The sequence below is a fragment of the Rutidosis leptorrhynchoides genome, chromosome 8, assembly GCF_046630445.1.
Source record: "Rutidosis leptorrhynchoides isolate AG116_Rl617_1_P2 chromosome 8, CSIRO_AGI_Rlap_v1, whole genome shotgun sequence".
Lineage (NCBI taxonomy): Eukaryota > Viridiplantae > Streptophyta > Magnoliopsida > Asterales > Asteraceae > Rutidosis > Rutidosis leptorrhynchoides.
In genome coordinates this window covers 253080693-253152781 of record NC_092340.1, presented here as the reverse complement: position 1 = coordinate 253152781, position 72089 = coordinate 253080693, and the positions used below count along the sequence as shown (strand labels likewise).

At 34.1% G+C, this 72089-nt stretch overlaps 4 protein-coding genes across 4 annotated transcripts in view; 1 reads left to right on the top strand and 3 right to left on the bottom strand.

Annotated features, from left to right (window-relative positions):
* The window catches only part of LOC139864112 (cysteine-rich repeat secretory protein 38-like), a 614-nt gene extending 128 nt beyond the window's left edge, over positions 1–486 (bottom strand). The window contains exon 1 of the mRNA XM_071852695.1: positions 15–486. Coding sequence (XP_071708796.1) covers positions 15–486 — 472 coding nt within the window. The remainder of the gene's footprint in view (positions 1–14) is intronic.
* Positions 487–25639: 25153 nt separating this feature from the next.
* On the top strand, positions 25640–29894 carry LOC139861400 (DEAD-box ATP-dependent RNA helicase 31-like). The gene is made up of 10 exons (XM_071849785.1): positions 25640–26633; positions 26788–26894; positions 27256–27311; positions 27402–27626; positions 28083–28289; positions 28387–28473; positions 28567–28662; positions 28746–28961; positions 29259–29441; positions 29517–29894. Exons 1-10 carry the CDS (start codon positions 25786–25788, stop codon positions 29742–29744), a joined length of 2253 nt encoding a protein of 750 aa, XP_071705886.1. The 5' UTR covers positions 25640–25785; the 3' UTR covers positions 29745–29894.
* Positions 29895–33334: 3440 nt separating this feature from the next.
* On the bottom strand, positions 33335–39459 carry LOC139861180 (uncharacterized). Its single transcript, XM_071849476.1, has 8 exons — positions 39180–39459; positions 38609–38797; positions 38438–38530; positions 38178–38360; positions 37993–38095; positions 37693–37878; positions 34477–36644; positions 33335–34381 (listed from the first exon to the last, which is right to left on the bottom strand). The coding sequence occupies exons 1-8, from the start codon at positions 39399–39401 to the stop codon at positions 33797–33799; spliced, it is 3729 nt and encodes a 1242-aa protein (XP_071705577.1). The 5' UTR covers positions 39402–39459; the 3' UTR covers positions 33335–33796.
* Positions 39460–48857: 9398 nt separating this feature from the next.
* LOC139864111 (uncharacterized) lies at positions 48858–52097 on the bottom strand. The gene is made up of 11 exons (XM_071852694.1): positions 51948–52097; positions 51520–51799; positions 51304–51406; positions 51061–51188; positions 50861–50945; positions 50621–50765; positions 50303–50421; positions 49914–50196; positions 49725–49769; positions 49311–49601; positions 48858–48965 (listed from the first exon to the last, which is right to left on the bottom strand). The coding sequence occupies exons 1-11, from the start codon at positions 52095–52097 to the stop codon at positions 48858–48860; spliced, it is 1737 nt and encodes a 578-aa protein (XP_071708795.1).
* Between the last annotated feature and the right edge of the window lie 19992 nt (positions 52098–72089).

Here is a 72089-nt window from a genome sequence, read left to right as displayed (position 1 = left end):
ATCACAATACGTACCTGATGGTCTTGATGGTACCGGGATATTCAAATTAGTACTCTGATTAAAAAACTTCCATGTTTTATACCTAAAAGCACACATAGGTTTAACTATCCTCCCAGCAATTGCTCCATTAAGGATTTCATTTATCTTACTAAACGAATCTTCCAAACAATTATTGCATTGCAACTCTGATAAATCCGGAGTACACTCTACGAGCGCGTAAATATTAGCCACATCCCCTGTACTATTCCCACAAGCAAACTTCCTTAACGAATCACCAGCCGCAGCTTCCCTTTTCAAATTATTCAACGACGGTCTAAGATCCTCATTAAACTGACTAATATCAATCACTTTTTCGGGGTTTACGAGCTGCTGATAACTAAATCCAGTTTGTCTCAATATGTTTTTGTCGGAGTATTTTAACATACAGTAATCGTAGTAACTGAAAGGACCGGTTATAGCCCAACAAGCACCAAACATATAAGCCATGAGCTCTCAAATTACTCTAAAACCAATTGGTAGTAGAGAGAGACACTCATGAGCTTATATGTTGATCTTGACATTTATCCCCAATCAATGTGGGATTGGGTTTGCACCCAACAATCCTCCCCTCAAACCGAAGACCACATCACCAGACCTCCCCTTCAACGATATTCCGCACAGGATCCATTCATCTTATATCGCCGGCCATTACCCGCAACTCTCAACCTGACCAAGGCCAAATCAGGGAGATCTTTTGATATAAGGCACACACAATGATCCATTATCGTTAGCGAACTAGGGCGATTAATCCACATCATAATTTTGGGCTAACCCGCTCTGATACCACTGAAAGGACCGGTTATAGCCCAACAAGCACCAAACATATAAGCCATGAGCTCCCACATTACTCTAAAACCAATTGGTAGTAGAGAGAGACACTCATGAGCTTATATGTTGATCTTGACATTTATCCCCAACCAATGTGGGATTGGGTTTGCACCCAACAGTAACCTACTGCCTCCTTTTGGTTAGGACAAATTTGTCGTAGTTTAACTATTGAATCACTAAGACAACTTTGACACACGTCTGGGTTGATATCACCTCGACAAAGCGCGATCGAGTTGACTGTGTTGGTCCCTTGGCCTATTGAAATGTTGAAGAAACCTAAACCGGAGTTGGTGGTTGGGAGGGTGTTTAGAGCTGTGTCTAGGTTTGTTTCGAATGTGGTATTTGTGGTGTAGTTTGATGCAGTGTCGCAGGAATGCACCATGAAATTGGGCAGTTGAGCTAAGGTGGTTGTACTGATAAAACATATGAAAATTAAAGAGATCAACATGTTTTACGTTAGTTAGCGGAAGAGAGAGGAACGGTAAGGAATTTAAAGAGTTAATTAAGTGGTACAATGTTGGAGGTTTTATTAAGTTCTTTCGTGTAGGGTAAAATAATCGATAGCCGGATAAATCACTGAATCGTGGTATCACTTTCCGAAAGTAATTATTCGACCCTTATAGCCTGGGTTACACGAATATCACTTTGGGATAAGACAGAGATTAAATTCTTGTTTTGGCAGAAACAAGAATTTCTTTTGCAGAAGAATATTTTGGTGTTCGTAACTTGTGTCTTTTATCATGCATATTGGTTAATATATTTATATACACCCTTAATCATGAAAGAGTCTTTTATTAAAATCAATTGGCCGATTGATTAATAAAAGTATCTTCTATAATATTCAAAAGTGGTTACAGGAAGAATATTTCTATAAACATATATTATCACTTCCATCATTAAAGTAAAACTTGTTACTTTTACAATAAACAAATATTATATTTTACAACTATCAAAGCATGAGTGATTACTTTATAATAAACAAGTATTATTCCTTTCACTATTAAAGTAAAAGTGGGTCCAGGAATAATTCTTCCGTAATCACTCAAAATTGTGTTAAGTGTTTTCTTGCTACTGCCTCTTAAGGACCAGCAGCGCAAAAGTCAGCAAAAGGACCAGCAGCGCAAAAGTCAGCAAAAGGACCAGCAGCGCAAAGGAGTCAGCATAGGGACCAGCAGCACAAAAGTCAGCAAACAGGACCAGCAGCGCAGAGGAACCAGCAAACAGGACCAGCAGCGCAGAGGAACCAGCAAACAGGACCAGCTGCGCAGAACAACCAGCACAGGGACCAGCTGCGCAGAACAACCAGCACAGGGACCAGCTGCGCAGAACAACCAGCACAAGGACCAGCAATGCAGAACAACCAGTACAAGGACCAGCAATGCAGAACAACCAGCACAAAACACTTAGCCAAATTTCAGCTTACTAAGAAAACTTAGTACTGAAAACACTTAGTCAAATTTCAGGTAGACCAAGTCATGATAGTAAATAATGGAAAACCACTTTTAGGTCCGGGTAATCTATCACTTAATGGGTGTACACTCCGTACCTCCAAACCCATTTACAAGTGTAGATTAAAACCCAAAATTACACTAAATTTCCAACAATCCTCCCCAATTTAGTGCAATCCGTTTCATGAGAATTAAACAAATTAAAACAAAACTCATGCATAAATGAAAATATCTTGAAGATTGAATTTTCACCTTAGTACATTACACATTCCAAATATTCGAGAATCGGGGTGTTCTAAGAATTGAACCCTTCAACCCATTTGAATAACTGAAAATAACATACACATAAGTTTTCAAATACTCTAAAGCTATCCTGACACTTTACAAGCCATGTGTCCATATCCATTCATGAATGTATCTAAAGCAAAAGTCCAAGCTTTGTTGAAGCGGCAAAACTTCACATTCACATAGGTAGTTCATTTCAGTCATGCACCTGCTATTGCACTTTTTCAAATAAACCATTAAGAAGCTAAACTTCATCCTCACCTTCAACAGGTCCGAGTACATACCTTACCTTGGGATGATACAAAATTTTGTACTCCAAATTTCTAAGTATAAGCCTTCCACATTGAATTCAACTTCTAATTTTCATCAGAAGGGAATTGGGTATCTTATAATTAGAAATTTATGTGGACTTTAAACCCATCCCCACAGCAGACTTGTTCTCCAAGTCTCTTGCCAATCCCTTCTTCAAGTGATCAGCTAAATTCTGTTGTGACCTCACGAACACTATAGAAATCACCCCATTCATGATGAGTTCACGAATCATGCTATGTCTGACACCTAAGTGTCTAGACTTTCCATTGTACATCTGGCTATAAGCCTTTGCCAATGTCGCAGCACTATCACAATGGATAGACATGGGTGCTATAGGTTTAGGCCATAATGGTATCTTATGGATCAAGTTTCTAAGCCATTCTCCTTCTTTACCAGCAGCAGCTAAAGCAACAAACTCAGATTCCATCGTTGAGTTGGTAATACATGTCTGCTTCTTAGAAGCCCATGAAATAGCACCTCCCCCAAGCAAGAACACCCAACCACTCATTGAAGAATGATCTTCAATATTGGTTATCCAACTCGCATCAGAATATCCTTCTATTACCGAAGGAAACCCATTATAAGATAAACTATAGTCCATAGTTTTCTTCAAGTACTTCAGTACCCGCCTAATTGCTTGCCAGTGATGAGTACTAGGATTACTAGTATATCTACTCAGTTTTCCCACAACAAAAGCAATATCCGGCCTTGTACAAGTCATGGCGTACATCAAACAGCCAATCACCTGAGAATACTCAAGTTGTGATACAGCTTCATCTTGATTAGGCATAAGCTTCTCACTTGGATCAACAGGGGTACTCACAGGATTACATTCAAAGCAATTGAACTTTTTCAACACCTTCTCAATATAATGAGATTGACAAATCAAAATTCCTTTGCTTTCACGTTTGATCCTAATGCCAAGGATAACGTCAGCCTCCCCCATATCTTTCATGGAGAATTTTGATGACAAAAATTCTTTTGTTAAATCAACCTGACTTTGGTCAGTCCCAAAGATTAACATGTCATCAACATATAGACAAATTATAACTCCTTTACCAGAATCATCAAATTTACTATATACACATTTATCTGCTTGGTTTAATTTAAAACCACTAGATAAAATCACTTCATCAAACTTTTGATGCCATTGCTTAGGTGCTTGTTTCAAACCATATAAGGATTTCACAAGTTTGCACACCTTGCCTTCATTTCCTGGCATGACAAAGCCCTGAGGTTGGTTCATATAAACCTCCTCATCCAATTCACCATTCAAGAATGCTGTCTTCACATCCATCTGGTGAATAACTAGATTGTGAATCGTAGCCAAAGCAATCAGCAGTCTAATGGTAGTGATACGTGCCACAGGAGCATAAGTATCAAAATAGTCAATTCCAGACTTTTGTCTAAAGCCTTGAATGACTAACCTTGCCTTGAATTTTTCAATAGTTCCATCCACCTTCATCTTCTTTTTGAAGATCCATTTGCAACCCAAAGGTTTGCAACCAGGAGGTAGATCAGCTAACACTCAAGTGTTATTGCCCATGATAGAATCCATCTCATCATTAATTGCCTCTTTCCAGAATGCAACATCCTGAGACCTCATTGCTTCATCATATGTTTTAGGATCATCATCAACATTGAAACAATACGAATATTGGGTAGACACATCATCCCTAGAACCTTCAACTAAGTATAGTTGAAAATCTGGTCCAAATGATTTAGGTTTCCTTTTTCTTTTGCTTTTCCGAAGCTCAAGTGACTGATCAACAGCCTTTTCAGAGACTTCATCATTATAATCCTTATTGATTCCATTGTTACTTGGAATCATATCCTTTGGTCTAGGTATAGATGAAAATCGATTTTCATCAAAGATTGCATCCCTTGAATCAATCACAGAATTGATTGAGACAAACTCATTAGGCTCTATTACATAGAACCTATATGCCTTGGAATGTTCAACATATCCAACAAATATGCAATCTATACCTCTTTCACCTAAAATTTTCTTCTTGGGATCAGGTAGTCTTACAACCGCCCTACAACCCCATACCCGAAGATAATTCAAGTTAGGTTTCCTTTTATTCCAAAGTTCATAAGGTGTAATCTTGTTTCTTTTGTTAGGAACTCTATTAAGCAAATAACAAGCTGTTAACATAGCTTCCCCCCAAAATCCTTCACTTAAACCCGAATAGGATAACATGGAATTAACCATTTCCTTAAGGACCCTATTCTTCCTTTCAGATATACCATTTTGTTGTGGAGTATATGGAGCTGTGGTCTCATGGATAATACCAACGGATTGGAAATACGATTGGTCAATGTATTCACCTCCCCTATCCGTTCTAAGTCTTTTAATCAAAGCCTTTTGTTGTAATTCTACTTCAGTTTTAAATATTTTAAATTTATCTAATGCTTCATCCTTAGTATGTAACAAATAAACATAGCAAAATCTAGAAGCATCATCAATAAAAGTCACAAAATATTTCTTGTTCCCTAAAGTAGGAGTAGCATGCAAATCACATAAATCACTATGTTTTAATTCCAAAATTTCAGTATCACGATGTACATTTTGAAATGGTTTCTTAGTGATCTTTGTTAACATACACGTTTTACACTTTTCATTGTTCATGTTAAAGGCCGGTATTAATCCATCTTTAGACATATCTTGCATTCTTTTAAAGTGTACATGTCCTAGTCTAGCATGCCAAAGTGTAGAATTATTTATGCTAGAAGTAGATATAAAAGCAAAATTAACATTCAAGTGATTAATGTTAAGTCTAAACATTCTATTGCATAAATAACCAAAACCAACAAACATACCATGTTTTGACAAAACAAACTTATCAGATTCAATCACTTGTTTATAACCACAACAATTTAACACACTACTGGAAACCAAATTTTTTCTTATTTGTGGTACATGCAAAACATCAAACAAACAAATAGTTTTTCCAGAACTAAAACACAAATCCACACTTCCACGTCCATGAACAGAGGCTGTTGACTCATTTCCCATATGAAGAATTGATCCATCAGTCACGGACTCGTAAGTCTTGAACCAAAATCTATCCTTGCATACATGGGTGGTGGCTCCCGAGTCAACCCACCACGCGACATCATCATCCTGCACAAAATAAGCCTCAGATATATATGAAACATAATAATTCTCATTTGAATTATTAAATATATTCTGACCTTTCGAGTTGTGGTTGTTTAAACCATTTCCCGAACCGCTTGTGCTAGATCCTTTGACATTATTATTACCAAAAATAACCTTACAATCCTTTTTCATGTGTCCAGTTTTACCACACTTCCAACAAGTCAATTTAGACTTCTTATTCGGATTAGCCTTGTTATAACCTTGATGTTTACGTTTGCCCCTTTTGTCATTATTACTAGTGAACTTTTTATGTTCCACCATATTGACAACAGACGTACCAGCAACTTCGTTGCTCTTTGGCTTGTCATTATCCTGCAACCTGAGGGATTCCTCAATACGCAGATGACTACCCAACTCAACAAGAGTTAACTCCTCCTTCTTATGTTTCAAAGAATGTTTAAATTCTTTCCAAGATGGAGGTAGTTTATCAATTATGCTTGAGACTTGAATAGACTCATCCATGTTCATCTTATGTTGTGTGAATTGACCAAGTATACGAATGAGCTCATTGTATTGTTCCAAGACCGGTCTAGAATCGACCATCTTGTAATTATTAAAATTACTCACAAGGAACTTTTTACTAGAAGCATCCTCAGACATATACTTGGTTTCTAAACAGTCCCATAGTTCTTTAGAAGATTCAACATTTAGGTAAATATCAAAAAGGGAATCAGCCATACCATTGAGGATTAAACCTCTAGCGATGTAGTCATCGTTCTCCCACTTGCACCTTTTCCGAATTTGTTCAATAGTGGCATCATCACCATGATCTTCAGGAATTGGTGTGCTGAGTACGTACACCACACTCATGCTGCTCAGAAAGAAGTGCATCTTCTTTTGCCATCTCCTAAAATCAATTCCCTCAAACTTATCAAGTTTGGAGAAATTCGCCGTCATGTGTTTCATCGTAGCCGCCATCGATTATAACAAATAATTACTTTCGATTGTTGGAGGTTTTATTAAGTTCTTTCGTGTAGGGTAAAATAATCGATAGCCGGATAAATCACTGAATCGTGGTATCACTTTCCGAAAGTAATTATTCGACCCTTATAGCCTGGGTTACACGAATATCACTTTGGGATAAGACAGAGATTAAATTCTTGTTTTGGCAGAAACAAGAATTCCTTTTGCAGAAGAATATTTTGGTGTTCGTAACTTGTGTCTTTTATCATGCATATTGGTTAATATATTTATATACACCCTTAATCATGAAAGAGTCTTTTATTAAAATTAATTGGCCGATTGATTAATAAAAGTATCTTCTATAATATTTAAAAGTGGTTACAGGAAGAATATTTCTATAAACATATATTATCACTTCCATCATTAAAGTAAAACTTGTTACTTTTACAATAAACAAATATTATATTTTACAACTATCAAAGCATGAGTGATTACTTTATAATAAACAAGTATTATTCCTTCCACTATTAAAGTAAAAGTGGGTCCAGGAATAATTCTTCCGTAATCACTCAAAATTGTGTTAAGTGTTTTCTTGCTACTGCCTCTTAAGGACCAGCAGCGCAAAAGTCAGCAAAAGGACCAGCAGCGCAAAAGTCAGCAAAAGGACCAGCAGCGCAAAGGAGTCAGCATAGGGACCAGCAGCGCAAAAGTCAGCAAACAGGACCAGCAGCGCAGAGGAACCAGTAAACAGGACCAGCAGCGCAGAGGAACCAGCAAACAGGACCAGCTGCGCAGAACAACCAGCACAGGGACCAGCTGCGCAGAACAACCAGCACAAGGACCAGCAATGCAGAACAACCAGCACAAGGACCAGCAATGCAGAACAACCAGCACAAAACACTTAGCCAAATTTCAGCTTACTAAGAAAACTTAGTTGTAACGACCCGGAAATTTCCGACCAAATTTAAACTCTAATCTCTATATGGTTCCGACACGATAAGCAAAAACCCTAAAGTTGACCCGCACTTTTGCGATCATTCTATACTTATAAGATTAATATTTACATAAATTAAACCTTACCAACATGATAAGCAATCCAAATTGTTGAGATTTATGTTTCCGAAAAGAGTTTTACACAACGTTTGACCGTCTAGTTTGACCGATGATATCACGAACTATACAATATATGATAATTATACGTTTGTGTGTATATATGTATATATACATATTTAACATGATTAATGAATGTTTTAATATCTCATTTTGTATTAATAACAATAAGTTATAAGTATATTTTGAAACTACTAACTTAAGTTTTCAAAACGATAACTATACGTAACGTTATTTGACATAAATACTTAAGACTTATAATGTTTATACATATATCGTATAAGTAATGTATTTAATCACTTTTAAAGACTTAAATACATAAAATCATATAAGTGTATTCACAAAAGATAGCTATATTTGAATCCTCATTCCATTTTTCACAAAATTTCTATACGTATATCTAGAGTATTTGTACTCGTATCATACCTAGCTTCTATACGTATTTACTATTGGTATATACACATCAAATCACCACCTAACCAGCCCTTGTTCATGCCTTATGTATAAGGTAATTACTTTTGAATGATTGTAAGACTAATTACAAAAATACAAACTAAAAATTTGTCCATGTCTACTACATAAACATTTTTTTAGGAGTATATATGTATCCTCATTTTGTTTCATTTTTACTTCCATTCTCTAGCTAAAAACACCCACACTCTCAGGAACATTAAACTCCATAAACATTCAGCAAAGTTCCATGAAGATCTAGCTTCAAAAACCTTACATAAACACCATAAGAAAACCATACAAAAACACTTCAAGAAATCCTTCCAAGAACACAAACTTACTTCCAATCTTTCATCCACTTCCATCACCCTTTTGATTCTAGCTTCTTACTCCTATTTTACAGCAACCTTGTCCAAGGAACTTGAGGTAGTATCTATGTTCATAACCTTATTCGATTCATATATATATAGCTATCTTATTTTGTGGTATAAAAGTTTAACAACAAGAACATAGTTTGAATGTTTTCAAACTTGTTTGCAAACTAAATAGATCCTTCTAACTTAACTTTTAAAATACTTCAAGACCTGTAATATAACTTAAATATATGCTAATTTAACAAGGTATAATTTGGTTTTTCAAAGAATATCTTAAAAACTGTTTTTACGACGTCGGAGTGCCACCGGGGACTGTTTTGGGTTGGATAATTAAAAACTATCTTAAACTTTGAGTTGGAGGTTTATGTTCTGGAAAAATGATTTTTACTATGAATATGATAACACATAAAAATTTCATGATTTAATTCAAAGTATAAGTATTTTTAGAAAAATAATCATTTAAGGTTGTTTAAATAAAGGAAAATGTTTAACTTCATAAGTTTCACTAAAGTTTCACCTATGCCGTGTGATTTTGAATACAAACCAAGGTATTTTCAGTTCATAGTCTTAAAGAGGGACTCGATCCAAGGAGATGGCAAGTTGAATCAACGAAAACGGATTTGTAACGAAGAAACTATGACCGAAACAAAATTGGTTATCCAAGACTTGTTTAACTTCGGGATTAATTGGGAAAAATTAAATAAAATCACATCTTTCTAAAATAACATGATATTTTATATATATGTACTCATAATTCAATTTTATATGGTTCAGGATCACCCGTAAACAATACGAGAAGATTAATCATAAGATCCCATGATTGTACGCAACACGTCATTTGACAACACCGGTACTTTATGTACGCAACACGTCATTTGACAACACCGGTACCGTGGGTCAAGATTAATCTCGACCAATACATATACGATGAGGGTTTTATTTATTTCATTGGGGGTTTATTAAACATCTAAATATGAACCATTAAAATTGAATTACTAACAACGAACTACTAACTACGGACTAAAGAATTATTCAAAGTATTAAAAGTATAACAAGTATATATATGTGACGTTTGTTTAAAAAAGAAAAGGTATTGATATATTATATATGGATAGGTTCGTGATATCAACCGGAGACCAAGTCAAATTATATATATATCTTCAAGACGAAAGTGAGTATATAGTCCCACTTTTAAACTCTAAATATTTCGGGATGAGAATACATGTATTTTATGTTTTACATTATGGACACAAGTAACTGAAAAATATATTCTACGTTGAGTTGTACCACTGGCATACTTCCCTGTAGCTTGGTAACTAATATTTACAGCGGTATTGTAAACGCGAATCCTGTTGATAGATCTATCGGGCCTGACAACCCCAACCGGACTGGACGACCAGTATTCAACGGTTGCACAGTACTTCGTTTCGTGACTACACTTGGTACAGTGTAGTAAGATTTCATATTAAAGGGAATATGCGACGTGATTAATTGTTAAGTATGGTTACCAAGTGCTCAACCACTTAGAATATTTTTATTAAAATGTTTATATATGAAATCTTGTGGTCCATCGTTATATCGCTGCTAGCATCAAACCTATATATCTCACCAACTTTATGTTGACGTTTTAAAGCATGTTATTCTCAGGTATGAATTAAGACTTCCGCTGTGCGTTAGCTCATATTAAGGATACTAGTTGGGACCATTTAAGCCATGATACAAGAACGTTGCATTCGAGTCATTGAAGATCATTAAAGACATTTATTAAGTAAATGACAGTTTAGGTCATTTGGATATCGAGAAATGTTTGACGAGTTTATTAATTTTTTTATGTAAAGATAGATTGCCTTTTAAGAATAAATGCAACGTTTGTAAAATGTATCATATAGAGGTCAAGTACCTCGCGATGTTATCAACTGTTGTAATTCGTTTGTAATCAATATGGACATCGTCCGGATGATTAGTTTCGGATCCTTTCATTAGTACTGAAAACACTTAGTCAAATTTCAGGTAGACCAAGTCATGATAGTAAATAATGGAAAACCACTTTTACGTCCGGGTAATCTATCACTTAATGGGTGTACACTCCGTACCTCCAAACCCATTTACAAGTGTAGATTAAAACCCAAAATTACACTAAATTTCCAACATACAAAAGAATTGTATGAACACATAGAAGAGTAAAAGTTGTTCCACTGCCTCACGTTTCTTCGTACACATGATCAATACCTATAGGCAGCATTGTTGACTTGTAACATGAATCATATGCTTACTTTTCTTTGATTGATACTCATATTCATTATTCAATGAAGGTTTCACATTTGTATAGTGAATATCAAGTTACTTAGGTGTACGTACTAACTTTGTTACAGCAAATTCTATTAAAGTCCGGATCCTGGCAAAGATGAGATCGTTGGACTCTTTCAAAGGTGGATTTTCCGATATTTGATTTCTTTTAACTTTTATTATTAATTATTAATTATTAGGAGTAATTACAACCTTATTTTTCTTATAAAAAAAAAAAGCGGTGTTTAATTTTGTTAGACCACTTGTAACGGGCAAGAGAGACGTCGTCTCTTGCCGACGTGTAGCTGAAGAAACGCCGCAACAGGCCGTAAAGGTGAGTCACTTTATGGCGTTTTCGAGGCGTGCGTTGGAGGGGTGTTTCTTCCACGTGACTGGGTCTGGTTGGTTGGAACTTGTAGCCGTTGAACATAAAATAATAAAATAAAATAAAATCTATATATATTACCTATCACTCTTATTCTTTCCATTTTTCACAAAAACACTCCATACTTTCCATTAAAAAATGAGTCAAACTCGTGTTGTTTTAGAGGTTAAATTCGGCGGTGAATTTGACAACGAAGTGAAGACGTATTCCGGTGGTGATCAAAAAGAGTACTCCGGTGGTGATGAGGAGGATGTACCAACCGGGCAACAATACGATACTGACGGCAAGTTTTATTCGGATGATTCCAATGATTTCTGATAACGTTGTTGTTGTTTTAATTGTTTAGTTTAATTATGTTTAGTTTATTCTAAAAAAATGTAATCATTTTATGTTATTAATAAAAAAAATTATTAAATTCTGTTAATAATAATAATAATAATAATAATAATATAATAATAATAATAATAATAATAATAATAATAATAATAATAATAATAATAATAATAATAATAATAATAATAATAATAATAATAATAATAATGGTATTATTATTCTTATTATTTTTATTTCTTAAAAACTATAAATAATATAAAACAAATTAGTAAAACAAAAACAAAAAAAATTGTCACCTCAGCATACCACTAAAAGAAACACCACCACTACTCCACCCAAAATAGAAACATGTTATAGTCACCAAAAAAGTGCAAAAAGGCAAGAAACACGAGTAAGAAACGCCTATCACCATTACACGTGGGCTTATATTGTAAGTACAGTAGTTTGGCTTGATTGGTATGGGGTGAGATCCAACTTCGGGTACTGCCAACTCATATTCGATTCTCACTCATACATGACTCATTAGAGCATTCAATGTCGATATCGTCGTTAAAAAAAATTATAATGTAATCTTTATTTTTACCAAGATACTTTTATTTTATTTAATTTCTAAATATACAAAAATATAAAATAGTTAAGTAGACGTGTTGAAAAGCTTATGTAGACGTGTTTTTGAACACGTCTAGATGAAACATATCTACTTGCCTATATTTATCTAGAGGTCTTATTTTAAATACTTATGCCGGTTTTGACATAATTTTGTGCTTATAATTTTTTTTTTTTAGAAAAGCAATTTTATTGAATTATACCAATATACAAACACAAATCACAATGGGCTACATAATGCTATCGAGCCCAGATAATACAACTCGAGAAAAAAGACCACGACAAGTGTTATATAAGACCACGATTAATTACGAGATACAAGGCCAAAATGTTGCTAAGGTAGTAACCATAATGACCAATTTCACGATAAGAACAAATGAGGATTATGAAACCAATTATGCCAATGAATTTTCTTCCACTTACATCTATTTGCGACCCAATCGTAGCTTGATATTTGAATCTCACTAAGTGCAACCAGAGGGTTTGAACACTTATTTTCAAATACGTTTTGGTTACGGTTCTTCCAAATGAGATAACCACATGACCATTCGATCGCTTTCCATATCTTCGCACCCAATTCCGTCATTCTTCTACTAGTATTACCGCAAAAAATTTCACCTATACTCAAATTTGTAACGCCACAAAAACCTCACCAATTGAAAACTGTGGACCAAATATCATAAGCTAAAGGACATAAGACAAGAGAGTGATCAACCGACTCCACCTCGCCATCGCAAATGGGACAACGAACAGAGTGTAAGTCGATACCTCTCTTATCTAGTTCCTCCAAAACCGGAATGCGCCTCCGACTACATGAGGAACATGATGAGGAGTATAAACCGATCTTGATGCTTTTGTGAGTGAAGTTTCCAATCGCAACATAACTGACCTGTTTATGATCCTTTTTATTTATTTTGTTGATTTTTCATTAAAGTATATTAATACTCCAACCATAACTACAATGATATATTCACATCTCATATGTTCAAAAATACTAATATGAATGATACAATTTCAGAAGATAAAAAAAATTAACATTGACATTTGTAATCAAATATACAGTCACATTTAATTCATCCAAGTAAGCAAAATCATTACTCATACATTACTAACAAAAACTTAAAATAGTATGTTGCTTGCATAGCCATAGCCATTCTCGATCGAAGATAATTAGGTCTCGTACCCTAAAAAATTAGGATAAAACATCCATAAGTCAAAATATGAAAGTTCGTAGATGATGTTTAAAGTGTAATGTGTATCGATCTACATGCAACGTTGCAATTACTTTGACATTTTGTACCTAACTAAATATTGTTCCCCAGCTATATATTTAAAACAAGTATTAAAAAATATATAACTAAATATCATATCTTAATTAACCTTTCATCAATTCTTTTGTACATCAACGCATGTAATCTTCGAGGCATTCTGTATGTAACTGTAAATTTCTCAATACTATGAAAATACAAAAGCAACAAAAATATCAAAACATGCATTAAATATAAAAAATATTAAGTATGCATACCTCTAAACAAAGAGAAACACTGAAGTTAGATGGTCATTACTCATTAGATGAACTGAATGTTAGGGTAATCTTGAAGTCCAAAGTAAGACCAAAGATATTGCAGTCCATTACTACATAAAGGAGCCCAATTGCAGCTCAAATAAGTGAATTAATGTTAAAAGGTATTCATGCACGTGAAGAAGATTGAGTCAGAGATGGAATCGGTTACTTGGCCAGGAAAAATATGAGATAATATGTGGTCATGAAAGTAAATAATATTGTAGAATAAATAGGTGATAGTGAAATTGTGCGTGGACTTATAGCTAGTTTTTAGGAATATATGACTTTGTGGGTTAGTACTAAATTCATGTATGTATTATGGATATATAAGCCTTTGTTTATTCTAAATAAAGTGTTAAAGTTTTTTATTTGTTTCTTTGTTGGAGGTTTTATTAAATTCTTTCGTGTAGGGTAAAATAATCGATAGCCGGATAAATCACTGAATTGTGGTATCACTTTCCGAAAGTAATTATTCGACCCTTATAGCCTGGGTTACACGAATATCACTTTGGGATAAGACAGAGATTAAATTCTTGTTTTGGCAGAAACAAGAATTTTTTTGCAGAAGAATATTTTGGTGTTCGTAACTTGTGTATTTTTCTCATGCATATTGGTTAATATATTTATATACACCCTTAATCATGAAAGAGTCTTTTATTAAAATTAATTGGCCGATTGATTAATAAAAGTATCTTCTATAATATTCAAAAGTGGTTACAGGAAGAATATTTCTATAAACAAATATTATCACTTCCATCATTAAAGTAAAAGTTGTTACTTTTACAATAAACAAATATTATATTTTACAACTATCAAAGCATGAGTGATCACTTTATAATAAACAAGTATTATTCCTTCAACCACTAAAGCAAAAGTGGGTGCAAGAATAATTCTTCCGTAATCACTCAAAATTGTGTTAAGTGTTTTCTTACTGCTGTCTCTTAAGAACCAGCACTGCAAAAGGACCAGCAGCGCAAAAGTCAGCATACAGGACCAGCAGCGCAGAGGAACCAGCAAACAAGACCAGCAATGCAGAACAACCAGCACAAGGACCAGCAATGCAGAACAACCAGTACAAGGACCAGCAATGCAGAACAACCAGCACAAAACACTTAGCCAAATTTCAGCTTACTAAGAAAACTTAGTACTGAAAACACTTAGTCAAATTTCAGGTAGACCAAGTCATGATAGTAAATAATGAAAAACCACTTTTGGGTTCGGGTAATCTATCACTTAATGGGTGTACACTCCGTACCTCCAAACCCATTTACAAGTGTAGATTAAAACCCAAAATTACACTAAATTTACAACAATCCTCCCCAATTTAGTGCAATTCGTTTCATGAGAATTAAACAAATTAAAACAAAACTCATGCATAAATGAAAATATCTTGAAGATTGAATTTTCACCTTAGTACATTACACATTCCAAATATTCGAGAATCGGGGTGTTCTAAGAATTGAACCCTTCAACCCATTTGAATAACTGAAAATAACATACACATAAGTTTTCAAATACTCTAAAGCTATCCTGACACTTTACAAGTCATGTGTCCATATCCATTCATGAATGTATCTAAAGCAAAAGTCCAAGCTTTGTTGAAGCGGCAAAACTTCACATTCACATAGGTAGTTCATTTCAGTCATGCACCTGCTATTGCACTTTTTCAAATAAACCATTAAGAAGCTAAACTTCATCCTCACCTTCAACAGGTCCGAGTACATACCTAACCTTGGGATGATACAAAATTTTGTACTCCAAATTTCTAAGTATAAGCCTTCCACATTGAATTCAACTTCTAATTTTCATCAGAAGGGAATTGGGTATCTTATAATTAGAAATTTATATGGACTTTAAACCCATCCCCACAGCAGACTTATTCACCAAGTCTCTTGCCAATCCCTTCGTCAAGTGATCAGCTAAATTCTGTTGTGACCTCACGAACACTATAGAAATCACCCCATTCATGATAAGTTCACGAATCATGCTATGTCTGACACCTAAGTGTCTAGACTTTCCATTGTACATCTGGCTATAAGCCTTTGCCAATGTCGCAGCACTATCACAATGGATAGACATGGGTGCTATAGGTTTAGGCCATAATGGTATCTCATGGATCAAGTTTCTAAGCCATTCTCCTTCTTTACCAGCAGCAGCTAAAGCAACAAACTCAGATTCCATCGTTGAGTTGGTAATACATGTCTGCTTCTTAGAAGCCCATGAAATAGCACCTCCCCCAAGCAAGAACACCCAACCACTCGTTGAAGAATGATCTTCAATATTGGTTATCCAACTCGCATCAGAATATCCTTCTATTACCGAAGGAAACCCATTATAAGATAAACTATAGTCCATAGTTTTCTTCAAGTACTTCAGTACCCGCCTAATTGCTTGCCAGTGATGAGTACTAGGATTACTAGTATATCTACTCAGTTTTCCCACAGCAAAAGCAATATCCGGCCTTGTACAAGTCATGGCGTACATCAAACAGCCAATCACCTGAGAACACTCAAGTTGTGATACAGCTTCACCTTGATTAGGCATAAGCTTCTCACTTGGATCAACAGGGGTACTCACAGGATTACATTCAAAGCAATTGAACTTTTTCAACACCTTCTCAATATAATGAGATTGACAAATCGAAATTCCTTTGCTTTCACGTTTGATCCTAATGCCAAGGATAACGTCAGCCTCCCCCATATCTTTCATGGAGAATTTTGATGACAAAAATTCTTTTGTTAAATCAACCTGACTTTGGTCAGTCCCAAAGATTAACATGTCATCAACATATAGACAAATTATAACTCCTTTACCAGAATCATCAAATTTACTATATACACATTTATCTGCTTGGTTTAATTTAAAACCACTAGATAAAATTACTTCATCAAACTTTTGATGCCATTGCTTAGGTGCTTGTTTCAAACCATATAAGGATTTCACAAGTTTGCACACCTTGCCTTCATTTCCTGGCATGACTAAGCCCTGAGGTTGGTTCATATAAACCTCCTCATCCAATTCACCATTCAAGAATGCTGTCTTCACATCCATCTGGTGAATAACTAGATTGTGAATCGTAGCCAAAGCAATCAGCAGTCTAATGGTAGTGATACGTGCCACGGGAGCATAAGTATCAAAATAGTCAATGCCAGACTTTTGTCTAAAGCCTTGAATGACTAACCTTGCCTTGAACTTTTCAATAGTTCCATCCACCTTCATCTTCTTTTTGAAAATCCATTTGCAACCCAATGGTTTGCAACCAGGAGGTAGATCAGCTAACACCCAAGTGTTATTGCTCATGATAGAATCTATCTCATCATTAATTGCCTCTTTCCAGAATGCAACATCCTGAGACCTCATTGCTTCATCATATGTTTTAGGATCATCATCAACATTGAAACAATACGAATATTGGGTAGAAACATCATCCCTAGAACCTTCAACTAAGTATAGTTGAAAATCTGGTCCAAATGATTTAGGTTTCCTTTTTCTTTTGCTTTTTCGAAGCTCAAGTGACTGATCAACAGCCTTTTCAGAGACTTCATCATTACAATCCTTATTGATTCCATTGTTACTTGGAATCATATCCTTTGGTCTAGGTATAGATGAAAATCGATTTTCATCAAAGATTGCATCCCTTGAATCAATCACAGAATTGATTGAGACAAACTCATTAGGCTCTATTACATAGAACCTATATGCCTTGGAATGTTCAACATATCCAACAAATATGCAATCTATACCTCTTTCACCTAAACTTTTCTTCTTGGGATCAGGTAGTCTTACAACCGCCCTACAGCCCCATACCCGAAGATAATTCAAGTTAGGTTTCCTTTTATTCCAAAGTTCATAAGGTGTAATCTTGTTTCTTTTGTTAGGAACTCTATTAAGCAAATAACAAGCTGTTAACATAGCTTCCCCCCAAAATCCTTCACTTAAACCCGAATAGGATAACATGGAATTAACCATTTCCTTAAGGACCCTATTCTTCCTTTCAGATATACCATTTTGTTGTGGAGTATAAGGAGCTGTGGTCTCATGGATAATACCAACGGATTGGAAATACGATTGGTCAATGTATTCACCTCCCCTATCTGTTCTAAGTCTTTTAATCAAAGCCTTTTGTTGTAATTCTACTTCAGTTTTAAATATTTTAAATTTATCTAATGCTTCATCCTTAGTATGTAACAAATAAACATAGCAAAATCTAGAAGCATCATCAATAAAAGTCACAAAATAATTCTTGTTCCCTAAAGTAGGAGTAGCATGCAAATCACATAAATCACTATGTACTAATTCCAAAATTTCAGTATCACGATGTACATTTTGAAATGGTTTCTTAGTGATCTTTGTTAACATACACGTTTTACACTTTTCATTGTTCATGTCAAAAACCGGTATTAATCCATCTTTAGACATATCTTGCATTCTTTTAAAGTGTATATGTCCTAGTCTAGCATGCCAAAGTGTAGAATTATTTATGCTAGAAGTAGATATAAAAGCAAAATTAACATTCAAGTGATTAATGTTAAGTCTAAACTTCTATTGCATAAATAACCAAAACCAACAAACATACCATGTTTTGACAAAACAAACTTATCAGATTCAATCACTTGTTTATAACCATAACAATTTAACACACTACTGGAAACCAAATTTTTTCTTATTTGTGGTACATGCAAAACATCAAACAAACAAATAGTTTTTCCAGAACTAAAACACAAATCCACACTTCCACGTCCATGAACAGAGGCTGTTGACTTATTTTCCATATGAAGAATTGATCCATCAGTCACGGACTCGTAAGTCTTGAACCAAAATCTATCCTTGCATACATGGGTGGTGGCTCCCGAGTCAACCCACCACGCGACATCATCATCCTGCACAAAATAAGCCTCAGATATATATGAAACATAATAATTCTCATTTGAATTATTAAATATATTATGACCTTTCGAGTTGTGGTTGTTTAAACCATTTTCCGAACCGCTTGTGCTAGATCCTTTGGCATTATTATTACCAAAAATAAACTTGCAATCCTTTTTCATGTGTCCAGTTTTACCACACTTCCAACAAGTCAATTTAGACTTCTTGTTCGGATTAGCCTTGTTATAACCTTGATGTTTACGTTTGCCCTTTTTGTCATTATTACTAGTGAACTTTTTATGTTCCGCCATATTGACAACAGACGTACCAGCAACTTCGTTGCTCTTTGGCTTGTCATTATCCTGCAACCTGAGGGATTCCTCAATACGCAGATGACTACCCAACTCAACAAGAGTTAACTCCTCCTTCTTATGTTTCAAAGAATGTTTAAATTCTTTCCAAGATGGATGTAGTTTATCAATTATGCTTGAGACTTGAATAGACCCATCCATGTTCATCTTATGTTGTGTGAATTGACCAAGTATACGAATGAGCTCATTGTATTGTTCCAAGACCGGTCTAGAATCGACCATCTTGTAATTATTAAAATTACTCACAAGGAACTTTTTACTAGAAGCATCCTCAGACATATACTTGGTTTCTAAACAGTCCCATAGTTCTTTAGAAGATTCAACATTTAGGTAAATATCAAAAAGGGAAGCAGCCATACCATTGAGGATTAAACCTCTAGCGATGTAGTCATCGTTCTCCCACTTGCACCTTTTCCGAATTTGTTCAATAGTGGCATCATCACCATGATCTTCAGGAATTGGTGTGCTGAGTACGTACACCACACTCATGCTGCTCAGAAAGAAGTGCATCTTCTTTTGCCATCTCCTAAAATCAATTCCCTCAAACTTATCAAGTTTGGAGAAATTCGCCGTCATGTGTTTCATCGTAGCCGCCATCGATTATAACAAATAATTACTTTCGATTGTTGGAGGTTTTATTAAATTCTTTCGTGTAGGGTAAAATAATCGATAGCCGGATAAATCACTTAATCGTGGTATCACTTTCTGAAAGTAATTATTCGACCCTTATAGCCTGGGTTACACGAATATCACTTTGGGATAAGACAGAGATTAAATTCTTGTTTTGGAAGAAACAAGAATTCCTTTTGCAGAAGAATATTTTGGTGTTCGTAACTTGTGTATTTTTCTCATGCATATTGGTTAATATATTTATATACACCCTTAATCATGAAAGAGTCTTTTATTAAAATCAATTGGCCGATTGATTAATAAAAGTATCTTCTATAATATTCAAAAGTGGTTACAGGAAGAATATTTCTATAAACAAATATTATCACTTCCATCATTAAAGTAAAAGTTGTTACTTTTACAATAAACAAATATTATATTTTACAACTATCAAAGCATGAGTGATCACTTTATAATAAACAAGTATTATTCCTTCAACCACTAAAGCAAAAGTGGGTGCAAGAATAATTCTTCCGTAATCACTCAAAATTGTGTTAAGTGTTTTCTTACTGCTGTCTCTTAAGAACCAGCACTGCAAAAGGACCAGCAGCGCAAAAGTCAGCATACAGGACCAGCAACGCAGAGGAACCAGCAAACAAGACCAGCAATGCAGAACAACCAGCACAAGGACCAGCAATGCAGAACAACCAGTACAAGGACCAGCAATGCAGAACAACCAGCACAAAACACTTAGCCAAATTTCAGCTTACTAAGAAAACTTAGTACTGAAAACACTTAGTCAAATTTCAGGTAGACCAAGTCATGATAGTAAATAATGGAAAACCACTTTTGGGTTCGGGTAATCTATCACTTAATGGGTGTACACTCCGTACCTCCAAACCCATTTACAAGTGTAGATTAAAACCCAAAATTACACTAAATTTACAACATTCTTCACCTACATGTTTGTTTGTTCTTATTTCTTTTATATTAATACATGATATTTTGTGTATTATTAAGCATGTCCCAACAATAGGTCCTGGTCTGTAACAAGAAAGAAAGTAGTGCAAATTAGCAGTAACGAAATAGAAGCAAACATCAGCAGAGATAGCAGGCTGTAAAAAACAATAGCAGAAAGCAGCGGTAAATAATGAAAAAAAAAAAAATAGCAGTCAAAATCAGAAGCAAAAGCAAGATAGCAGTGGCTGATTTGTTAAAAAAAAAAAAATAAGCAAGAAGTTGTGTGTAGTTTTGCAGGGCACATATTATCAGCAGATAATGGTACTAGTAGTTAACGCATCGATGCAGCGGGTAATCACCATGGGTGATCAAAAGCATGTAGCATGTAGCTTGCGGCAGTATTAATCATAAAAGTCAGCAAAAATCGTAGCAGGCAGGAGCTAATTTAAGCAGAAAATTGAAGTCAGCAGAACTCGTAGCAGGCAGGAGCTAATTTAAGCAGAAAATTGCAATTTTTTGTTGCAATCAACGAAAAGAAGAATAGCAAAAAGTGCAACAGAAGCACAGCAAGAAAGCAACAGCATGTTGCAAGAAGCAGAACACAGCATTAGGGATGATCATCATAAACGCAGCTGAAAAAATAGTCTGATCAAAGCAGGAAGATCAGAAGAAGCTATTAGCAGTAAATAGAAGAACACGTAGCAGAGAAGCGCATCAGTAGTAGCAGAAAATGATCATAATTTTTTTGATCATAAAATAGCAGCAGTTTAGAAATAGAAAATCGCGGCGGCGGCAGAATGTGTAATTAGCAGCAGTAAGAAAAAAACAAAGACGCAGTAGCAGGCAACGGACATGAAAGAATTTTCAAGATTAAAGGGGTGATTGTTAGGGTAATCCTGAAGCTCAAAGTAAGACCAAAGATATTGCAGTCCATTACTAAATAAAGGAGCCCAATTGCAGCCCAAATAAGTGAATTAATGTTGAAAGGTATTCATGCACGTGGAGAAGATTGAATCAGAAATGGAATCGGTTACTTGGCCAGGAAAAATAGGAGATAATGTGTAGTCATGGAAGTAAATAATATTGTAGAGAATAATTTGGAGATAGTGGAATTGTGCGTGGACTTATAGCTAGTTTTTAGGAGTAGTTGACTTTGTAGGCAGTGGCGAAGCTTACAAACTTTTGTTGAGGGACCGAGCTTAAATGATATGAAACCTTCTAATTAAGTTCGTTCGATAAATTTTAGCTCAAAATACTAAATTTTGAGTAAGTATCTAAAAAGAATTAAACTAAGTATTTCACTATGTACTGTGATAAACATCAAAGCAAAATTATCATAAATTTTATTCAAACTCATATATTAGATCAAAATTGTGTAGATTATGTTATATGAGAGAATAATATAGATCAATATTTTATAACATATTCATCTATATTCAATTTTACATGAGAAAACATATTCAATTTATAATTATTAATGTTTAAACTGAACGTGTATATTAAAACTACAATCTATTAAATATATTAAAACTTAAAGTACCACTAAAAAGTTGAAGGATGGATTTGAACCACCGCCAAAGTAAAACTTAAGACCTCTTTTATTCAGGAACCACCCAACCATCTGAATGGATTTGATTATGTATCTAAAAGATAGGTTATAACTCATACTTTTGGGGGGGGGGGGGGGGGGGGGGGGGGTTCAAGAGCCCACTCCTGCCCTAAAGAAGCTTCGCCAATGTTTGTTGGTTATTACTAAATTCATGTATGTATTAAAGCTATATAAGTTTTTGTTTATTCTTAATAAGGTGTAGAGTTTTTTTATTTGTTTTTTCACCAACATGTTTGTCTGTTCTTATTTCTTTTATATTGATATATAATATTTTATGTATTACTAAGCAAGTCTCAACACTGAACCCTGCTATGAAGAAGCTTGTGCAGAAAAATATAACTGAAAGAGGGAAAGTGAAGAGAAATAGAGAAATAAATGGTTATAAATTATTTGAAAAATCAATATATGAACGGAGAGGAGGTTGAAAATCAAATATTTTTAGCGATCAAATCTAGTAGCGGGAGACAGAAAAAAAAAACTTTAAATGTCAGATCTAATTAGTGGGCATCTAGACCTGTTGTTAGTTCTTCTAGATGTGTTATGATGAGTAGGTATCTTGAGTCGTTGTTAGTTTATCTAGACGTGTTATAATGAGTGGACATCTAAACTGGTTTGCATTTTATCTAAATGTGACGTCATATACTTTTTGGCGAAAGAACATCAAGACCGGTGCACATTTATATTTTAGTGTGTAAACGTGTTAGCAGACAATATTATCTAGACCTTTTTAGCTTAAAACCGTCCATAAATGTAGTAGTGTAACCAGACAATCATGATTTAATATTAATATTTTTTGTTATTAATTTATTTTTTTCAATCAGTTTCTAATCAAATTTTACCACATCAACCTATATTTGACACAAAAATTTGACCTTTTAATTTTTTTTTTTCTGAACAGCAATACGGGATCACCCAGGAGACTTAACAATCCACACGCTCATCTCCCGCAGTTGCATAACCCGCCTCCAATTGCTGCCCAGGAGGAAAATCGGCCCAATCCGAGGGCATGAGCGGTACAATCCCCCTCCCCCATTGCCCCCGCAATGAGATGTGCGGAAGGCACCGTTAGGTGAAATTTAAGGGTAAATGGGCAACCTTGTGTGCAGTGTTACACCTCACGGGAGTCAAACTCCCGATCTTTCGCAAAGAGAGACAGGCTACTACCACATGAGCTATAACACAATGTATAACATTTTGGATTAATGAAGGTCAAATAGAGTCATAGTCATAAACTCATTTTTTTATTAAAAAATACATTATTTGCCTCTAACATCACAGTCATTTAGTAGTGTAAGGGAACTACCTTTGAAGCTTTACTCTTAAATAGGTGATGATATTGTCACCATTTAGTATGAATCCACGATAAATATGTAACAATAGATTGTATGGTACAATTTATTGATGCATATAAGTAGAGGATTTATATGAAATAATTTTTTTGACGAAAAAAAGAACTCTGTTAGAAAGGTGAAAAGATTAGGTAAAAATTTAATGAAACACTATACAAAGGTAATTGTGTTAGATGATAGGTTAGACCCAACTTCAATATGTGAGCTTGAGTCCGTTAGGTCTTTTAGGATTATGTACTCTATAAATATTGGCTCATGTAATAATGATAATTACGGGTTTAATTGTCTAACATGGTAATCAGAACTTAGGTCTAATCCCGAGACCTTATTTCTTGACCACCCTGTCAAATCTCAATTCCCCATCGTTACCAAAACTGCTGCAACACAAAAAAAAAAAAAAAAAAAAAAAAAAAAAAGTACACCGCCAACAAGGTTTTGCGCGCATGTGTATGATTATCCCAACACAAAATAACAACGTGCACACACCTTACGTTTAAATTGTATGAAACCATAGCCGCCTATAAACTTTCCTATTTTTCTAATTTTTATTTTCTTCCTATTATCTTTATTATTTTCTTCCTAATAAATGAGTGAATAAATAAAATAATCGGCGTGAGGATGAGCCGCCTAGCTTGACTAGTTCCAAACCCCGAAAAAAAAGATGAATATAAAAAAAGAACTTTTTTGCAGCATTGAAGAACATTGGTATTGTCGACAACATTATATGCCCAAGTCTGCTCAATCCTTAGGCAAAGCAAGTCACGACGTAGAAAAAAAAACGTTACGGAAAAGGAAACGTAGTCAAGCAAGCCACAACAATATCAGCGAAATCAGTCAATTCGGTGCAACAAATGAGAAAAAAATTTTTTATCTTATTTCTTTGTTTAATATTTATTGTTTTAATCCAGCCCGTTTAGCGATTTCGCTGTTCGGACTGCGGGGGAGTGTTAGATGATAGGTTAAGCCCAACTTCAATATGTAGGCTTGAGTCCGTTAGATTTTCTAAGATTATATACTCGATAAATATTGACTCATGTAATAATAATATTCACGGGTTTAATTGTCTAACAAATTGTATATTTATATTTGTATATTACGGAGTACATGTTTATATTTTTTTTTCTTAGAACTAGCATTTTAGGTGAATTCGGGTTCATCCATGAATTACGATTTGTCATTCATATCCCATCCAATAAACGTCCATGCGCATATTTAGATCCAACATTCATTCATTTAGATCATTCGTATTCGCTTTAGGCGGATTCAAAGCGAATAGATATAAATCGGATTAGATGTTAATTGTCATGTCTAACCACCACAAAACATAAGTAGACAAACACAACAAATCTAAACTACAACTGAGCCAATGAAACAAAGAGACAAACAACCTACAGGAGTACACAATCAACTAGCGCCAAATGAAAAAAATTAACCCTAATGACAAAAAGAGCACTGAGAGTGGTTACTTAGGTCACTTGGCATGTCAGGCTTGACTTGGTGAGTCAGAAAAAGTGGGGAGTGGTGACCTATGTCAGTTTTTATTTTTGTATATGAATGTGAGTTGAGAATGTTTATATTAATTTTTAATTATTAAATCGGTGCCTCAATTCGCGTCGCCTGTGAGACTGACCAAGGTGGGATGAGCAAATGTGAAGGGATGGGAGAGTGGTGCAACGTGCGACGAGGGTCCCGACGGGAGGAAGACGGGAGTCCACTGGTGCTCTAAGTCTCGTTAGCAAAACCTTTTATTTGGTGATTTCTTTAGTTTCTTAAAATGCAACAACACTCGTCGTGCAAAATAATGCCGCTTAACTTTTCTTTTATTATAACCCCTTTTTCTTAAACCCCTTTTATTCAATACAAAGGGTCGCTAAACCCTAATCTCCGCCGCTATTTCACATTTTCCGGCCAACACTTTTCCACCGTGTACGTAGCATGCCCTTCAAGTTCTTCTCACTACAACACCTTCGTTTCCTCAATTCATCAATCATGAAATCCAATTCAAGGGGAAACGAGGTTTTCAGTCGTGTATTTCCTCACAAACTGAAATACCAATCATCATCATCATTTAATAAGAAATTAGGGTTACAGAATTTAATAATGACGTCAGCAGCCCAATCTTATTCAACTAAGGGTTCCAAGAGCTTAATTGAAGATGAAGCCGAGCTTAGTGATTGGGTTAGTGAATTGAAATCTGATTCCTTTAAGAAATCTCGATTGTATAGTGAGAGTGATAATAATGATGATCATGATTATGATAATGATTGGAAGAGAAGGAAACGAGAGAGCGATTCGAGGGTGAAATCGCGGTCCAATGGTAGTGAATTTGGAAATAGGAGGGAGAATTTTCGGGGTGATTCGAGAGGCTGTGTTCGAGGTGATCGCGGTGGTGGTGAATTTGAGAGAAGGAATGATACGTTTTCGCCAGATTTGAGTAATAAGGGAAATGCGCGTTCGTTTGACGGTGTGCGTAAAGGGAAGGAGGTTTTTACGCGCGATAGAAAAAGGGAAAATGGTGATCGATTTGTGTCGAAGAGTGGAAGAGGTGGGAAGAGTATGAGTAGTAGAGGAAGGTTGATGGTGTCTGATGAAAGTGATGAAGATGAAGAAGAAGTGGGACGAAAAAATGTAATGAGTAAGTTTACGGAATTGATTAGTGATGATGATGATGACGATGATGATGATATTGATGTTGATGATGGAGAGATATTGGAGAAGCCTGCTGTAGCGAATGTGCCTAAAATTTCACCCGATGGAAATGAATCGTATTTAAGTGAAAAGAGGTAAATGTTACCTGAGATTTTGTATGATACTTTACGTGACTGGTTTTATATGTTTTGTATGTATAATTTTGAAGTTGGTACATTTGGGACCATTTTTTAGATTTGGCTGATCAAAGTAGAGTTTTCGGAGTGAACGTATTTGAATATTGTGCAGGTTTGATGAGTGTGCAGTTTCACCGTTGTCTTTGAAAGCAATTAAGGATGCTGGGTACGAGAAGATGACTGTCGTACAGGAAGCAACACTCCCTGTCATTCTAAAAGGTTCTTATCATCTGTAGATGATGTAAAATTTGATTAGTGTAAATTGTTGGGTGATTCTGCTTATGTGACATTTCGTATGAATATGAATAACCTCTATAAGCAAGATCATACATATTCAAGAAGAGTCGTACTATCGCTTTGGGGTTAAAAAGGGACCTTTTCATCGAGATTCACTATTTAATAAGATCTGATAACTTATTAAAGATTGATCACGAAAGTAACAAACTAAATTTTGGTGTAAATTTACATCGGTTAAGAATCTTGATTTGAAGTCAAAATGGGACCTTCATATTTTTGTAATAGTTAATTCGAGCTGTGAATGATGTACATGATGCTTATTTTAGTCATTTTAACTCTTCAGGGAAGGATGTGTTGGCTAAAGCTAGAACAGGCACCGGAAAAACTGTTGCATTTTTGGTAAACATTACTATTAGTTGTGTTTTTTTCTAGAAAAATGGGTCATGTTTGAAAAGATTAATAATGTTTAATAAAATATGTTAATATCAGCTGCCGTCGATTGAAGTTGTTGTGAAATCGCCGGCCGTTGGACGTGATCAGAAGCGTCCCCCGATTCAGGTTCTGATCATATGCCCTACTAGAGAGCTTGCAAGTCAAGCTGCCATGGAAGCTAATAAATTGATCAAATATCATACATCTGTTGGTGTTCAAGTTGTCATTGGTGGCACACGGCTTGGTCTGGAGCAAAAACGTATGCAAGCAAGCCCATGCCAGGTTAGCTGCGACACAAATGATGTTGAAATTCAATTTGTATTAGCACAAAAAAAGGAATTATAATAAGGTTGCATTTGTTTGCCTCTTAATTGAATGATTTAGCACTGAATGTTGAAGTACTGAATGTTGAAGTACTCTCTTAACCATTCAGCACCTCCATTTCCTTTAATATTCTCCCTAAATTATATCCAAAACACTTGTTAAACAATTATTTTCTTTTATTTATTCATTTAAAAGTTTAAAACATCAATTTGACATCATATACAAGTTCATTCATAATGATTATCTAACATGTTACTTTCGTTCAGAACCAAATTCAAATCAGAACCTTTGAATCATTCACATTTTGAACCATTTAGCAGTCAATCATTATGTTTTATCGGACGCATCCTAAATCTGTTACATTCTACAAAAAAAAAAGATGTACTAAATTTGTGTGCGTACCCCTACCCTTAGATTCTTGTAGCAACACCTGGGCGGCTTAAAGATCATATTGAGAATACTGCGGGATTTGCGAGTAGGCTGATGGGCGTTAAGGTTTTGGTTCTCGACGAAGCCGATCATCTATTGGATATGGGATTTCGTAAAGACATTGAGAAAATCATAGCAGCCGTCCCAAAACAAAGACAGACACTATTATTTTCAGCTACGGTCCCACCTGAGGTTTATTTCTTATTCTTATGTGGTAAATCATGTTGTTTACTTTGTGTCACATTAGTTTCAAGTTATACTCTTTTAAGAATTGTATATGAATATGAAGGTTCGTCAAATTTGTCACATTGCTTTAAAACGGGATCATGAGTATGTTAACACCGTACGAGAGGGCAGTGAAGAAACGCACACGCAGGTATATTGTTTAACTGCTTCTATAAAATGTTTGTTATAGATTTAGTTTATTAGTTATATGTTTTGTGGTCATTGACATCTACCTTGTCGGTAGGTTCAACAAACGCATTTAGTTGCTCCGCTGGACAAGCAATTTTCAATATTGTATGCTCTCTTGAGAGATCATATTGCAGATGATACTGACTACAAGGTCTAAATTCTCGAGCTTTTATCTTGATGATGATGCATTTTGACCGACTGTTATGATCAATTATAAAATGGTGGTATATGCAGGTTCTTGTATTTTGTACTACTGCAATGGTCACAAAACTCATTGCTGACCTACTTGGTGAACTGAAGCTAAATGTTCGAGAAATTCATTCAAGAAAGCCACAGAGCTATAGGACTCGGGTTTCAGACGAGTTTAGAAAGTCAAAGGGTCTTATTTTGGTAACGTCTGATGTGTCTGCACGTGGTGTCGATTATCCAGATGTAACACTTGTTATTCAGGTATCATGTTCGCTCAGTCAAACTCTGGGATACTCGGTCAATAGGTCAAAACACGGGATTACTCGGAAACTCTGTCAAAGTCAAAGTTGGTCAAAATCGGTTAAAGTCAAACTTGGTCAAAGTCGGTTAAAGTCAAACTTGGTCAACATCCGAGTACTCTCTGAGTTTTCGATTACTTAGTAACAAGTCCCGACCGAGTATTCCCCGAGTAGCGATTTTAGCAACCTTGCTTTCTACTAACATTTATAGCGAAAATTGGTTATCTGACCCGAACCACTACCCGCCCAATTCGTACAGGTTGGTCTTCCATCTGATAAAGCTCAATACATTCATCGGCTTGGAAGAACGGGGCGTAAAGGAAAAGAAGGTCAAGGGATACTACTGCTAGCACCCTGGGAACAATTCTTTTTGTCTACCCTAAAAGATTTACCGCTTTCCAAAGCCGAGTCACCTTTGATAGATACCGACACAAAGAAGAAGGTTGATTATTTGGTTCTCAAATTTTATTAATTTTGACATTTACGAGTCAAGATTTGACTTTGGTGTAATGTACAGGTGGAGAAGGCATTGTGTAATGTAGAGATGAAAAACAAAGAATCTGCATATCAGGCATGGCTTGGGTACTATAACTCGAACAAGACTATTGGTAAGGATAAATATCGTCTTGTGGAGCTTGCAAACGAGTTCAGCCGAAGTATGGGGCTCGATAATCCACCTGCAATACCGAAACTTGTTCTTGGTAAAATGGGGCTAAAGAATGTACCGGGTTTGCGCTCTAAATGAAACTGATGAACCAGTTGGCTTACCCTGAAAAGTTGGGCTACTGGTATATTGTTTTGTAAGCCTCCTCTAGGACAAAGAATATTGTAATAGATTATTGGCACACCTGATGATATTTATTTGAGTTGATCAATGAAGTTTTGTTTTCTTTTCTGTTGTTGATCAGCTTTTGTCTGTTAGTCTCACAAAGTAACAAAATGCATATATTTGCTCAGATTGTAACGTTTTATGTTTTTGAATTGTTAACTTGTTAAACAATATCATAAAACAAACGGACAAGGTACGTTGTAAAATTACATGGCATATGGTGAGAAAACCCGGCCCAATCCGAGGGTATGGGCTGTAAAAAAAACCCCCTCCTCCACTTGCCCCCGCAATGCTATGTGCGGAAGGCACCCTTGGGTGGAATTCAAGGGTAAAGGCCAAAATGGGCAACCTTGTGTGCAATGCTGCACCCCACGGGTCGAACTCCTAACCTCTCTTTAAGAGAGAAATGTCACTACCACATGAGCTACAACACAAGGTTAATAAACGGATATGGAACATAACAGCCCGCCTCCAGTTCATGAGGTTAATAATGTGGACAAATTTGTTAATGATATTGTTGAGCCTGTGGATTTTAGTGATAACACGTTTGTGGCCGAAAGTATATTTTCAAAAGTTGAAAAGGAAGTTAGTAATAATAGCAAGAAACAAGAATCACCTAATTCATCCTTATCTTAAAACCTCCAGGATTTAACGGTATGCGGTTCCATTCTCCTATTGCTAGTGAGCAGTATTCTAGAGATGAAGGGGAAGATATTTTCACGAACAACTTATTGAATGTGGGAAAATTGTCCACTGTTTAGGGGATGAAAACTCCGCATACTTTCACTCGGAAATTTATCGTAAAAGAAAAATGTTACAATTCGTTGGTGTAATGGCAGATAGCATTTGGGTTACCAACCCTTCTCTTGTAAAGGAAGTGTTCTTAAGGCCCGTTTGGCTCACGGAATCCATTGAGATTCCGGCAGAATTGGAATTGAATCTAGACACAGTGTGTGTCAAAATTCAATTCCAATTCCGCTAGAATCTCATCGAATTCCGTGAGTCACACGAGGCCTTAAAGTTTTTCATGGAAAAATTCAAGGCCTCTGACAATTAAGTCTGAGAATAAAGTGATGCCTTTTAAAGGTACTTGGTCTTCTATATGTCGTACAGTCGATATGCTACATAATAAGAATTATATTGACCCCTCCCTGTTAAAGTTGCACATCGGCAACGGGTCCAGCGCCTCTTTCTGGTTCGATCCTTGGGCTGATGGGGTACCTTTAGCTACAAAATTTCCACGTCTTCTTGACCTACTTTTTGGTGTAAGTTTGTGCCCATTAAGATTAACGTTTTCATTTGGCGTGTTATGGTTTATAGACTTGCGACAAAACTAAATTAGCTTGATCGTAGGTTGGATCTTGATTATTCCTCATGTTGATTTTGTAATCTCCCTTTGGAAGAACAATTGCACCTGTTTATTCAATGTAATACTAGTAAGGAAATTTGGGCCAAGATTAGTAAATGGACTAATCTTTCAATACCTTCTGGGTCATCGATGGATAACCTATGGGCATAGATTGATGGAGTTCCTATTCCAATTTCGGAGAATCAGAGGCTCATTGTGAGGATCATTATCCATTCTACGCTTTGGAATATTTGGAGGCTACGAAATAGCATTATTTCTAAAGAGAACTTATTTCGTAAAGGTCTCGTCTTCGACAGTATTGTTGTTACCGGGTTCAACTGGTTGTTTAGATTTCATAAGAGGAGATGTAACTGGACAATGTGATTGCAGTCTCTTTTGTATTCTTTGTAATTTTTGTAACCTTATACTCTTAATTTTCTAGCGTCTCACTAGTTTTTTTTATTTAATAAAATACTCTGCTCTTCGAACAAAAATTACAACACCCATCATAAAGAGTTTCCAAGAAGAACCTTTTTTCCCGGAAAACAAACCAATATATAAATAAATGAAAATTCATCTATTTGATTTTGCTCCCAAACATATAAGCTTCGGGATCGAATGGAATAGCAGCTAGGCATAGCGTATTAAAATCCACGGGTTTTGCTCCCAAACGTGAGCTTGTGAACTAACGGCCCGAAAGAAAACTTTAGACTTGATGCTCGAGATGGTGTTGGACCAACACAAAAATTCACCGTTGAACAAAGCCTTGTTTCTAGCCGTCCTTTACGCCCATGCCACGAAACTAGTATCTAGAGTTTTCTTGAATCGTAGCCGGCATGACCCAGCTTTAAATCCACCATATAAACAACACGCGCCAAACACTAGAGGAGCAGTAATAGGTGATTAACAGATTCTTCTTCACCTCGGCACCACCTGCATTAGACCATTTGCCCATGAGGAATGATCATAAGCCTCCTTAACACTGACTTCACAGGGATACAACCAGTGGCGGATCTATGATTGGTAGTCACAGGTTAAAACCCCAAATAAATTTCTACTAGATGTCTTATTTCAATTGTGTCACTAAAAAAAATGTACACTATCCAGTGGTGTCACTAGTTAAAAATCCAAAAGATTTCCACTACATAACGTATTTCAGTGGTGTCCAGTGGTGTCCCGTGCAACCAGTGGACCTAAAGTAGATCCACCCTCGATCCAACCTTGCAAACATAACCAATGGAATAACACCAGTTTAGAAGGAAATAAATTCTTCAAAACAAAGTTTGACCAATCTGGGCAAAGGGAACTATCAACATGAAGCATCATACGCAACCCATCACCTACAGTATATTGATTAAGTGGGAGATGGAACCCATACAACATAATCATATGTACCAGCGTTAAAGGGGAAAGCAGCCAGCTCGGCTGTAAGGACGCTGACTATCTGTTGTCGAACTCTGCAAGAGGTGATTGAATATGCAAATTCCAGACCTGATTCTGGCTCCCGTGAATGAAACGAAATCAATAACTTTACCATCTTGCTAACAAACAAGGTTCAACGTGACGGGATAACACTTAGTCCCCCATTTTCTTTGGGTTTGCAAACCGTGGACCATTTGATTAAGTATAATTTTTTTGGAGGAATCACCACCCCATAGGAAATTCCTACGCAATCCTTCTAATTGAGTTATAACCGAAACCGAAGATTTGTACAATGCCATGTAGTCTAACGATAGGATTGATAGGTCCGCATTAATCATAATCAACCTACCGGCTACCGCCAAATGAAAACATCGGCCTTTCCAACCCATGAAAGGGAACGAACCTATCTTTTTTCTAAAAATACGAATGCTCATTACAGAAACCGAGACGTTTTCAAACAGAAAACGTCACCAAACGGAAGTTACAAAAGCAGGAATCGAAGGCTCGTACCTAAAAAGCTACGGAGATACACAAAAGATGAACTATCTATAACTAAGCCTCGCCTACAAACCACAAATCAGCGCAACGGACCTAGCTACACAAGCCACAAGCTAATACAAATTCTAAGACAATAAGTAAGCACTTGGAATAAGTATTACGAGCAACTCCTAGGTAAATCCTCATGCAACAAGTGATTAACTCTAAACTAAATCTTCATTTGATTTTTCTATCATCATTGATAAAATTTATAAATAATACAAATTCCAGGAAAATTAGTACAAAGCTATCTTCCGTACTAATATGCTCAGTCAAGCAAAACATGTATAACAAACATGGTGGATGCCTAAAAAGTTCTACATCTCACATAACATTCATTCGTGTACCTGGAATAAGAGTTACATGTCATCGACCTCTAAATGCCAACAACGCGATACAAAAACCAAAAATGGAAACAACATAGCACCATTCACAACACCTAAACCCAGCTGTCGATGTAGAACACCAACTCCGTTAGTTTCCACAACCACGTTTCGGTAATCCAATAACAAAAAGATTCGAGTCCGTGCCCTTTGACCGTGATATTCCTCCGCTTTATGTCTTCGTGCTCAAAATCTTGATGTTTGTGCCAGATTCATATAATCAAACCTTCATACTCTACTGTCAACAAACTTTCCAACTTCTACAGATAAAAGCTGATTTACCTTTGATGATGTGATGAAGAAGATGGCCGATCTGGTGGTGAAGACCGTGTATATAACCCATGTTCCTCAAATGGGCCCCTTGTTCGATTTCCCTCATTATACTGGGCTTGCTGCTGCTGCTCATTCACACTAGAGAAGCCCACTTGACCCAACGACCCAAACTCAACCTGCTGTTCATTATGTGAAGTAAAACCCGTGTTATGATCATACGGATACATCATCATCATGGTTGAACCATTTGATGACGGTCCACCAGGGTTTGAATACATGCCATAAGCCACATTCGCTTGACCCGTTTGACTAGAGCTGCTAGGATGATGCAATGAACCATTTTGGGATTGGTATGTAGCATATGAATCATGTCTGTATGAACCCGTTGATCTATCAGACCGACCCTCGTTACGATCCATCCTCAATGTTGATTTATCCATATGATGATTTCGGTGATTGCGACCCGAACCCCGTGACTTCGAATTACCATTCCAGTTGCCTTCTCTATCAGTATAGTTATTATCACTTCTATCATGATTGTAATTCCCCCTTCGTGGGCCCGACGATTGCCGGTCCCTAGCTGCAACCTTCTGAAAAATTGACAATAAAAATAAATATTAAAAAACCGGACGTAACTCAAGACTGGAATGAAAAAAAAAAAACTGTCACAAATAGATTGACTTACAATATTAGGTAAGTAAGTCCCGGTCCCACTACGATATCTCGGGATTTCTTCCACGTAATGCTGGTATACATTAGGAGGTCTATTAGAAACGGACTGAACCGGTGCAGCAACGGGAACAAACCTAGGTCCATAATTCATGAACTGGGTCACATAATTCATATTTGGAACAGGTCTTCCAGGTCCATCCCATGGGACACGACCCTGTAAATAAGTAGGTGGTACCATAAGAGGTGAAGGATAAACTGTGGGCCCATGCTGATGTGGACTCTGACAATACCGACCAAACTGAAGATTCTGCCAATGGCTAGCAAAGTCACTATTAAGTATATCCGGCTTGCGCTCATCCAGCGCCACTCTAAACGAGTCGGGACTCACGTCACGTGACAGCTCAGCATGCACGTTTTGACCGAGATCACCGTTTTCTAAACCATCCTCGGCAGCAAAATGACTACTTGATGGGTCAGACGGTCCGGGTTGAGATGGTACGTTGTAATACGGAAGCATTGTTAGGAATGGAACCGGTGGTCCAGTGGGGTAAAATGTCATTTGTTGTGTAGAATTAGGGCCTATAATCATTGGACCCATAGGGACCAACGGGTCAGACCCACTAGGTTCATAACCAGGCATATGAGGTCTTGGAACAGACTGTGGTCCTAAGGATCGGTCCGTTGTGTCGGAACCCATACTCGGTGGACGAACAGAGTCCAGATCATCATCTACAGACTGGTGTGAAGATTGACTTTCAAACATGGTCTTCCCTTTGACATATCCACTTGATGACTCGGCAGAGACGGCGGGTTTTTTCCCTCGTTTTTCCTTCATTGACTTGTTGACTGTTGACTTCTCATCCCAGGAACTTTCAGAAGAGGTTTTACTTTTAAGTGAATTACTACGACTATGAGCAGCAGATGATAATCTTGAACTTGTAGTTCGTTCATCGGAGATAGGATCGTTTACTCTATCATCAACAACCCTCAATGGCCCACGTTTTTCCTTGTTAGACTTTTGTTGACTTCTCACTAGACCACCCGAACCACCTACACGCCGTGGCGGAGGAACATAATTTAACCCAGCAGACAAACGTTTACTATCATCTGATACCGAAATTTCAGATTTTACTCTCTTGGTTTCAAACCCACTAGCGTTCTCAACAACTTGTTCAAGGTCAGCATCAACTTGTTCTACAGAATTTAAATTTTCATTGACCGGGTCGACTGAGGTCAAATCTTCGGAGTTTGAAGTCAACCCATGCCCAGTAAAATAATGTGGAACGAAACCTTGCGGGAACTGCATTCCCGAAAATCTAGGATCCATCATAGGAACATTAGCGGGAAACCCTGGAAAATTCCTATGCGTGTATCCCATTCCCGCCAAAAAAGACGGTGATAACGGAAACGGTAAATGGCCAATCGGCATATGAACTTGACCATTGAACCCGTGAAGCCCAGAAGATGCCATTAGGTTTACAAGATCTTGTTCTTCTTGACGCATCATCACTTGTGGTCCAACACTAGAAGATGATACCTCTTCATATTGACCCGAATTTGACCCGTTATTAGAATCAACAGGACCGTTAGGTACATCAGGTTCATTCTTACTCCTATTGAACTGCTGATTTTTTCCACTTTCGGTTGCCCGGTTAGGTCTACCTTGAGTCGGTACATCATTTGTCAGTTCAGGACTCGATTGTGTTCTAGCAAACGGAGACCGTTGAACGTCGTTGGTCAATATACTCGATATCAGATTCTTTTGTCCGCGGGTCAAGTTCAGTTGACCCTTTTGTTTTTGCTTGCCACGAGCTGCAGTAGAATCACCAATCTTGACCTTACTTTCTAACTGATTATTATTATTATTACCGTGTTGACGGGTCGAATTACGGGTACGAGTGTCTTCGTATTCATTTTCACGACCGATAAACTCCTTGAACTTTTTGCCAGTTGAATTGATTTTTAGAATATCGATGGTAGGTCGATTTTCGGGAATTGGCAAATTGCTATGCAGTAAATCGATACCAGGTGCATCTGGCCGGATGCCACTCCCATGCCGGTCCCACGTATTTGTAAAAAACTGATTTACTTCAGCAACTAGATTTTCCTGAGGGCAATCTAGTAATCTTGCCAGCCTTTTCGCCCCAAAAGCAAATGCACTGCGGATCCTGAAAAAATTACCTACAAAGAAAAACACATACAACATCAATTTACACTCACTTGTAGAGATGTTATATATCTACTATCTACTTGCAAACTGGTGAAATATAAAAAATTTTCATTTACTTGTTTCTCATAACCATGCAACGAACTACTACGAAAATGAAATATCGACTCAATTTAAACGTGTGCAGCACATATACGACTATTATTTCTGTGAAGTAGTGTCACCATAGATCATCTTTCTGATATATGATGATCAGAATAGACCTGGCAATATGGTCCCAGTAGCATAGCATCGAGTCATATTAATCCTTTATTCGATTCGAATATCAGGGATCTTTGGAACAAATTATTAACCAGTCTAAATGAGCTGTGAAAAGATCACCTATAGGTGAGACCGAGTAATGCAGGGTAGGATAAAATAAATTTTCCTAGCTCCCCAATACAGAAGCATATTGTTATGTCGTGATCGTTATCAAGCATCAACACCATATTCATTTATAAGCATTTTCTCGATATCCCCTCTAATCGAATAAATACTGGCTAAATCATATTTGGCCTAAATCCTCTCAGCTATGTACCATGGTGATCTGCTGCTAATAACAACTCATCACCCTTCAATCTATTAACTAGTTGTTGATAATTTTACCCTATTGATTACTTCATTTTGTAGTTTGAGACTTCATTCATCTTGGTTGTTCAATGTTCTAGTTTAGATGTACACTACGATAGAATGAAAAGACGTATCCAAAGCCAGTTGCATTATTCATGCTAATAGATGTAACGTTTTTGCGCAGGTAATCTTTTTATGTAGCTTATACCAATACCAGTTACAAAGATTTACGCTTTTCTTCTTCAAAACATGAAAATATTTAATATTAATATGAAGAAACTGAGATTTTTATACAAAGTGTAGGGGTATCATTGATATCGGTTAGGAATTAAAATTTGTGGGTTTAATCTAGCAATAATTATAATAATAGATTCTAATGAAACTAAACACAGTTGTTAATAAAACGATATGCTATTCATAATGTTTTGATAACTCTAAAAGAAGTAAAAGTACCTTTACTGACACTACGTCCCAGATTGTTGCTGACACGCAAAGGATCAATAACATTAAAATGTTTGGATACAAACGGTTGGCCTTGGTTATCCTGACCACTAGGGAACACCGCATACACCGAGCTACAAGCATCAAGAAATACTTTGTTGAGCAGCAACTCTCCACTGTCCTTACGAGGAGGTTCCGCTACAATTTTAATTTAGAAAACAAAAATACAAATTAACGTCACCAAAAGAAAATACAACATTACCTAGACCTATCCCTGTATTATTAAGTAGATAAAACATCACACGTTATTACCGGTCACATCTGGCAGTGAGCTTATTGGAACAGGTCCCCATAAGCTAACACAAAAGTTTTCCCAGTCGAAATTACTAAAAAACTCCAGAAAACGATAAAGGACCTGCAAACACATTGAGATCATTCAAATGTTAAAAACAGACTCTGGTATCGAACATAAAATGATTTTTATTTATTTAACCAACCTCAAGAGGGCCTGCAAAAGAATTGTTGAAAACATGGAAAATGTAAAGAACCAAAGTCTCAAGGGCATAAGTTGATATGAGACCATGATGAGCACCAAGTATTCGGCTCTCATAATAACACCATGCTTTTATCAGGATAATGCTACGCTTAAATAAATGATTCTGGTTTATTAAATTATCAACCTGCAATGCAAAAAATTTCAATATAACAGCACAAACGTTATAACATTTGTCAATATCAATATGATTGTTATACTAACCTCCTCAAGAAAGCAAAGGGTGCACAATCCTCCAAGTTGATTAAAGGATATATCAACCACAATGTTCTCAACAAGACACTTTATAATCTTCACCTGCATTTTCAACATCAACTGTTAATATTGATAAAATAAAATCTATACACTGAAGATAGAAGCTAAACTGTAACATACTTCTGCTTGAATGTACTGAACCTCCTTCACACGAAATTCTGCATTCTCGTTTTTCTCCTCAGTCTCCAACAGATCACGAACCTCAGTAGCCCACGAGTCTTTTAAATTCGGATTGTCACTGAATGCCGTTAAGTCAATATCTCCATCAGGTAGATACGTTTTAAGGGGTACAGATCCGAATGTAAACACCTGCAACAAAAAAGTAATACAAATAGCACAAATTACTACAGAAGTAACACTTTGAATGAACTTATCGTGCAAAAGCTTTTAACTTTTTATGGCATGAAATTAAAAGATAAGGTGTCATAACCAAAAAAAAAGGCAACAATGCATAACAGAACACAAAAAACCCTTTAACATAAGTACAAGTATAACATCAGTTGCACTTCATGATTCTGTAGGAACCTCAAATTCATGCTATACACAACTACGATAATACATCAGAACATACTCCTCCATTTCAAAAAAACATTCTACATTAAACTGGACTTAGGCATGGTTATTCACATTCACAGAACACACATAATAACATCAGAAAAATCTTAAAAGTTTATGTGTAAAAAGTATTCACCTGACATGGAAAGCACTGCATAATAAGCCTTTGAACATAATCAGCAACAGCATTTCTTCTTTCTTCAGACGGCTGACTAGGCTGAATGCAAGCAATAAGCTCTGCAGTTCTTTCTTCAGCCTTTAACCATCTAACTGAATCTAAATTTTCTAACAATGGACCAGCATTGGGCAATAGCCCATTTGGCAACAAGCCATGTGACCAATCCTCATGGTCACCCATGCAATACAGTCCAATTATATTATATATATATTATCTATAAAAATGAAAATATATCTATATATATGCTACTACACTACACTAATACTTCAACCTACTCAAAACAAAAACAGAATCAATTTAGTTCAAACTAAGTATATAGATAACAGATTTCAGATCAAACGAACGGATGATGGAGATTAGAGTAAAGGTGTGAACTTTAATTAGGGCAAAATATTGTCAAACGCAAACCCTAGGAACGGAAGTTGAAAAGATCGGTGAATTAATCGTCAACAAAAACCCTAATTTCGAAAGGAGTTAAATTAGGCAGTAATGAATTTGGTAAATCAACGAAGATGAAAATTAAAATTTGGAAAAAAATTAAATTAGGGTTATATAATAAGTAGAGAATCGTAAAAGGTTGAAGAGATAGAGTGCGTGTACGTATTTGTGTGTGTATGTGTGTTTGGTGAGAGCGCCAATTTGGGGTTTTTTTGCTTTGTGTTGGTAAAATTGGATATGTTGATACAGATTAACGTTGCGAAGTTCTGGTTTTTTTTTTTTTTTTTTTTTTTTTTAAAAAAATTGTATTGTGTGAAATTTAAAATGGTAAATATGGGAAGTGATGGTATTTTGATGATAAAAATTTGAGAATTTGCTTTTTAGAAATAGTACGCCAAATTTACCGAAAAATTTGCCCTTAGAAAATTTGATAAAATTAGTGTAATTTCTGTTTACTTTCCAGTTTTACCGTAACTTTTTCTTTCTCATTTAATTTTATCCAAATACATTAAGTGCATAATAAAACTTAATCTTCATATTTTTTTTATTTATAAAGTGGATAATTAATTTGAAAGATGCTAAAATGAATACTAGACAATAATTTAAAGACGGATAGGGTAATAGTTCAAATCATATGAGGAGGAAAACCGAAAAAGTAAGGATTAATAAATAACAATTTTCACATTTTTTAAAATATTATGTGAGTCTAACAAATCTCATTTCACTGATTAATAAATCTAATTTAATCAGTGATTAATAAATATTATACAATGGTGTTAGATGCACACGAAGTTACATAGACGGTCATCTTTTACTTTTGACTCTTACTCTTTGGAAAAAAAATCATTCCTCATAAATTCAACATTTTATATAGCGTTTGGCGTTGGATTGTTTACTCACTCATCTCAACATTTTATATAGCGTTTGGCGTTGGATTGTTTACCCACTCATCTCATCTCAATCTTTCAGGTCATGGTATGGAAATTAAGAAGATTGGGTTTGTGTTATGCGAACATCGAGTAGAATGCATCCATCATGTTATGTTTAACCGTGGCATAGCACGTGACCTTTGGCACATGGTTTTGATAGGGATACATATGTCTCTCTTTATCGTTTGGTCTGAATGGATAGCCTGGTTCGAGAATTAACATATAGCTCGTGATACGAAGAACGGATTATTCGTTGTTATTGCAGTTACTCGTTGGTATCTTTGCAAACTACATAATAGTGTCAATTTTTCTTTTTATCCGATGAAGAAATCTCTTTTATTTTATACTATATATAATACGTATTTTATTTGCTTACATAGTAGAGGAAAATGTAATATTAATTAGAAATATTGTAATCATGATTTTGCTTTCCTAGTTTCTCGCTATGGTGTTATTATATATTAAATTATTGTTGTTGTTAAAATTGTTTTTAATCGAATCTAAATTCTCAAATAAAAGAAAGAAAAAATTAGATAACTATATTCAATCTTAACTACTAAATGAATTGTTAGGATGACAACTTTGCCACTGATTTGAATGATGATGTCATTTTTATCGATCTCCTATTTTTCTACAACTATTTTGAATTTCAACTATAGATTTATTTTTGCAAATACATTTTATTTTCTTATTTTAATTATTGATTATGAATTATGATTATTAATATTAATTAATATTATTCTTCATAATTATTAATTAATGATTATTATTGTTAACTAACCAGTAATATTAATTAACCATTAATTATTAATTATAAGTGAATAAATATTTTTTGTGAACTAAGTTACAAAATTATTAATTAATAATATATATAATAATATTATTATTTAATATCCGATAGTAGGAATAGAAATTGAAAATAGAATAAAACATAAATGGAGAAAATACGTAGTGATTAATTGACTAATTAACTATAAAGGTTAGTTGATTAAAAATACGAAAAACATATAATGTGATTTTAGAATAATGTTATTATTTTTAATAGGGCTACTGTTGGAAATAAAACAGACATGTCCTATGATCGGCCTATAATCAGTGTTAAAGAAATGTTTCTTATGTCTTTGTGGAGTGCCAATTAGCTTCTCAAATCTGGCCATAGTTGACCATGTGAATGGACTATATGACCTTCTAAAATGGAATAATGTTAATAAATTATGGGATTGGAACAGAACATAGCTCTGCATTGTTTCAAGAAGATAACTATAAAAGTGATTATTCTTGATTCTCTCTAGATTATATGGAGGTTCAAAAACGAGTTGATCTTTCGCGAATCAAAACTTCAAAAATGTCACATTATAGATTGCATTATTCTTATATTTGATTGGTTGTCTAGTCGTTATAAAAATTCTAGATTAAATTACAAAGCTTTATGCAAAATCTTTTTTCTTGTTTGTAATTTTTTTATAGTGTCTTGCTAATTTTAATGCATATTCCTGTTATAAAAAATTTAATGTTGAATCATGTTAATAACTCGTTGTTAGAAAAAATGTTGGATCATGTTAATTAATAATTAATAATTTAATACATTATATAGAACCCTAACCTATACATCTTATTGGGCCTACGTATGGTTAAATGCAAGGCCCATACCAATGGATCATGTGCTGATGGAAAGTAATGGAACTTATATATGATACATATGGAGCTTGACACATGGAATCAATATTGGCGATTCCAGAAACTAAACTTAATGGAGTCATGATTTTTTTCAATACTATTTATATTTGAATGCTATTTTTTTTTTTGTTGTTTACCTTTAAAAAAACTACAAATTTAATATATATATATATATATATATATATATATATATATATATATATATATATATATATATATATATATATATATATATATATATATATATATATATATATATATATATATATAGGGTAGTGTTGTTTCCATAAGAACATTCTCATTTTAGAATTTGATGATAACACTTCCTAACCATTCATTTAATATACATTGAAAAGGGTATAAAGGTATTTGTCCATCAACTGAAATTTAGGCGTATCCCACCCTAATAGGTTCACCAGCATCCTCTTTTCATTTAAACAATCATACTCCGTAATATATTTTACCATTTAATCAGATAAAAGTTAAACATCATACTACGAATATTATTATTTTGATGCAACGAAGTATATAGTTAAATGCATATTTTATCATTATGTTTAATTAGACATTGCTTTTCATATATGCCAAAAATAAATGGGATGCATACAAGAAAATAAATATATATATATATATATATATATATATATATATATATATATATATATATATATATATATATATATATATATAGAAATGCAATCATATGAGAATGTTCTCACTTTAAATTTTGGTGAGAACACTTCTTAGCCACTAGATATTAGATTATTATTATTATTTTAAATTTAAATTATTTCATATGGATGAGGAAGGAAGAAAGGGTGTATTTGTCATTTATGCTCCTAATTATTCGTGTGAATTTGTAACCGTCCAAAACTCACGTTCCATTTCATCCCTTTTTTCTGTATTTAATATCAAAATTATTATGGTTGCAACTCATTTATAAACCCATTAATTAATAATATGGTTCCTATCCAGCTTCGAACAAATGATATTTGCATCCATGAAAAATATTCAACATCCTTTTTTAGTGTATATATCAATCAAAATCAATAATGAGATGGATGATGTCTGCAACAATGTTGTATTGTTTGGTGTTTTAACAATTTAAATAACAGAAAGAATAATTTTATCATTTAGGTGTGCATCAAAAATTCAAATGCTTTTAAATTTAATTTTTGATCTTCATCCTCTAGAATGACTAGATGAATTTCAGGATCTTTAAGAATCTTCATGTGTAAAAATGAGTTTTACGGATGATTTATCATCGGGGTATGGATGCAACGAGATACGGATACAACGGGATATGGATGAACGTCTCTAAACTTTATGCATACAACAATGTTCATGCGTAAAAAATGAGTTGTTACAGATGGTTCATCTTCGGGATATGGATGCAACGTCTCTAAACTTTATGCTCAAAACAATTTTTATGTGTAAAAATGAGTTTGTTACGGATGCAACATAAATATTAACTTCTGATGGTTGTGTAAAAGTTTTGAGAAAAACAAGTAATTAACTCGTAAAATAAAAGAGGATAAAAATGAATGTTTTTGAGAAATGATATTAGATATTAATATTGATGATTAAGCAGTAATAATTAATTAATATGTTCATACGGAGTATATATTTTGGATGGAAACTTATACATTTTAGATAGAAGAGATATTTAAGGCACATCAAGAGGGAATAATTTCCTTTTGTACCCTTCATTTGAATTTTTGTAATTTTTGTATTGACTAAAAAATGTGTGGCTAGGAAGTGTTCTCACCATTATATAAAATAAGAATGTTCTCACCATTATATATATATATATATGTATATATATATATATATATATATATATATATATATATATATATATATATATATGTGTGTGTGTGTGTGTGTGGGCAGGTTCAAACGAGAACCACTAAAAAGGTGAGAACTACGAGAACTATTTAATTTAATAGTTTTTATGCGTTTAAATTCAACAAATTACATGCAGATGTTAATAAATGCACATATCATTAACAAACATATGTTCATTAGCTCAAATTACATGTTAAATTGTTAATTATATGAAACTGTTCACATGTTCAGAAACAAATATGCACATGTGAACGAGAAACTATATATTTAATTATATAAGTAAAATATAAGTGTTTTTCAACTATTTTATGTTCATTCATACTCTTCATCAAGGTTTATGTGTGATTCAATCTAGTTACATGTAAAAATCTTTATAAATCAAAAGTGCTCGCAGTTCTCGCCTTTTTATGGTTCTCGTTTGAACTTTTGGCTATATATATATATATATATATATATATATATATATATATATATATATATATATATATATATATATATATATATATATATATATATATATAGTGGTAGGATCAAGAGGGAAGTAACCAATCGGGGGGAAGCAAACACATTTTTTTTCTTTCATTTTTTGAAAAAACTTTGTTCACGAACATTATAGATGGGATGAAAATATGAACATTTAGTAGAGACACTTTGTGATAAATGTTTTTATTTTGGCGGGAAAACGCTCGAAGAAGTAATATATAACAATTATCGTGTTTTTCGAGCGCATGTTGAGGTTTTAGCTATTGAGGTTTAGATATGAGGGTTTATAGGGTTTATATATTAGGGTTTAGAAATTTAGGGTTTAATGTTTAGATTTAGGGTTTAGATTTAGGATTTAGATTGAGTTTTTAACACGAACGGTTTAGAGTTTAGGGTTTAGGGTTTGGTGTTTTGGGTTTATTTAGTTTAGGGTTTGGTGTTTTGGGTTTATGAAATAAACCCAAAACACCAAACCCTAAACCCTAAATCGGGCTAAATTTTACTTCACAAAACATGAAAAAAAAACGTTCATATTCTTCACGAACAATATTATCTTGAATGTTATTTTTGTCGATCGTTTTATCACCTAAATAATAACATTCATCACGAAGTGTCTCTTCTAAATGTTCATATTTTCATGTGATCTTGATGCTGGAAAAAAAAATTCCAAAAAAACGAAAACAAAATTTTTTTTGCTTCCGCCCGCTTCCCCCCGATTGGTTACTTCCACATTGATCCTGCTCATATATATATATATATATATATATATATATATATATATATATATATATATATATATATATTCAAATGAGAACATTCTCATTTTATAAATTGGTGAGAACAGTTGTGAACCATTCATTTATTAAATTAATAACTAATTAATTAATTGACCAAATGAAATTAAAAAACCGTTAAAGGAGGATTTAAATTAAAATTACCTCTCTCTTCCACTTTTATCTCCTAAAAAACTTCCACTCTCAATTATTAATACTGTATTCATAACTGCTACGTAGTATTTCTTTCCTTTGCATATAAAAAGTAATTAATTTATGGGCCACCGGGCAAGTGAAACGTTGAATGATTTGTTAATTAAATGTGTACATGTTATCAAGGGATGCAAACGATAAATTTTGTAATTGAAAAAAAGTAGAAAATAAAAGGAACATTCATTGGGGTTACGGTGCAACGAGCACCTTTTTTTCTTTAACAAATATGTATGTGTATATGTTGTTTTAAGTCGCACGAATACAAATTGCAGACGAGATCCGATAAATTTTACATTTTTTTATTGATGCATGCAAGTGTAATTCAATTAATGATGCGTCAACAATCATGTGTAAAGTGAGATGTTATGGATGCTTCATTATCTAGACATAAATGCATGGTTTATTAACTTGATTTATTTATGCATACATATAATAATACTAGACTTTAAGAGCCCGTGCGTTGCACGGTAGGCTCTATTACATAAATTGTTACGACGTTAGGTATTGATGATTATATCTTAGAAAACACTTTAAATAAAGCGTAATATTACACCTGAATTTCAAACATAGTTATTGAACTTTTCAAATGCAGAAACATTAATGATTAATTTTACTAAACATCAAGATAGGTAGAAAGCGCGTTCGTTGAACTTGTACGTGAATATCCAGGCTGTTCCATTCTTTAATCGACTTTCCTTACGGAACTGATCGAAACCGTATGTAACTGATAGATTTGGCTTTGTCCTAGAATTTTTTGTTTAAGCCGCCATTTGTATTTCTTCTTTGCTAAATTATAACATGAAACAGTTTTTCCACTTCGTAGCCCCGGTAGTAGCATCAATTCTTTCGGAAGACGCTTATAAAAAGAAAAATTGTACTTTAATATGATATAAAAGATGCTAAAACAGCAAGATAACTAATGTTTGTTAAGTTATTTGTAAGAACAATTTGTTTATTAGTAATGTATAAAATTGCTATACGATATAGATGTAAAAGGTATACTTACTAATACACGACCTCTTGGTATCGTAATTTTGCAATCATAAGTTTTCACCTCAGATTGTAAGTAGTCTGGATCGTACATTTCCCCAATAAGTGTTGTTGATATGTTTCTCTTTTCATCGCCAAGTTCATTATAGATGATTAATTCTAGATTGCGAAAACTAAGTGCATATAAAATAACTCTATCTCCTCGATTTAGTTGTAAGTCAGAAAGTAACTCTTGCCATCCTTCACGGAAAATCAACTGATCTTGAATCAAAGACATTGGTAAACATTTTTTGTACGAACCGTTATAGTGAATCCACACATGATCATGTGGGCTTCTCCTTCCCTTATATGCGGATTTAAATTTTTTTGCCATTGTCTGGTATAAATAAATAATATGTGAATTAACTTTTATAAAAAAAATAGACAATATATAAAAAAATAAGGTATATAATCACAGTAGTGATTCGAATTTTTATGAACAGTCTAATACAATAGTAATATGAAGATTGTGACTGCTAAAGTTATAAGTTGTTTTTCAAATGTTTTGTATGTGACTGTACGTGTTTATGAATTTAGTACATACCAGAAAGTTCACGTTGGATCCATCTACAATTTGCATGAATGAAGGGAATCTCCTGTAATGTGCGTTTTCGAACAATTTTAGCTGCAATTCTGTAACTTTGACCCAATTTCTGGTGATATTGAACCAGTTCTTCGGAGCCATTGTTTTTTTTGAATAAACAACTAACTCATAATTGAATATGTCAATAGCAGTAATACAGAGTATGTCTGACATTTTAAGCTTAAGATCAGTAATGATTGTGCCGAATCCTTCACTGAGATATAAAGTGAGATCATGTATGCTGAAAGACACTTCAGCTTTATAGCCTTGTAAAGTGTGGACCCAAACTTTTTTGTTAGGTAATGACTCATGATAATATTCCCGAAACCAAGATAATGGCAGTGGCTGTGTTTAAAATAAACCAAAAAAAATTGTTAAATTTAGTGAAATGTGTATGACACTAAATATTAAGTAAATACAGTATTATATAAATGCGCAGATTGAAGGATAACAATACCCCTAATATATCATCTAAACGGGAGAAAGTGTGGATGAATGACGGCCTATGAAGTTGTCTTTGCTCATTCGCCATTGTCACTGTCAAAGTTGATAATTGGTTAAGTAGCATGACGAATAATAGTTACAGATATGTTGTTATATGAAATCTTAAAAATTGCCTTGATTTTTTCGAACATATTGTTATAGCATAAATGTATACTTACAGAAAAAATGCTAAGAAAGTGTTTGTGGTTTTAGTTTTCTGTAACATATATAAGGTACATTACTTAAAACTATATACGTATCCAAAGTTAGGGTTAGTGGTAGGAAATTAAATAAACAATATTGATTCTAAGTCTTCATCCACTTTGTTTTTGATTTGGCAAATAATTTTCAATTTAATGAATGTAAATGAATATAAATAATCTTGTTCTCCTGTAATTTTTTATGAAAAAAACAAAACCTGTGGAAATCAAAATTCATAAGACGATTAAGTAACAATATATAAGTCTAATTACTTTTAGTACCTTAAGGTGATCTTATTTCCACTTCGTCGCCTCTGCTAGATTTTGGTTGATAGTATTCTGTTGATAGAACGGAAAACTGCAAACAACTATGAATTCGATAATGGTTGCTGACTGAATAGGGTTTCAGTTATTTTCGGGTATATTGTGATTAGAAAATGGGTCATCGTATTAATTGTGGATGTATTGGACTAATTTTGGTGAATTTTAAAATATTTGTTAGTGTGGGTGGCCCAAACTTTGTTACCTTATTTGGGCCGTATTTTTTTTACAATTTGTGTTTTGATGGAATATTTCAATTTTTCATGTAGGACCGTTTATTCCCAATATGTTGATATAAGTTAGTTAAACAGTAAGTTTGAACAGTTGTTAAATAATGTTTTGGTAATTGCTGTAGGTTAGGTAATGACAAACATTTGAAGGTTAAGTATTATGTTTGTTGAAATTATATTGTAAAGTATTACTTTGGTTAATGTTTAGTGCCAATATGGTGCTGTTTGAATGGTAATAAAGGCAAACATGATTTAGGTATTTATGAACAAATATGTGTCGTAAGTTGAATTCTAGTGTTGTACCAATGTTGCAGGTTATTGAAACCAAATCCAAACTATGGTATTAGAGAAAGATATGGTAGCATCGTTAAGATATTTGTTGAAAAATAAAAAATTACATGTACACACAAAATATCTGTAATGTTGAAATCATTGTAATACAATTACGGAACGCATAAAAGTCTGAGTTTTCCACATTACATCAGTAACAACCTTATTCTTCCGGCAAACGTTTTTGCAGATAAGTTGAGAACCTGGCTGAGTATCAGATCAAAAAAGTAGTCAGACAACATTAACCTCATACTCAAACTTCAGTAGTAAAGAATATATATTGAAGTTTAGTTAATGAAGAAAACTCAAAATAAACAATTCATTCAGCATGTCATACGAAATATTTGAAATATTAGTGACGTTCTATTTGTTGTCATTTAATATCGATAAAAGAAATAAACATTATTCCTACACATGAAAGAATAAACAGTATGCATATCTTGCCTTTTATAGGTGTTGCAAGACTTCTTTGAAGACTACATTCTTTATTGTATCCGACAACTCGTTGTCTTTGTTTAGAATGAGCACTTTGAGACCATTCTTCGATGTTACCCTAGATAGAGCAACATATAGTTGACCGTGACTAAAAACGGGTTTCGGAAGGAATAAACCAACGTTGGCCAACGATTGTCCTTGACTCTTGTTGTCCTTGACTCTTGTTGATAGGTTCATATTATTCCCGTCACCAAGGTTTATCTTCTTCGGTCTGGTTGACGACGACTTAACAGACAGTGGGCTCTCCTTTGGTTCTTGCTTAATCTGTTTTTTCGGAGGGGTGTAGCCCGTGCTGCTTGCAAGGTCCACCGAGTGTTTATCCTTGTTGTACATGCTTGAAGAACCACACTGCAATGCATAAGCAAATTAAATGGTTAATGTCATTTAATGTACATTGTCAAGTTGATGCTAATTTGGCAATATTATTTAGTCAATCTTCATAAAAAAGAATCCAGTAATAGGTCAACGTACATTTGTGGAAACTGACAGTTCAGAAGTATCAGCTTCGAGCTTCATCTGTTTGATTTTAGTCCTATCAAGTTGTTGTTGAAAAAAGGTCAGATAATAATAATTAGTATATAAAAGTGAAGGATATGGATTGTAGTTTTGTTTCTAAATAGTCTTAAACCTAAATAAATGGTATGGTTATTGATATTTTACCTTGAACTGTTCACGGAATTTCTCTACAAAAACTTCATCAGTGGATGCCTCTTTCACCGTGTAGTTAGATTGTGAGAACTTTTTGTTGTATTCATTTATTTCCACCTTGAACAACATTGTGTTACCAACTAATGCCTCAAATTCCACGGGTTGATCATCGTCTTCGGGTAAAGACTTTTTTATCTCATATGCGGATTTAGAAACATATTTCTTGACAAGAGATTCAAACAGTGTGAATGTTGCTATCCCCGTGTCGTCTGCTACACGAACACTAACCTTGAACCTATGGAATGTGTGATTGTGGTTAGCCAAGGGCATGTAAAAATATATGATTTTATTTTAAATTGGTACATAAAGTCAGTGAAAAAACGTAGATGCATAACACACACCTTAGAGCAACTTGTGGATTTTTACCACAGTCTTTGCAACTACGCTTCAATAACAGCTGTTGGTCGATGTCAAGTGTTAGATCAACCTCCTTAGTAGTTGGTGGTGCTTTCTTGTGACACTTCTTACATGCAATTTATGACCACGATTCGTCCGGTTCAATGGCAATAATCTCTGCTTCAACAACAAAAATACCCGCCTACAAAGTAATTTGTGAATTAATAATTTATGTTCACAAGACACATCGGACTACGAAAATTGTATATTGGAACATATAAGTAAATCAGAGCAGATATGAAATTAAAAAGGAGAGAGTATACAATATTTATTGACAAATCACCACATCCAACACAAATAACGTGCTCAAAAAACTCTTCCAATGTTTTCCCTTTTGGTGTCAACGAAGGTGTAAATGATGGCGCCAATGATGACTCAGAATCATTATCTTTGTGTAACTCCATGTACCTTAATCAGTAGTGTCAGTACATATTAGAACAATGTTTGTACAGTGTTTATAGTTTCAATTACTTATATTTACTGATTTTCATAGTATTACTAACCTTTTCCTGAATTCATTCATAACAGGTATGTCGCTATCTATAAATACTCTCGTATGAGTCCAGTCTGTACCCACAGTAAGCTGACCTGCAGTTTGAATTTTACACAAGTAGGAAAATAGTTTTAATTAGATTAGATGGTTATGTGATTTTATTAATTTTTTATTTTCTTTAAAAAAAAAATACACAAATAGTGGTGATACGTTGGTATTTCTGTGTGCGACCAAATTGAATGAACAAGATGACACATTGAGTATCTGCAACAGTTTTCATGTATGCCAAAAAGTCTACCATATATTTGGCAAATAGGGTGCATGAGACAATTGAGCCGCTACATCAATAAAAAAAAATGTATACGTAATAAATAAATGATAGCAAATATAATGTGTAAAATGGTTCTGCTTTGTAAAAAGTAAAATATTATTATGATAAAATTTGTGGGTTACTCTAAATCCTTTAGCTCCAGGTTGATGTATTTAGACTTATCTTCACTGCCACTACCATAGGACTTTGGTTCCCGGTCATAGAAATTCACTCTACCGATCACATCTGTCATGGTTAAAAGAAATATAATTATAAATATATATTCTCAACATAATTTTAGGTCGTATACAGATTACATTTGTAAAGAATAGAAGTAAAAATCAGGGTGTTGACAGTACCTGCAGTGTATTTTTCTGGTAGTTGACAGTTGATTAGTTCCAGAAATGGAATGAATTTGAAACCATTACTTCCAGTCCATTGCGTGGAAGGAACTGGCACAATTGTGGTTTTGTTTATAAAAATGAGTTTGCAATCGTGTGTCCAGTGATTAAGTTTGGACATCTGGCTGTTTAGCTTTAATGTTCCAACATTTTGAACCACATATATATTTTGCTCATGCAATAGTTCCTCATATTTTTTCTTATGAGCATTTTTCAGAATAAGACCAATGCGATCACCCTGGAATTTGTGTAATAGGGTAATGTTACAAAGTATTTTCGAAAAATTAAATAAAGTATACAATCATTATGTGTATGAAACCTGTAAGAATGTAAAAGTGAAATTGATGATATGAGACATTATTAATTTCTTAATAGTTAGAAATAACCTGCTCATCAGATGCTATAACATCAAGAAAAGGCAAGCCCTTGTCAAGATTTTGTCTTGACAATGTTTCAATACTGAGTATCTTCAAACGCGTGGAAACAGATGGACTCCTAGCAGTGATTGCACCTATGCACAGCAATTTCGATTCCATTGATGTCACAAGTTAGTAGTGATTAAAAGGTAATTTTAGTTATTGAAAACTGAATTGAAAAATAGGAGATGTGTTTCTGAGATGAGCAATAGGAAGTTATATAGATGTGTGAATGCAGTTTAATTTATAGGTTGATATGATGGTATACTACAATTTAGGAAACGGTTCCATGTTTCACGATGATTCAAATTTTATCCAAAAATAGGTTATAGAAACATATTTTTTTTTTCTATTTTTTAAAAAAAAATTGGTAATTTTGACATTAAATTACAATATTGTCGTATGAAAGGAAAAAACAAAAAAAACAAAAAAACTCAGTTACATTTACATTAAGATAATTTTGTATTTAAACAAATAGTAATTTTAGAATGGTTGGTAATTTGACCCGAAATCAACGCAACAGATAATAATTATGAGATCAATTTGAATAATTTAACTTAGAAATTATTAAGTTTTTAAAAATGAGTTGGGATTTTGATCCGATAAAAACGTTCTGAAAATTGATCAACATAATTGAGTGCGGATATATTTCAAGAGATTTTTTTGGGTATTAATTTTATCTTAGAATTTTAAAATTAAATTTAACATTTATACTTATAAAAACATAGATGAATGGATAAAATTAATCTGACAAAAATTCAAAATATGTGGAATGATAATCTAGATAATCATTGAAGAATGGCATACCTGAGATTCAATTTAATTGTTCAATTTCAATTGATGGCATATTAATCGACGCAAGCGTGGAAGAAAGCGTAAATTTGATGGACATATACCATTAGTGAATCAGTCGTTATTCAAATCCTGCGTATGAGTGAATTAGGGTTCATGCGTATTTAGGATTAAATCTGAGTACGGAACAGGATAGGACCAATTGTGAAACGTTTGTGAAAAGGATAATTCGTTTGTATACGAAATTGACAGGGTAGTAATTATATATAGATCTGTAATGGAGTAAATATGTAGGTATGAAAAAAAAGGTAAACATGTGAATTGAAGATATGCATCTGGTGTTTGAATGAGAGAAGGAGAGAAGATGAAGACGAATAGGTGTGTGTTCTGTGTTTTGGCAAATGTATGGAACACGTTTTCCTTTTTTTTTTTTGCAGTATTTTTTTTTGTTGCCAGAATTAAAAAAAAAACAGAAAATTGTGAGGTATGCCACGTGTATGATAGGTAGGTGAGGATAGTAGGTAGTGACATGTAGGATTGATAGGCATGCTTTATGTGATGTAGGGGATATGGTCAATGTTTGTGCATAAATGTGAAGCCAAGGAAAAAAGGATGCAATGCATACATGTAAATTGATTTTCAAGTTGATAGTAATTTTAATTTTCCTACATGCATCCAGTTAGTTTTAATAATGCGTCAACAAGATTCATGTGTAAAATATGTTGTTATGGATACTTCATAATCTAGACATGAATGCATCATTTTTAAATTTGATTCATGCATACATATTATAATGGTTCATGTTTGTGCATATTATAATTGTCCATGTTTTTGCAATCAAAGTTTTATATAAATTTATAGTGTATCACTGTACGAGATATTCAAGAAATATTAAATCAAGTTGAAATAAATTAATAAAATATGTTGTTTAAATTCAACTGGAGAAACTGAAACGGATTTTATTAAAGAATATGTTTATTAACAGTAAAAAGTTTGATGATAAAGAATAGTGTGTTGGCAAAGCTCAGAAAAAGAGAAGATTTGGTACTGAAAAATGGATTGAACAAACTATGAAGGAGGTTGTGGACAAATCACAAGGATGAAACCTACCTTCAAAGAATCCAAATCATGATTCAGTGTCTGCTGAAGTCTTTAGCGAATACCTTACTCCTTACTCTAAACCCTCGCGGACAATATTCTTCATCATCCTCTGATCTTAGATATTCCAAGATATCATCATATCTTTCATTATAAATATCCTCGATATTTCTAAAGATATTTTCATAACCATTCTTATCTGAAATCATTTATCTCCTCGCGTTATATGTATCACATCATAAAGGAAACTGTTTTAGTTTCTAAACATCTGAAACCTCTGAGTGTAAAGTATGAATGTTTTTGAAGTAATGTTGGGAACTGAAGCATGAATTAGTATAATATAATGACACTTGATCAACGTGATTATATTACAGTAAGTCATGCTGAGTTTCTAACGGAACATGATGATTCATAGACCATACAGTCATCATGCTCTATGTTACACGACTCTTACATTCTACCTAATCTCTAAACGTATCAAGAACATATTTTCTTGATAGTTCTATCTTTTCTCTTGAATTCTGGTAATTTGACTAATCAAGATCGTGCTATTACAAATTCTCTCTTAGAACATTAGTCATGTTCATCTGAAACTCCATACCTACGAATTCTGAACCATTACTCGCTTTACTTAAAAATCGAGAAGAGAAAACAAAAGCATGAAGCTTTGAAATAGGAATAGGAGTATAAATCACAGCAAATGGAAGAGAGCAATAACCGTGAATGACAATACACAAGCACAGGAGCTCCGAAATATAAGAAAAAATATAAGCACGACAACAACACAGAGAATTACAAACCGTGTATATCAATGCGTATAGCAATATAAAGACACGGGAGAACTAAAAACACTATGAACCCAAGAGCATAGTAGAAGTAAACAGATTCCTCCGGTGGTAGATAAAAAAAGAAGAATGACAGATGTGATAGTCAAGAATATATCAAGAATTAGAACTGGATGGAGCATATTGACGAATGTTTTGGAAGTATGAATTAAGGAAGAAAGTATAGAAGACGAGAGATGTGGAAATAAGAAAACGAAGGGGGGGTGTTAATTTATAGCGAAATATCAGACATAGCAATCGAGGCAGATTACGCACCTAATCGAAGAAAATTCTAATTTCCTTAATTACCGAAGAATCAAATCTTATTAAGATTACAAAGATTTTCTTTAATCTGAAAATCAACTATGACGACGTCAACAGTTAAGACGAATCTTTACTTTCCTCATTTCACTATTTTGCGATAGCTTCACTCATACACTTCACATAATCGAATTGTTTAATCCATATTACTCACTAATGATAAAACTCTAAATTTTCAACTCGTATTCATCATGAAAACATACTTATTGTCAGCCATGACGATCTCGATCAAATTTCAGGACGAAATTTCTTTAACGGGTAGGTACTGTAACGATCCGAATTTTTCCGACTACTTGATTATACTTTTACATGATTTAATTATTCCGACTTGATAAGCAATGACTTTTAATAAGTCTTGAACCTCCGGAAAGAGTTTTACACAAGCTTTTGGTCACCCTTTTATTCCGACGATTCACGAACGTCATAATTTGATTTAATTGTTTAATTGTTTAATTATTGTATATATATATATGGATTTATATATATTTAACTTGAAAATATGATAATTAAATATCTCATTATGTATATTAACAAAGTATTATATATATTTTTTCATACTACTAATTTAAAGAGTTTTTGAACAATATATATGTTACTATTTAAACGACATAATTAACTTATGTTAAAATGTATTTACATATAATGTATTACGAGTGAAAATACATCCTTACAACTATTGAATTGAAAGGACCCGTTCATATACATTATAAACGATTCACAATAGTTGATTACATCGCGAGGTATTTGACCTCTATATGATACGTTTTACAAACATTGCATTCGTTTTTAAAAGACAAACTTTCTTTACATCAAAAATTGACGGCATGCATACCATTTCATATTACATCCAACTATAATTGACTTAATATTAATCTTGATGAACTCAACGACTCGAATGCAACGTCTTTCAAAGTATGCCATGAATGACTCCAAGTAATATCCTTAAAATGAGCTAATGCACAGCGAAAGATTTCTTTAATACCTGAGAATAAACATGCTTTAAAGTGTCAACCAAAAGGTTGGTGAGTTCATAGGTTTATCATAACAATCATTTCAATATATTAATAGACCACAAGATTTCCGTTTATAAATATATGTACACTCGCAAGTGTATAAAAGTATTCTATAAGTTGTAGGCACCCGGTAACAAGCCTTAACGTTCATGTTTTACCCTCTGAAGTACCCCAGATCAGGTGTGTTTAAAATAACCTCGAAGTACTAAAGTATCCCATAGTCAGGATGGGGTTTGTCAGGCCCAATAGATCTATCTTTAGGATTCGCGCCTACCATACATAGACAAGTAGTTTAATGTTACCAAGCTAAGGGTATATTTCTGGTTTAAACCCACGTAGAATTAGTTTTAGTACTTGTGCCTATTTTGTAAAACATTTATAAAAACAGCGCATGTATTCTCAGTCCCAAAAATATATATAAAAGGGAGCAAATGAAACTCACCATACTGTATTTCGTAGTAAAAATACATATAACGTCATTTAATAAGTGCAAGGTTGACCTCGGATTCACGAACCTATATTAATTATATATATTTATATGTTGGTCAATATTTGTCTAACAATTTTTGGTCAAGTCATAGTGTACCACAATCCTAATGCTCGAGACTAATATGCAAAAGTCAACAAAAGTCAACTTGACCCAAAATGACTTCTAAAATTTATACGTGTTTATTATATAACTTAACTATAGTCGTTTTATATATTTAAATATATTTATTAGATTTTATAATAATAAAAGTCATTTATTAATAAAAATTTATATTAACGTTTATATATGATAGAATATACTTTTATATATCTTAAGTAGTAAAATTTATAAAGTTCACTTAATATCGTAAAACTATAGTGGTAAGTATTATTAATGTAATTATATTACGCGTGGTGAAAAATATCTTTATATCTCCTATTTATTTGATAAAATAATATTGATCATAATAATAATAAGTAAAAGTTGTATTATTTTGTAATAATAATTATTATTATTCTATAAAAAAATAACAATATTTATATTTACTAAAAATGGTATTATGATAAAATGATAATACTAATATAATAGTAATAATGATATTTTATAATAACAATGATATTTCTATTAAAATAATAACGACGATAGTAATAATAATCATTTTAACAATAATACTAAAATTCAGTTGACTATAACTTCTAATCCGTTCATCGAAACCATTCGATATCTAAATGAAAAGTTCTTAATTTTTCGCTAGCTTTCCAATGATATGCATATCATATACCCTATCTCAGTAGCATATGTATCTAATTCAGGATTCAACAAACCTATCTAAGGACAATATCGAATGTACAAGCATGCATAATCCTATATACTCGAGCACTAGTCAGGGATACACTATTGATATATAAAAGTGAAGTTATGAGTGCTCACGTATCAATATTGAGATTCAATATTGCAGGAAAGTACGTAGACGCAACGGAGATGATAAACACTAGATTGACCTCACGAGCATACCCATGAACCATACCCATCACCTCCATAGCTATAACCCATAATTTCCTTAGCTTCGACTCATTCAAAAAAACTATTTTGAAATCACTCGGACAGCACTCCGCCGTAATATTTTATGTATACTAATAATATCTTGAAATAATACAAAGAAAATATATATATGTAATTCGATTGAGAGAGTTTAGAGAAATATATTTTCAAGTTTCTATGAAATAATGAAACCTATTGAATTCTATTTATAACAGATTTTTGAATTATTAAAGTGAATTATTAAAGTATAAATTATTAAAGTGAATTATTAAAGTATGAATTATTAAAGTGAATTATTAAAGTATGAATTATTAAAGTGAATTATTAAAGTATGAATTATTAAAGTGAATTATTAAAGTATGAATTATTAAAGTAAATTATTAAAGTATGAATTATTAAAGTATGAATTATTAAAGTGAATTATTAAAGTATGAATTATTAAAGTGAATTATTAAAGTTAAAGTAAAGTAAAAGTAAAGTAAAGTTAAAGTTAAAGTATAGTAAAAGTATAAAAAACTATGTATGTATAATACGCGTATAAATATATATAATATTAATTTAAATCATTATATATATTTAATGAAATAAAATATAAATATCGTTATATTTATTATACTTGTTAAGTAATGAGTTGTCAAAAGTGATTCTAGATATTTATACAAGTTATATACGTTTTAATAATAAAGTTCTTTTTAAACTGAAAACGTCTTTGTACGTTTGAAAATAGATTAATAGAATATTATGGAAACCAATTCTCCACTAACTTTTATCTAACTTTCGTAAATGACACTTTTTGTTTTTATTTATAAATAGTTTTACAAATTATTCTGAATATCGTTAAGAGGAATAGATTTTCTCAAATCATAGTGGACCTCTCAACAGAGACTTGTAATCATAATTCAATGTTTCGGATAATTCAATCATTTAATATATATTTTTTTGTCGAAAATCATATTGAAACAAATACGTTTGTGTAAAGTATTATACATTTAATACTTTATTAATATTCTCAAGTTATAATATATATATATACATATACATATCTATTTATATATAACGGTTCGTGAATCGTCAGAATTTGGTCGAGGTTATAATGAATGTATGAACACAGTTTAAAATTCTTGAGATTTAACTTAACAAACTTTGCTTATCGTGTCGGAATAATATAAAGATTAAAGTTTAAATTTGGTCGGAAATTTCCGGGTCGTCACAGTACCTACCCGTTAAAGAAATTTCGTCCCCGAAATTTGATAGAGGTCGTCATGACTAACAATAAAAATGTTTTCATGACGAATATGAGTTGATAAATAGAGTTTTATAATCATTGAGTAATATAGATAAAACAATTTGATTACGCAAAGAGTATAAGTGAAGCTATCACAAAAGAGTGAAATGAATAAATGCAGATTCATTTTAACCAGTGACGTAGTCACGGTTGATTTTCAGATTTAGAGGAAATCTTCGTCATAAGATTTGGGTTCTTCGATAATTAAGGAAATTAGAATCCTCTTTGGTTAAATGGGATGATCTGTCCTGATTGTTCTGTCTGGTACTTCACTATAAATCCACCATCTTCGTTTCCTTACACCTTCTATTCTTTCTCCCTCAACTCATATTTTAAAGTATTTGTCAATATGCTCCATCCAGTGCTGATTCTTGATATACTCCTCACTTTCATATCTGTCGTTCTTCTTTTTCATCTGCCGCCGGAAGAATCTATTTACTTCTACTATACTCTTGGTTTTATAGTGTTTTTAGTTCTCCCGTGTCTTTATATTGCTATATGCATTGATATATACGGTTTGTGATTTCTGGGTTGTTGTTGGGTTTTATATCTTCCCTTATATTTCAAAGTCCTTGCTTCTTCTATAATCATTGTCATCCACAGTTAATGCTCTCTTCTATTTGCTATGATTTATACTCCCATTTCTAGTTCGGAGCTTTGTCCTTCCGTTTCTTCTTCTTGCGATTAAGCACCGCTTGTAATGGTCCAGAATTCGCAGATATAAATTTCGGAATGAACATTGTTAATGTTCTAGGAAGGAAATTGTAATGACACGATCTTGACTTGTCAAATTACCAGAATACCTCGAAAAAGGCCGAATCATCAAGAAATATTTTCTTGATATTTAGAGATCAAAGAGAATACAAGAGTCGTGTAACATAGCACATGATGACGTTATGATCTGTGAATCATCATGTTTCATTTAGAAACTCAGCATGAATTACTGTAATATAATCACGTTGATCAAGTGTCATTATATTATACTAACTCATGCTTCAGCTCCCAACACTTCTTCAAGAATATTTCGATTTTAAACTCGAATGTTTCAGAATTTAGAAACTAAAATAGTTTCTTTTATGATATAATACAGATAGCGCGAAGAGGTAAATGATTTCAGATAAGAATAATTATAAAAATATCTTCAGAAGTATGGATGATATTTATAATGAAAGATACGATGATATCTTAGAATGTCTAATATCAGAGGATGATGAAGGATATTGTCCGCAAGGGTTTAGAGTCAGGAGCAAGGTATTCGTTAATGACTTCAGCAAGTACTGAATCATTTGGATTCTTTGAAGGCAGGTTTAGTCTTTGTGATTTGTCCACAGCCTCCTTCATACTTTGCTCAATCCGTTTTTCAGTTCCAAACCTTCTCTTTTTCTGAGTTTTGCCAACACACTATTTTTTATCATCAAACTTTTTACTGTTAAGATCGTTGACAGTTTCTGCTGCTTCATCAGCATTTTTTTAAAATTTCGAGAACTAGTTCGCAGTTTAGGCGTTTTTCAGAAACTTCACATTCGAAGTATGTAAGTCTTGGAGGTAGACGTTATATGTATATATAACTGTTGATGTAGACATGCTGCAAGATTTCAAAATACTGATTACTGATTCTCAATAATTGGTATGGCAATTCTTGTTACAAAGTGCGGATGAGTATATGATAGGGTTCTAATGAATATATCGATTTTTCTGAAAATCAAAGATAGTGAAATTGTTGGTAAGTTTATTGCTAATGTGATGGGACATAAACGGTTCTCCGGTAACGATGGCGAAAGGGCATCGTATATATCGAGATTATAATAAGACCGTTTTAATTGAAAAGTCGAAGTTGACTTGTGGAGCTGTGACACAACTGTCTACTTTGGTAAGGAATTGAAAAGTCATTTTTGCTAATAAATGCCAAAGAGTCTGACACGGATACATGTTAAACTATGACTTTAGTTTCGAGAGTTTTTCAGGTGTATACTGTGGGTAACATGTGGTTGGATCATCATCTCGATTGTTCATTATTTGAAGCGTCTTCAGGAATTTTGAAGGGTTTGGACACAGATTGTAATCGTTAATATACCTATGATGTTCTAACACAGTTTTGAAGTCAAAGTATAGCTTTGAAAGATGTAAGGATTTAAGAGTGATGATTTTTGGCTATATCTCGAATTAAATTTTGCGATTTCAAAATCAGAATATGTAATTGAATTTGAATGAGTATGGTTATTTTGATTTCTATAAAAGAATGTATATTGTTGTGAAAGTAGGGAGTATAATGGATGATTTGCTGAATCAGATTCGAAGAATGTAATATATTAATTGTGAATTTATATATCTCTCGGGTATTACCTATCCGTTAAAAAAAATTGTCACAATTAATATTTTGTACAAAAGAATTTTATTACAGTCTTTATGGAAATATATGTGTATATTTCTTCAGATGTAATATTGATTTAATGAGTTAATATTAAATTAAACTCACTTAATTTATGGTTAAGGCTAGGATAGATAATTTCTAAACTTTAGAAATTACATAATCGTCATAGAATGTTTTCCCAATGAAGTTATGAATCAATACTTCATCGTTGTGGTATTCCTTAGTATCTACAGGGCGTATGACGTCGATGCTCATGGGACAGATTGTGAAGTTGAGGTTTGCGATGCGGTTGTTGTTGGTGGTGGTAATGGTACTGTTGATGTTGTTGATGGTGGTACTGGTTATGTTGTTGGTGCTGCTGCTGGTGTTTGTAACCTTTGCACCATATTCTCCAAAGCCACTACCCGAGCGCGAAACTCGTTGACTTCTTCTATTACACCGGGGTGATTGTCGGTTCGGACGAGCGGATAAATAAGATCTAGAATTTGGTGTAGTATATAATCATGACGAGATACTCTGGAAATGAGAGAGAAAATGGTGTTTCGAATAGGTTCACCGGTAAGTGCTTCAGGTTCTTCGCCAAGAAGGCAATGTGGTGGATGGAAGGGATCACCTTCTTCTTGTCTCCAATGATTAAGGAGGCTACGAACCCATCCCCAATTCATCCAGAATAGATGATGACTAATTGGTTGATCCATTCCGGTCACACTGCTTTCGGAACTTGAGTGGGATTCCATTTCGGAATCCGAGGGACTTGAACTAATGACGAATTCCATTTCATACGATTGAATAAAGAATTTTTCGATATGAAATGATTTTCCGGCTATCAGGTGGTATTCTAATTATATAGAGCAAAAGGTTTCGTAGATTACGAAGGAATTTACGGAATATGTCAGGCAAAGTTTACAGTAACAGATACGCTAAGATATGAATTAGCAGATACGCTAAGATATGAATTTTGTCTATACACTATTCATGTAATCAATGCAATAAGATGTGTCTAGACTAAGAATGATAAGCAGATAATTTCCGACAAAAATGATGAGCAAAACTTTTGACATGCAGACACGGTCGAAGTCCAGACTCACTAATGCATCCTAACGACTATCAGTTAGACACACTAATGCAGACCTGGTTCGCTAAGACCACCGCTCTGATACCAACTGAAAGGACCCGTTCATATACATTATAAACGATTCACAATAGTTGATTACATCGCGAGGTATTTGACCTCTATATGATACGTTTTACAAACATTGCATTCGTTTTTAAAAGACAAACTTTCTTTACATCAAAAATTGACGGCATGCATACCATTTCATATTACATCCAACTATAATTGACTTAATATTAATCTTGATGAACTCAACGACTCGAATGCAACGTCTTTCAAAGTATGCCATGAATGACTCCAAGTAATTGTAGTGACCCGAACTTTTCCATGTTTATATATATTAATTGAGATTGATATTTATATGATTAAATGTTTCCAACATGTTAAGCAATCAAACTTGCTAAGACTTGATTAATTGAAATATGTTTCATATAGACAATTGACCACCCAAGTTGACCGGTGATTCACGAACGTTAAAACTTGTAAAAACTATATGATGACATATATATGGATATATATATATAGTTAACATGATACTATGATAAGTAAACATATCATTAAGTATATTAACAATGAACTACATATGTAAAAACAAGACTACTAACTTAATGATTTTTAAACGAGACATATATGTAACGATTATCGTTGTAAAGACATTTAATGTATATATATCATATTAAGATATATTCATACATGATAATATCATGATAATATAATAATTTAAAATCTCATTTGATATTATAAACATTGGGTTAACAACATTTAACAAGATCGTTAACCTAAAGGTTTCAAAACAACACTTACATGTAACGACTAACGATGACTTAACGACTCAGTTAAAATGTATATACATGTAGTGTTTTAATATGTATTTATACACTTTTGAAAGACTTCAATACACTTATCAAAATACTTCTACTTAACAAAAATGCTTACAATTACATCCTCGTTCAGTTTCATCAACAATTCTACTCGTATGCACCCGTATTCGTACTCGTACAATACACAGCTTTTAGATGTATGTACTATTGGTATATACACTCCAATGATCAGCTCTTAGCAGCCCATGTGAGTCACCTAACACATGTGGGAACCATCATTTGGCAACTAGCATGAAATATCTCATAAAATTACAAAAATATGAGTAATCATTCATGACTTATTTACATGAAAACAAAATTACATATCCTTTATATCTAATCTATACACCAACGACCAAAAACACCTACAAACACTTTCATTCTTCAATTTTCTTCATCTAATTGATCTCTCTCAAGTTCTATCTTCAAGTTCTAAGTGTTCTTCATAAATTCCAAAAGTTCTAGTTTCATAAAATCAAGAATACTTTCAAGTTTGCTAGCTCACTTCCAATCTTGTAAGGTGATCATCCAACCTCAAGAAATCTTTGTTTCTTATAGTAGGTTATCATTCTAATACAAGGTAATAATCATATTCAAACTTTGGTTCAATTTCTATAACTATAACAATCTTATTTCAAGTGATGATCTTACTTGAACTTGTTTTCGTGTCATGATTCTGCTTCAAGAACTTCGAGCCATCCAAGGATCCGTTGAAGCTAGATCCATTTTTCTCTTTTCCAGTAGGTTTATCCAAGGAACTTAAGGTAGTAATGATGTTCATAACATCATTCGATTCATACATATAAAGCTATCTTATTCGAAGGTTTAAACTTGTAATCACTAGAACATAGTTTAGTTAATTCTAAACTTGTTCGCAAACAAAAGTTAATCCTTCTAACTTGACTTTTAAAATCAACTAAACACATGTTCTATATCTATATGATATGCTAACTTAATGATTTAAAACCTGGAGACACGAAAAACACCGTAAAACCGGATTTACGCCGTCGTAGTAACACCGCGGGCTGTTTTGGGTTAGTTAATTAAAAACTATGATAAACTTTGATTTAAAAGTTGTTATTCTGAGAAAATGATTTTTATTATGAACATGAAACTATATCCAAAAATTATAGTTAAACTCAAAGTGGAAGTATGTTTTCTAAAATGGTCATCTAGACGTCGTTCTTTCGACTGAAATGACTACCTTTACAAAAACGACTTGTAACTTATTTTTCCGACTATAAACCTATACTTTTTCTGTCTAGATTCATAAAATAGAGTTCAATATGAAACCATAGCAATTTGATTCACTCAAAACGGATTTAAAATGAAGAAGTTATTGGTAAAACAAGATTGGATAATTTTTCTCATTTTAGCCACGTGAAAATTGGTAACAAATCTATTCCAACCATAACTTAATCAACTTGTATTGTATATTATGTAATCTTGAGATACCATAGACACGTATACAATGTTTCGACCTATCATGTCGACACATCTATATATATTTCGGAACAACCATAGACACTCTATATGTGAATGTTGGAGTTAGCTATACAGGGTTGAGGTTGATTCCAAAATATATATAGTTTGAGTTGTGATCAATACTGAGATACGTATACACTGGGTCGTGGATTGATTCAAGATAATATTTATCGATTTATTTCTGTACATCTAACTGTGGACAACTAGTTGTAGGTTACTAACGAGGACAGCTGACTTAATAAACTTAAAACATCAAAATATATTAAAAGTGTTGTAAATATATTTTGAACATACTTTGATATATATGTATATATTGTTATAGGTTCGTGAATCAACCAGTGGCCAAGTCTTACTTCCCGACGAAGTAAAAATCTGTGAAAGTGAGTTATAGTCCCACTTTTAAAATCTAATATTTTTGGGATGAGAATACATGCAGGTTTTATAAATGATTTACAAAATAGACACAAGTACGTGAAACTACATTCTATGGTTGAATTATCGAAATCGAATATGCCCCTTTTTATTAAGTCTGGTAATCTAAGAATTAGGGAACAGACACCCTAATTGACGCGAATCCTAAAGATAGATCTATCGGGCCCAACAAGCCCCATCCAAAGTACCGGATGCTTTAGTACTTCGAAATTTATATCATATCCGAAGGGTGTCCCGGAATGATGGGGATATTCTTATATATGCATCTTGTTAATGTCGGTTACCAGGTGTTCACCATATGAATGACTTTTATCTCTATGTATGGGATGTGTATTGAAATATGAAATCTTGTGGTCTATTATTATGATTTGATATATATAGGTTAAACCTATAACTCACCAACATTTTTGTTGACGTTTTAAGCATGTTTATTCTCAGGTGATTATTAAGAGCTTCCGCTGTCGCATACTTAATAAGGACGAGATTTGGAGTCCATGTTTGTATGATATTGTGTAAAAACTGCATTCAAGAAACTTATTTTGTTGTAACATATTTGTATTGTAAACCATTATGTAATGGTCGTGTGTAAACAGGATATTTTAGATTATCATTATTTGATAATCTACGTAAAGCTTTTTAAACCTTTATTGATGAAATAAAGGTTATGGTTTGTTTTAAAATGAATGCAGTCTTTGAAAAACGTCTCATATAGAGGTCAAAACCTCGCAACGAAATCAATTAATATGGAACGTTTTTAATCAATAAGAACGGGACATTTCAGTTGTTATCTGAGCGTTGGTCTTAGAGAACCAGAATTTTGCATTAGTGTGTCTTATCGAGTTTGTTAGGATGCATTAGTAAGTCTGGACTTCGACCGTGTTTACTTGAAAAATGATTGCTTAACAAATTTTTTTGGAAACTATATATTTTTAACATGTGAATATTATGTGATATATTAATCTCTTAACGCGTTTGATATTATGTGATAGATGTCTACCTCTAGAACAAGTCCCATTGACTCACCTAATAATAATGAAGAGTTAAATGTAAATTAGAATGATTCGTGGACTGATTCACAAGTTCCCGAAGAGGAACCGGAAGAAGAGTCGGAACCGGAAGAAGAATCGGAACCGGATGAAGAAGTAGAACCGGTGGGGGAAATAATAAAACGGTTAAGTAAAAGAAAATCCTCAACCAACCGACCAAGGTTAATTATGGTCAATGGTGTTTCCGCCATGGAAGCAAAATATTGGGAGGATTACCAATTCTCCGATGAATCGGATTCTGACGAGAATTCCGATGATGTTATAGAAATTACCCCAACTGAATTTAAAAAGGCAAAAGAAAATAATAAGGGAAAGGGCATAAAAATAGAGAAATCTAATTCCAACCCCGATGAACTTTATATGTATCGTCAACCCTCGAAGTCCTTAAGTTGTAACAATGACCCGGGAACCTCTAAACCACCAGGTTTTTCTAAACCAATGTGGATAACGACGGCTCGTATTAGGGGAACATCATATATCCCTAGAAACTTGGCAAAACGAACCAAAACCGAAGAAGAAGAAACAAGCGAGTCGGAATAAGATAGTTGTATTCGTGTGGTGTAATATATGTAATATAGTGTGCTTATGCTTTATGATATATGTAAAAATTGCTTGTATTAATAAGTATTTTTTTTTATGAATCTAACTCTTGTCTATTTTACAGTATAAAAACACAAAATGGATAGACAACCCAATATTTTAAGAGACCTACCCGGAGACATGATTGATGAAATCTTGTCTAAAGTCGGTCAGAATTCTTCGGCACAACTATTTAAGGCGAGATCAGTTTGTAAGACATTCGAAGAACGTTCCAAGAATGTCTTGGTTTATAAGAGACTTTCATTTGAAAGATGGGGGATATCACATTGGGAAACCCATAAGTTACGATGTGTTTACTTTGACGCATATATTGCGGGGAACCCAAATGCTATTTTACGCAACGGGTTAAGAAATTATTTTGACTCAATATATCCGAATATTGGACTTCGTGATTTAGAAAAAGCGGCTAACATGCAACATAAAGAAGCATGTTATGCTTACGGATTAATAATGTTCGCTTCTCACCAAAGTGAGAACAAGAACATCGGGCTACAACTATTAAACAAAACGTTTCCACAAGTGACGGAGTCGGTAATTGGGGTAAGAAATGAGGTTTTTAGATTGTTACGGGACTGTTGGACATTACGTAACCCCCGTCCCTTTGACGACGTTACAACACGCTGTCTTATCAACGGCCATAATGGTTATGTTCCACAAGACCAAGGATGGAAAGTAGTCCTAGTAAAACCAGAATGCATGACTTGTTTCTGGACGTATGAATTACGTGTCTTTATTGCCTTTGCTGAACGACTTGTGTACTAGCTAGAATTATCTTCACAACTATCTTGTATCAAAGTTATTGTGTGCTATATTTCATGCTTTTTGTAAAATAAGCGGTATTGTAAGTTTGTAAAATATTGTATAAAAGTTTGAACGCGAAATATTATTATAATCAGTTTTTCATATAGAATTGTAGTAGTTGAATTGTATATTAGCTACTAAGTATGAACTTAACGGGTAGGTACTACCCGAATTTAAACTTATAAAACGCTAATATGAAGAAAAAGCTTTTATAAATGAGTTCATATTATGCTACGAAATACTATTAACTACTCTTAATATTCTGTATGATTAACTTGTTCCATTTAACTATTTTGAAGGAAATGGCACCGACTACTCGACACACCGTGAATATGAATGAAGAGGAATTCCGTACTTTTCTAGCTTCAAACATAGCCGCAGTACAGGCTGCGCTACATACCAACAATAACCTTGGATCTAGCAGTACAGGAAATTGTGTAGGATGCACCTACAAAGAATTCACTGCCTGCAAACCTTTGGAATTTGATGGAACCGAAGGACCGATCGGATTGAAACGGTGGACCGAGAAGGTTGAATCGGTGTTTGCCATAAGTAAGTGTACTGAAGAGGACAAAGTGAAGTACGCTATGCATACCTTCACAGGTTCTGCGTTAACATGGTGGAATACCTATCTAGAGTAAGTGGGACAAGACGATGCGTACGCACTACCGTGGTCAGCATTCAAGCACTTGATGAACGAGAAGTACCGTCCCAGAACCGAGGTCAATAAGCTCAAGACAGAACTTAGAGGGTTACGAACCCAAGGATTTGATATTACCACGTACGAAAGACGATTCACAGAATTGTGCCTATTGTGTCCGGGAGCATTCGAAGATGAGGAAGAGAAGATCGACGCGTTTGTGAAAGGATTACCGGAAAGAATCCAAGAAGATATAAGTTCACACGAGCCCGCCTCCATACAACAGGCATGTAGAATGGCTCACAAACTAGTGAACCAGATTGAAGAAAGAATTAAAGAACAGACTGCTGAAGAGGCCAATGTGAAGCAAGTCAAAAGAAAGTGGGAGGAAAACGGTGATAAGAATCACCAATACAACAACAACAGTAATTACAACAATAATCGCAACAATTATCCCAACAATCGCAACATCAATCGCAACTACAACAAACGGCCCAACAACAACAACAACAACAACAACAGCAGCTACAACAATCATCCCAACAACAATAATAACCGCAACAACAACAACAATCAGAAGCAGCTATGCCAAAGGTGTGAAAAGTATCACTCGGGGTTCTGCACCAAATTTTGCAACAAGTGTAAAAGAAATGGTCATAGCGCGTCGAAGTGTGATGTCTACGGACCAGGGGTTAACAGAACGAAAGGAACAAATGGTGTCGGAACGAGTAATGGCGGAGCAAGTAGTGTCGGAGCAAGTTATGCCAATGTAGTTTGTTATAAATGTGAAAAACCGGGCCACATTATTAGAAATTGCCCGAACCAGGAGTACACGAATGGACAAGGCCGCGGAAGAGTTTTCAATATTAATGCGGCAGAGGCACAGGAAGACCCGGAGCTTGTTACGGGTACGTTTCTTATTGACAATAAATCTGCTTACGTTTTATTTGATTCGGGTGCGGATAGAAGCTATATGAGTAGAGATTTTTGTGCTAAATTAAGTTGTCCATTGACGCCTTTGGATAGTAAATTTTTACTCGAATTAGCAAATGGTAAATTAATTTCAGCAGATAATATATGTCGGAATCGAGAAATTAAACTGGTTAGCGAAACATTTAAGATTGATTTGATACCAGTAGAGTTAGGGATTTTTGATGTGATAATCGGTATGGACTGGTTGAAAGAAGTGAAAGCAGAGATCGTTTGTTACAAAAATGAAATTCGCATTATACGAGAAAAAGGAAAACCCTTAATGGTGTACGGAGAAAAGGACAACACGAAGCTACATCTTATTAGTAATTTGAAGGCACAAAAACTAATAAGAAAAGGTTGCTATGCTGTTCTAGCACACGTCGAGAAAGTACAAACTGAAGAAAAGAGCATCAATGATGTTCCCATTGCAAAAGAATTTCCCGATGTATTTCCGAAAGAATTACCGGGATTACCCCCACATCGATCCGTTGAATTTCAAATAGATCTTATACCAGGAGCTGCACCAATAGCTCGTGCTCCTTACAGACTCGCACCCAGCGAGATGAAAGAACTACAAAGCCAATTACAAGAACTTTTAGAGCGTGGTTTCATTCGACCAAGCACATCACCGTGGGGAGCTCCTGTTTTGTTTGTCAAGAAGAAAGATGGTACATTCAGGTTGTGTATCGACTACCGAGAGTTGAACAAACTTACCATCAAGAACCGCTACCCACTACCGAGAATCGATGACTTATTAGATCAACTACAAGGCTCGTCTGTTTATTCAAAGATTGACTTACGTTCCGGGTATCATCAAATGCGGGTGAAAGAAGATGATATTCCAAAGACTGCTTTCAGAACACGTTACGGTCATTACGAGTTTATGGTCATGCCGTTTGGTTTAACTAATGCACCAGCTGTGTTCATGGACCTTATGAACCGAGTGTGTGGACCATACCTTGACAAGTTTGTCATTGTTTTCATTGATGACATACTTATTTACTCAAAGAATGACCAAGAACACGGTGAACATTTGAGAAAGGTGTTAGAAGTATTGAGGAAGGAAGAATTGTACGCTAAGTTTTCAAAGTGTGCATTTTGGTTGGAAGAAGTTCAATTCCTCGGTCACATAGTGAACAAAGAAGGTATTAAGGTGGATCCGGCAAAGATAGAAACTGTTGAAAAGTGGGAAACCCCGAAAACTCCGAAACACATACGCCAGTTTTTAGGACTAGCTGGTTACTACAGAAGGTTCATCCAAGACTTTTCCAGAATAGCAAAACCCTTGACTGCATTAACGCATAAAGGGAAGAAATTTGAATGGAAGGATGAACAAGAGAAAGCGTTTCAGTTATTGAAGAAAAAGCTAACTACGGCACCTATATTGTCATTGCCTGAAGGGAATGATGATTTTGTGATTTATTGTGACGCATCAAAGCAAGGTCTCGGTTGTGTATTAATGCAACGAACGAAGGTGATTGCTTATGCATCTAGACAATTGAAGATTCACGAGCAAAATTATACGACGCATGATTTGGAATTAGGCGCGGTTGTTTTTGCATTAAAGACTTGGAGGCACTACTTATATGGGGTCAAAAGTATTATATATACTGACCACAAAAGTCTTCAACACATATTTAATCAGAAACAACTGAATATGAGGCAGCGTAGGTGGATTGAATTGTTGAATGATTACGACTTTGAGATTCGTTACCACCCGGGGAAGGCAAATGTGGTAGCCGATGCCTTGAGCAGGAAGGACAGAGAACCCATTCGAGTAAAATCTATGAATATAATGATTCATAATAACCTTACTACTCAAATAAAGGAGGCGCAACAAGGAGTTTTAAAAGAGGGAAATTTAAAGGATGAAATACCCAAAGGATCGGAGAAGCATCTTAATATTCGGGAAGACGGAACCCGGTATAGGGCTGAAAGGATTTGGGTACCAAAATTTGGAGATATGAGAGAAATGGTACTTAGAGAAGCTCATAAAACCAGATACTCAATACATCCTGGAACGGGGAAGATGTACAAGGATCTCAAGAAACATTTTTGGTGGCCGGGTATGAAAGCCAATGTTGCTAAATACGTAGGAGAATGTTTGACGTGTTCTAAGGTCAAAGCTGAGCATCAGAAACCATCAGGTCTACTTCAACAACCCGAAATCCCGGAATGGAAATGGGAAAACATTACAATGGATTTCATCACTAAATTGCCAAGGACTGCAAGTGGTTTTGATACTATTTGGGTAATAGTTGATCGTCTCACCAAATCAGCACACTTCCTACCAATAAGAGAAGATGACAAGATGGAGAAGTTAGCACGACTGTATTTGAAGGAAGTCGTCTCCAGACATGGAATACCAATCTCTATTATCTCTGATAGGGATGGCAGATTTATTTCAAGATTCTGGCAGACATTATAGCAAGCATTAGGAACTCGTCTAGACATGAGTACTGCCTATCATCCACAAACTGATGGGCAGAGCAAAAGGACGATACAAACGCTTGAAGACATGCTACGAGCATGTGTTATTGATTTCGGAAACAGTTGGGATCGACATCTACCGTTAGCAGAATTTTCCTACAACAACAGCTACCATTCAAGCATTGAGATGGCGCCGTTTGAAGCACTTTATGGTAGAAAGTGCAGGTCTCCGATTTGTTGGAGTGAAGTGGGGGATAGACAGATTACGGGTCCGGAGATTATACAAGAAACTACCGAGAAGATCATCCAAATTCAACAACGGTTGAAAACCGCCCAAAGTCGACAAAAGAGCTACGCTGACATTAAAAGAAAAGATAGAGAATTTGAAATTGGAGAGATGGTCATGCTTAAAGTTGCACCTTGGAAAGGCGTTGTTCGATTTGGTAAACGAGGGAAATTAAATCCAAGGTATATTGGACCATTTAAGATTATTGATCGTGTCGGACCAGTAGCTTACC

Excerpts from the sequence above, each read along its gene's own strand:
- LOC139861400 (XM_071849785.1), top strand. The coding sequence starts at position 25,786 with ATGCCCTTCAAGTTCTTCTCACTACAACACCTTCGTTTCCTCAATTCA. Across the intron at positions 26,895-27,255 it reads ACTCCCTGTCATTCTAAAAG|GGAAGGATGTGTTGGCTAAA; the intron begins GTTCTTATCATC and ends TTAACTCTTCAG. Across the intron at positions 28,663-28,745 it reads CAGATGATACTGACTACAAG|GTTCTTGTATTTTGTACTAC; the intron begins GTCTAAATTCTC and ends TGGTATATGCAG.
- LOC139861180 (XM_071849476.1), bottom strand. The coding sequence starts at position 39,401 with ATGGGTGACCATGAGGATTGGTCACATGGCTTGTTGCCAAATGGGCTA. Across the intron at positions 38,798-39,179 it reads TGCAGTGCTTTCCATGTCAG|GTGTTTACATTCGGATCTGT; the intron begins GTGAATACTTTT and ends TTTTTGTTGCAG. Across the intron at positions 36,645-37,692 it reads GGGACGTAGTGTCAGTAAAG|GTAATTTTTTCAGGATCCGC; the intron begins GTACTTTTACTT and ends TTTTCTTTGTAG.
- LOC139864111 (XM_071852694.1), bottom strand. The coding sequence starts at position 52,097 with ATGGAATCGAAATTGCTGTGCATAGGTGCAATCACTGCTAGGAGTCCA. Across the intron at positions 50,946-51,060 it reads TCGCACACAGAAATACCAAC|GTCAGCTTACTGTGGGTACA; the intron begins GTATCACCACTA and ends TTCAAACTGCAG. Across the intron at positions 49,770-49,913 it reads AATTCCGTGAACAGTTCAAG|ATGAAGCTCGAAGCTGATAC; the intron begins GTAAAATATCAA and ends AAAATCAAACAG.